The 66,925-nt window shown below is 49.4% G+C and overlaps 6 protein-coding genes across 15 annotated transcripts; 4 read left to right on the top strand and 2 right to left on the bottom strand.

The window, feature by feature from the left end:
- Nucleotides 1–7,359: 7,359 nt before the first annotated feature.
- Nucleotides 7,360–11,120, top strand: VAMP8 (vesicle associated membrane protein 8). Its single transcript, XM_036333962.1, has 3 exons — nucleotides 7,360–7,517; nucleotides 9,332–9,490; nucleotides 10,700–11,120. Exons 1-3 carry the CDS (start codon nucleotides 7,515–7,517, stop codon nucleotides 10,841–10,843), a joined length of 306 nt encoding a protein of 101 aa, XP_036189855.1. The 5' UTR covers nucleotides 7,360–7,514; the 3' UTR covers nucleotides 10,844–11,120.
- A 143-nt stretch (nucleotides 11,121–11,263) lies between these two features.
- VAMP5 (vesicle associated membrane protein 5) lies at nucleotides 11,264–19,720 on the top strand. Of its 4 annotated transcripts, none has more exons than XM_036333957.1 (3): nucleotides 11,264–12,656; nucleotides 18,678–18,815; nucleotides 19,259–19,720. In XM_036333957.1, exons 1-3 carry the CDS (start codon nucleotides 12,600–12,602, stop codon nucleotides 19,466–19,468), a joined length of 405 nt encoding a protein of 134 aa, XP_036189850.1. In that variant the 5' UTR covers nucleotides 11,264–12,599; the 3' UTR covers nucleotides 19,469–19,720. The 4 variants fall into 4 exon arrangements, with proteins under 4 accessions (XP_036189850.1, XP_036189851.1, XP_036189853.1 ...); XM_036333958.1 differs by lacking the exon at nucleotides 11,264–12,656 and adding an exon at nucleotides 12,800–12,826; XM_036333960.1 differs by lacking the exon at nucleotides 11,264–12,656 and adding an exon at nucleotides 13,068–13,185.
- Nucleotides 19,721–23,052: 3,332 nt separating this feature from the next.
- RNF181 (ring finger protein 181) lies at nucleotides 23,053–25,241 on the top strand. Its single transcript, XM_036333961.1, has 5 exons — nucleotides 23,053–23,210; nucleotides 23,996–24,126; nucleotides 24,321–24,430; nucleotides 24,807–24,881; nucleotides 25,102–25,241. The coding sequence occupies exons 1-5, from the start codon at nucleotides 23,125–23,127 to the stop codon at nucleotides 25,159–25,161; spliced, it is 462 nt and encodes a 153-aa protein (XP_036189854.1). The 5' UTR covers nucleotides 23,053–23,124; the 3' UTR covers nucleotides 25,162–25,241.
- A 547-nt stretch (nucleotides 25,242–25,788) lies between these two features.
- TMEM150A (transmembrane protein 150A) lies at nucleotides 25,789–30,572 on the bottom strand. Of its 3 annotated transcripts, none has more exons than XM_036333953.1 (8): nucleotides 30,177–30,543; nucleotides 29,441–29,621; nucleotides 28,827–29,009; nucleotides 28,564–28,650; nucleotides 27,657–27,724; nucleotides 27,206–27,333; nucleotides 26,803–26,980; nucleotides 25,789–26,572 (listed from the first exon to the last, which is right to left on the bottom strand). In XM_036333953.1, exons 2-8 carry the CDS (start codon nucleotides 29,503–29,505, stop codon nucleotides 26,334–26,336), a joined length of 948 nt encoding a protein of 315 aa, XP_036189846.1. In that variant the 5' UTR covers nucleotides 29,506–29,621; nucleotides 30,177–30,543; the 3' UTR covers nucleotides 25,789–26,333. The 3 variants fall into 3 exon arrangements, with proteins under 3 accessions (XP_036189846.1, XP_036189847.1, XP_036189848.1); XM_036333954.1 differs by having other exon boundaries at nucleotides 28,962–29,009; nucleotides 30,177–30,322; XM_036333955.1 differs by having other exon boundaries at nucleotides 26,448–26,583; nucleotides 26,743–26,980; nucleotides 30,177–30,572.
- Nucleotides 30,573–33,070: 2,498 nt separating this feature from the next.
- CUNH2orf68 (chromosome unknown C2orf68 homolog) lies at nucleotides 33,071–37,638 on the bottom strand. 2 transcript variants are annotated; one of them, XM_036333946.1, is made up of 4 exons: nucleotides 37,445–37,638; nucleotides 37,250–37,368; nucleotides 36,194–36,345; nucleotides 33,071–35,834 (listed from the first exon to the last, which is right to left on the bottom strand). In XM_036333946.1, exons 1-4 carry the CDS (start codon nucleotides 37,549–37,551, stop codon nucleotides 35,712–35,714), a joined length of 501 nt encoding a protein of 166 aa, XP_036189839.1. In that variant the 5' UTR covers nucleotides 37,552–37,638; the 3' UTR covers nucleotides 33,071–35,711. The 2 variants fall into 2 exon arrangements, with proteins under 2 accessions (XP_036189839.1, XP_036189840.1); XM_036333947.1 differs by lacking the exons at nucleotides 37,250–37,368; nucleotides 37,445–37,638 and adding an exon at nucleotides 36,490–37,019 and having other exon boundaries at nucleotides 33,074–35,834; nucleotides 36,194–36,443.
- On the top strand, nucleotides 37,106–65,605 carry USP39 (ubiquitin specific peptidase 39). 4 transcript variants are annotated; one of them, XM_036333944.1, is made up of 13 exons: nucleotides 37,106–37,265; nucleotides 43,674–43,743; nucleotides 44,197–44,291; nucleotides 45,665–45,801; nucleotides 46,947–47,099; nucleotides 48,050–48,275; nucleotides 49,765–49,842; nucleotides 51,518–51,585; nucleotides 52,535–52,723; nucleotides 59,278–59,420; nucleotides 62,374–62,509; nucleotides 64,259–64,345; nucleotides 65,159–65,605. In XM_036333944.1, the coding sequence occupies exons 1-13, from the start codon at nucleotides 37,139–37,141 to the stop codon at nucleotides 65,201–65,203; spliced, it is 1,554 nt and encodes a 517-aa protein (XP_036189837.1). In that variant the 5' UTR covers nucleotides 37,106–37,138; the 3' UTR covers nucleotides 65,204–65,605. The 4 variants fall into 4 exon arrangements, with proteins under 4 accessions (XP_036189837.1, XP_036189838.1, XP_036189836.1 ...); XM_036333942.1 differs by lacking the exon at nucleotides 37,106–37,265 and adding an exon at nucleotides 40,212–40,556; XM_036333945.1 differs by lacking the exons at nucleotides 37,106–37,265; nucleotides 46,947–47,099 and adding an exon at nucleotides 40,209–40,556.
- Nucleotides 65,606–66,925: the final 1,320 nt, after the last annotated feature.

Here is a 66,925-nt window from a genome sequence, read left to right as displayed (position 1 = left end):
AAAGCGCCGGCACTGTCGTGAAGGGCCGTAGCGGCGAATCCTGGCTCCCTGCTTGGCGGCAGAAGGCAAAGCGAGGGACCTTTGGGGCGGAGCGAGGCGGGGCGGGGCGGAGCGAGGCGGGGCGGGGCGGAGCGAGGCGGGGCGGGCCCGAAAGGGTGTGGGCGGGCCTCGTCTCCCCTGGTGACGGAGGATGCTCCCGGACACCCCTGAGACATCCCGGGGCCCCTCTGTACTTGCAGTCCGAGGAAGACTCCGTGTTCCCTCAACTTCCCTGGGTCCTCCCCCGCTCTCCTTGGGCCTCTCCAGGCAGCAGTGTCCCCGCAGTGCTCCCTGATGTGAACATGTCGGACTCTTCCCTAGAAAGGTTGGCCGCTGCGTTGAGGACGCACCTGGAAGGGGCTGCCCAGCCCTGAGAGAGTATGCGAGTTCCTTTATTCTACCAGAGGCTTGAATGCTGCAGGGGAAACCGGGACAACATAGCTGAACAACATAGCTGACGAGGGGATGCAGAATAGGGGTAGTGAGTAGACCGTGGTCCATCAGGGAAGTTTTTTTTTTTTCCTTTTATAATCCTCATCCGAGGATGTTCCCCCCCCTCATTGATTTTTAGAGAGAGGGAAAGACAGAGAAATACCGATGTGAGAGACATCAATTGGCTGCCTCCTGCAGGTGCCCCGACCAGGGCTCGGGCCAGGGAGGAGTCCTTGACGGGAATCAAACCGGGAACCCTCTGGTCCGCAGGCCGATGCTCTATGCACTGAGCCAAACCGGCGAGGGCGGCAGGGAAGGTTTTTAGAGAGACCAATCAACACTGTAGTATCTTAACTCTCTGCCCTGGGCTTGGGTAGCAGTTCTCACATTTTTTGGTCTCAGGACCCACCCCTTTGCACTGCTACCTATCATGAGAATCTTAAAGAACTGTTATTTTTAAAAAATATATTTTATTGATTTTTTACAGAGAGGAAGGGAGAGGGATAGAGAGTTAGAAACATCGACCAGCTGCCTCCTGCACACCCCCTACTGGGGATGTGCCCACAACCAAGGTACATGTCCCTGACCGAATCGAACCTGGGACCCTTCAGTCCGCAGGCTGACGCTCTATCCACTGAGCCAAACCAGTTAGGGCAAGAACTGTTATTTATGTGGGTTATATTTTTCCATATTGAGGAATGTTTGTATTGATTCATTAAAAATAGAATAAACTCACTAAGTATTTTATAACTAGCATTTTTGTTAATAACGGTACATTATCACAAAAATTGCATGAAGAGTACTTCAGAATTCAGACTGGTGCAGCCATTATGGAAAACAGTATGGAATTTCCTCCAAAAATTAAAAATGGAACTCCCATTTGACGTAATGATACCACTTCTAGGAACATATCCTAAGAAACCTGAAACACCAATCAGAAAGAATATATACACCCCTATGTTCATCGCAGCACAACTTACAATAGCTAAGATTTGGAAACAGCCTAAGTGCCCATCAGCAGATGAGTGGATTAGAAAACAGTGCTACATCTACACAATGGAATACTACACAGCTGTAAAAAAGAAAACTCACCCAGCTGATTTGGCTCAGTGGAGAGAGTGTCAGCCTGCAGACAGAAGGGTCCCAGGTTCAAATCCGGTGAATGGCACATGCCTGGGTTTCAGGTTTGATCCCCAGTAGGGGGCGTGCAGAAGGCAGCTGATCAATTATTCTCTCTCATCATTGACGTTTCTATCTCTTGCTCCCTCTCCCTTCCTCTCTGAAATTAATTTTTTTTAAAATTTTTTTTAAAGAACTCTTTTAAAAAAAGAGTTATTTTTTGCAACAGCATGTATGGACCCAGAGAGTATTATGCTAAGCGAAATAAGCCAATTAGAGAAAGATATGTATCACATGATCTCACTGATGTGTGGAACAAAATAAATCAATAAACAAAAATAGATCCAGAGACATAGAAGCATGGAACAGGCTATCGAACCTCAGAGGGAAGGCAGGGGAGGGTGGGTGGGAAGAGGTCAACCAAAGAACTTGTATGCATAACCAGCAGACACAGACAATAAGGTGGTGAAGGCCTGGGGTGGGGAGCAGGAGTGGGCTGGAAGAGGTCAATGGAGCTAAAGGGGGGACTTATGTTATACTTTCAACAATAAATATTTTTTTAAAAGAGTACTTCATATTGTCTTACTGTAAGGTCTTAATTGAAGACAGCTGGATTCTCATATCTGCTTCTGCAGTACATCTGTTGTGAAATGGTATTGGTAGATATAAGTATAGAAGGGAAATCTGGCTTCACAGATAGCTGGACTAGGGAGAAGCATATTTTTAATATTTTTTAATGGATTTCAGGGAGGAAAGGTGAGGGAGATAGAAACATCAATGATGAGAGTGAATCATTGATCGGCTGCCTCCATGCCTGCAAACCTGAGCATGTACCCTGACCAGGAATTGAACCGTGACCTCCTGGTTCATGGGTCGATGTTCAACCACTGAGCCATGCTGGCCAGTTAAAGAGAAAAGCATTTTAATGGCCTTTTAGATAAATGTGGATATACTTCTTTGACACATCTTGCATGTGGTAGTTTTTAAAGATTACTCAGATGTGAAAAATGAAACCATATCAATGAACATTATGCTCTTAACAGTGTTCGGCAAACCGCGGCTCACAAGCCACATGCAGCTCTTTGGCCCCTTGAGTGTGGCTCTTCCACAAAATACCACATGCTGGCGCGCACGTACAGTGCGATTGAAACTTCGTGGCCCATGTGCAGAAGTCGGTTTTCGACCTGGGCAAGTCTATTTTGAAGAAGTAGCGTTAGAAGAAGTGGGGGGTCTCGGTCGGTCAGTGGGGGGACGGGAGACGCAGCACAGGCTGGCCGTGGATACGCAGCGCGGGGGAGGCGCGCGTGATTCATGCACGAGTTGAGTGTGGATGGGAGAGCTGGGACCTCAGCGAACGTACCTCAATTAGATTGAGGACGTTTTGAGCAAAGGCCAGCTTTGGAGTACCCTAATTAAGTTAATAGCAATGTACATACCTATATAGTTTAAGTTTAAAAAATTTGGCTCTCAAAAGAAATTTCAATCGTTGTACTGTTGATATTTGGCTCTGTTGACTAATGAGTTTGCCGACCACTGCTCTATAACATTAAAATCATTGGTATATCTTGCACTTTAAATATATATATTGAGTAAGGGAGAGAGAGAAATAGAAGCATTAATGATGAGAATCATTGATCAGCTGCCTCCTGCATGCCCCACACTGGGGATCAAGCCTGCAACCTGGGCATGTGCCCCAACCAAAATTGAACCATGACCTCCTGGTTCATATGTCGATGCTGAACCACTGAGCCACATCAGCCGGGCCTAACTTGCACTTTAAATAGACATTTTACTCAAGGATGATATTGTAAAATCATGCCTGAGTAAAACATTGGAAAACAAAGTCATTTGGCAAGCACTGTTTCCTTGAGTTATGCAGCTTTTCCAAAAGCAGCGTCTCTTAAATGTTGGGAAACTGCCCAGCTCACAGTGGCAGATACGAGTTCTAATTTTCAAGATAAGAATTTTAATTTTCACTTGAAAGTTTTCATTTTATCAAAGGCAACAAATACTGTCTAGTGTTTTCCTTGAAAGAACAGGCTCACTCCTTTCATTTTGGGGAAAATATCAGCCAAATGTGCCAGTTTGAATAACCATAGTTTGTTTGATGTCCTTTCAAATAAAATGGGATTCAACATATTGTTAACAATGGGGTAAGTGCTAGGATGGTTGACATCCAAAACACTGACAACAAGAAATGCTGCGCGAGGATGTGAAGCAACAGGAACTCTCCTTCACTTCTGGCGGGAATGCGAAATGATACAGCCACTTTGGAAGACAATTTGGCAGTTTCTGACAAAGCTAAGCACACTCTTCGCATATGATCCAGCAATTGTGCTTCTTGATATTTACCCAAATGAGTTGAAAATGTCTGCTACACAAAACTTGCACACACATGTATAGCAGCATTATTCATAATTGCCTAAACTTAGAAGCAACCAAGACATCCTTCAATAGATGAGCAGATACACAAACTGTGACACGTTCCTACAATGGAATATGGAGCGATAAAATGAAATGAATTTGTTAGGAACATAGGTAACCCCGTCTTAAAACTAATCCGCCATCTTGACCACTGGGTGAACCCGAACCCATGACTCTCTCCCCTTCCCCTGAGTGAGTTCTGAAATACAGAACTCTGGACTGATCACAGTACTCCCATTAATTCTCTCTCAGGGTGAGGTGCCCCGGATGTTTCTGTTACCTCACCCTGGCACCCAAGCCTCCTAGCTCCTGATCCTTTTGATCATCACACATTCTCACAGCTTTTAAAATCTGGGGGTGGAAGGTTCGGGGATCCATTCCTCTTATTGATGCCCAAGACTGTTTTCTGTATATAAGTTCCCTAACAAACTCTAAACCAGTGGTTCTCAACCTTCTGGCCCTTTAAATACAGTTCCTCATGTTGTGACCCAACCATAAAATTATTTTTGTTGCTACTTCATAACTGTAATGTTGCTACGGTTATGAATCATAATGTAAATATCTGATATGCAGGATGGTCTTAGGCGACCCCTGTGAAAGGGTCGTTCGACTGCCAAAGGGGTCGCGACCCACAGGTTGAGAACTGCTGCAAACCAACAAGCTGGACTTGTCTGCCTTTTTTTTTTTTTTTTGGCTTATCGGCTCCTTCGTTTTTTGGGGCTGCTTTGCATACACAGCCCTTTCACAAAACAGAGCTGTCAAGCTATGAAAAGACATGGAGGAAACTTAATTGCATATTGCTAAGTGAAGGAAATCAATATGAAAAGACTACATACTGTATGATCCAAAGTCTGTGCAATCCTGGCATAAGTATGGAAATAGTAAAAAGATCAGTGGTTGCCAAGGATTGAGGAGAGGGAGGGAGGCTGAATAGGTAGAGCACAGGGGATTTTTAGAAAAGTGAAACTATTCTGTATGATAATGTAATGTGTCATGGTACTTATATGCATTATACATTTGTCAAAACTCGTAGAATGGCCCTAGCTGGTTTGGCTCAATGGATAAAGCATCAGCCTGTGGACTGAAGGGCCCCAGGTTTGATTCCGGCCAAGGGCACATGCCTGGGTTTTGGGCTCAATCCCCAGTAGGGAGCGTGCAGGAGGCAGCCGGTCAATGGTTCTCTCTCATCATTGATGTTTCTATCTCTCTCTCCTCCCTTCCTCTCTGAAACCAATAAAGAAATATATTTTTAAAAAACCTCATAGAATGTACAACACAAAGAGTGAACCTGAATATAAACTATGGACTTTGTTAATATATCAGTATTAGCTCATCAATTGTAAAAAAAGTAAGATGTTAATAGAAACTGGGAGAGTGTGGCTCTAGCTAGTTTGACTCAGTGGATACAGCATGGGCCTGCAAACTGAAGGGTCCTGGGTTTGATTCTGGCCAAGGGCACATGCCTGGATTGTGGGCTCGATCCCCAGCGGGGGGCATGCAGGAGGCAGCGGATCAATGATTCTCTCTCATCTTTAATGTTTCTATCTCTCTCTCTCTCTCCCTCTCCCTGCCTCTCTGAAACCAAAAAATATATATTTAGAAAAAAAAAGAAGAAAGAATAAATCCTTGAGATATTACAGGGCCCATTGGAATGACTCCATAAATTGAAATTTTTTATTAGCCAAATTAAAAGGGAATGGAAACAGGTGAAATAAATTTTATCAATATTTTTTATTTAACTTAATATATCCAAAATATTAATCGACATGTCATCAATATACAAAATTACTAATGGGATACTTATGTTCTTTTTTCATAATAAGTCTTTGAAAACCAGCATGCGTTTTACTTTTACATCACAACTACATTCATACTAGCCACACTTCAAGTGCTCCACAGCCGCATGTGGCCAGTGGCTACTGGATTAGACAGTGCAAGTGAAGATCAAGATTTCTGACCCACCTCCACCTGGCCACCTTGTAGCCTTTCTTTGAATGGGGCAAGGAGTCGGGCAGCCAAATTCTCTGTGAAAGCAGGCTGGCATTGCTCATCAAAATTCAGATCTACAAAATATAACAATCATTTTTTTAAAAATATATTTTATTGATTTTTTTACAGAGAGGAAGGGAGAGGGCTAGAGAGTTAGAAACATCGATGAGCGAGAAACATCAATCAGCTGCCTCCTGCACACCCCCTACTGAGGATGTGCCCGCAACCAAGGTACATGCCCTTGACCAGAATCGAACCTGGGACCCTTCAGTCCGCAGGCTGACGCTCTATCCACTGAGCCAAACTGGTTAGGGCAAAATATAATAATCTTATCTATTTGGGGATAAGATTTCAGTATAAATTAGAATAAAGAGTTTCAAGATGCTACAGGGGCCCAAAATTTATTTGACCCTTTAAAAATTATTTGTTAGGGCAGCTGACATTTCCCCCTTGAAACTGTTACTTCTTCTGGGATGCGACAGGAATGCTTCTCTCCTGCATGTCCCTGTTATTCTTCTCCCTTCTTGATAAACACCACCCAGGAAGAGTGGATTTTCTTTGGCCTGGAGCCAGGTTGATGGAGAAATTCTTTGCCCCGGGCCCCCTCTATGGCCCATACGGCAGTTCTCTCCCCTTCACTGATTGGGCTCACCAACCCCAGTTCTCTCCCCTTCACTGATTGGGCTCACCAACCCCGTGGCGGTGCCCCTGAAGGGAAAGGCAAGATTATGGAACTCTGAAAGGAAAGGAGGGTTGGTGTGCCATCATTTCCTGATTCATACGGACAGTTTTTGCTCCAGGCACTGTGCTGGGCACATTGAAGGTGCTCTCCTACTCCTCACCAGGTCGGCTTTGAAGCGGTTCACTCAGGGTCACCGAGTAACCCAGAGCTTCCTGATACCTGAGCCAGGATCTCGCATTCCAGACTTTGGGGGATTAGTGCTCTCTGCCCATCTACAGACAGGAGCGCAAGGGTTGTCCAGCAAGAAATGTTCATCTCTAAAGATAAAAAAATAAATAAAAAACATTTTTAAAAGCAAAAGAAAAAAGAAAAAAATGTTCATATCTGCTTTCTGCTTTCATGTGAACCAGGCCTGGCAGGGGGCTTACTGTCCCATCCCAGTTTTATTTCAATCTCTACAAACTGGAGTCAGATATTTGGACATAGATAGAAGCCGGCTGCCCTCTCTGTATCAGCCGTACAGCTTTAGGAAACCTGGGCAGGCTGCTTCCTCTTTCTTTTCTGATTCCTGACAAGTTAGAAGACTCTGGGTGCCGGGGAGTCTTGTTGCTTTAAGCCTGAGCCTGGGTTTGGGAGGAGACTGGGAGGGCAGAGGAGGGTGCCCGCCTACCTGGAGGAACCTGCGTGAGGTGTGGCTGGAGCTGCTCGGGCTGTCAGGTGGGGAGGGGGGAGGCGGGCTGAAACTTGGAGCAGGAAGTGAACTCAGGGCCGCCCTCGGAGGAGACAGACTAGGCGAGTTCTGCTGCTGACTGGCCTGAGCTGCTGAGACATGGTGAGTGAGCTGGGAACTAGGAAGGGGGTGATTTAAAGACAAGCCAGAGGGGCCTGGGCATCAGGAAAGCTGAGAAGGTGGCAAGTTAGAGGGCTGGGCCAGCGCTGACAACTAACTGCAAATAGCTCTGAGCTGCCGAAGTCGGTGTTCCTGCCCCTTTACTCCCCTCCTCCCCGAGACCTCAGTGCCGGCTGGGCCTAGAGCAGGGCCTCGGTGGGAGTGAGGAATGCGAATTCCAGGCAAGGAGTTGCCTGAAGGGCCCTTCATCTCCTCCCCCAGTTCCCGCCACCCTCCCACCCCGCCCCAGCAGGTGATGTGACATTCCTGGGCAGCGCTGCTGTTTCCCAGTGTACATTCCAGCTCAGCTCCCCCCTCTGCCTTTCACTTTATCCTATTGAGAAACCCAAAGAATTTGTCTCTCTGAGTCCAAGGAGTTGGCCCCCTCTTTATAAACATAAGGAAGAACTAAGAGTTCGTAAAAGAACCAGAAGTTGGTTCTCTGAGATAATCTACTGTGGATCCACACCCTGCCCTGTTTTTGGAGATCCAGTGGGTCTGGGGAGGGAGGAGCTTAATAACGTTTTCTCTTCCTTGTTCAAAAACCTTATCGTGAAGCCTGGGGGTGAGGCATTAAGCAGGGAGGACTTGCCCTCCATTTCCCCCAGTGCCCAGGCTGCTGTTTTTACTTAATATCAACTTAACTGGTGATCGTTTGGTTCCTGTACAAGCATGCCAAACTCAAAGGCTAACAGGGGCCAAATAAACGAGGCATGTGGCCCGCCGGCCGCGAGTTTGACATGCTTGCACATGGCGCTAAATGGGGGATCGGGGAGAAGCAGAAGTTGTGGCCCAACGGCTTGCTGTCATGGGCCTTGTGAGGAACTTGGAGCCTGGCTGCTGGCGTTCTGGGTCACAGCAGTTGGGCTGCCCAGGAGGCGGGTGCCAGAACAGCTCTCCAGCTGCCCCCATGGAGAGAGGGAGGGTTGTGCCAGGTGAGGGTGTTCTACTGGCCAGCGCAGACATTTTTTATTGTTGTTGTTAATCCTCACCAGACGATATGTTTTTTTCCATTGATTTTTAGAGAGAATGGAAGGGAGGGGCAGAGACACAGAGAGAAACATCAATGTGAGAGATACGTCGATTGGTTGCCTCCCACACGCTCCCTGATGGGGCCAGGGGATTGAGCCTGCAACTAAGGTGCATGCCCTTTACTAGAATTGAACCTGGGACCCTTCAGTCCTTGGGCCGATGCTCTAACCCAGCCATGGGCTAACTACGGCCCGCGGGCCGGATCCGGCCCGTTTGAAATGAATAAAACTAAAAAAAAAAAAAAGACCGTACCCTTTTATGTAATGATGTTTACTTTGAATTTATATTAGTTCACACAAACACTCCATCCATGCTTTTGTTCCGGCCCTCCGGTCCAGTTTAAGAACCCATTGTGGCCCTCGAGTCAAAAAGTTTGCCCACCCCTGCTCTAACCACTGAACACTAGTTAGGGCCAGCACAGACGTTTCTAATGAGGACACTGTAGGATCTGGGAATTGGTAAATGGTGGGGTTTTGCATTTGCAATGCCAGCTCAGCTGTCTTCTCTGACCTTCTTTGAGGAGCAAGGGAGTAGTAGAGAGGGATTCAGTGGTGTGCTTCTTTTCATTGGCAGAGGCCCTGAGAACCTGAAAACATTCTGTTTGTAAACAATTCAAGCATGGCCAAAAGCTAAAGTCCACCTTAGACATTCCCCTCCTCTGGCCTCCATGCTACGTCTCAGTTCCTCTGCCACTTGGCTTAATTAACCCCTGCGTTGCTGCCTAGGAGGAGGCCAGTGGAGGTGAAGGAAATGACCGAGTGCGGAACCTGCAGAGTGAGGTGGAGGGAGTCAAGAATATTATGACCCAGAATGTGGAGCGGATCCTGGCCCGAGGAGAAAACCTGGACCATCTTCGCAACAAGACAGAGGATCTGGAAGCCACAGTGAGATGGGGAGCCCACTGGGGACAAGAGGAAGAGAGGGAGGGAGGATCTTTGGGAATTTGGGGGTTGGTGGTGTTGGGGGCAAAATGAACAGGAGGGAAGTCTGCCTCTTCACCTGTTTTGGGAATTGATGTTAGCCGAGTCCTCGCTTCTGATCCCGTTCTACTCCACCGATTGGCACGGGCCCAGGGAATAGGTCCAATGACCGGGGTTGGTGGGTGGGGGCTGACCCATGGAGGCGTTTTCTAAGAATCTAGGCACTCTTCGGCTTCTCTTCTGTGAAGTTGATTTTCCTTTTGAAAGCTGCCCTTGGCAGTCATTTGAACCTGACCTCCCCAGGGCAAAATATTGGCTTTGGAAATCCTCTTAAGGCCCTTTGGCCTTCTCCGGGAGTTATTAGGCAGGGGGTGAAAACTGCTAGAGTCTTGCTGAGTCAGCTTTAAAAAGAAGCTGGGAAGAGCGGTGACATTCTTTGATGGGTTCCTGTGTGAGCTGAAGGCTAGAATAACATCTCCCACACATCTGCTTGACCTCATTCTTCTCTGTCTCCAGCCAGGTGCTCAGGAAGGGAGTTCCTCTAAAGTTCAGCAAAGGCTGGAGCCTAAGTTCCTTGTCCAAGGGGACACACTGGCTGGGGCTTTCTGAGTCCTCTGTGTAATCTTGGGCACAGCTCTGTTGTCTCCTTGGGACTTAGTGCTTCTTTCCACAGCCTAACCTGGGGAGCATGAAACTTAGTTACTGCAACCCCAGTTTGGAGAGAAAGCACGTTCCCTCACTTCCAACCACCATATCCCCCTGGCCCCTCTCCTCCAACTTCAGCAGTCCCCAGGAGGCAAGGAATCATGGAACCTGACTGTTCTTCTTGGCCCCAGTATCTACCCTCCTAAGGGGTAGATTGCCCTGCCAGTGTCACACCCCTGGGTGTGAGCATGTGTGAAAGTCCCCACAATGTGCATGACAGTGCAGGGGTAAGAAGAGAAGGGGGTAGCAGGTGGCCAGGGCGAGTCCAAGATTTCTAAATTCAAACTTGGCCCACCAGAGGGTTATGAAGGTATGTTTGTCAAGGTAGGAGGACAGGACATTTTCTATTTAGCAGTCTGTTACTTCAGCTTATCACTTAAATATGTAGGTGTATGGCGTGGGGGCCTGTATTTGTACTATTGTTCCAGTGGGAGGAGGAACTGACTCACTCTACCTTACCCCCTACAGTCTGAGCACTTCAAGACGACATCGCAGAAGGTGGCTCGGAAGTTCTGGTGGAAGAACGTGAAGATGATTGTCCTCATCTGTGTGATTGTTTTTATCATCATCCTATTCATTGTGCTCTTTGCCTCTGGTGTCATTCCCTCTTAGGATGACACCGCCCTGCCCTCCTCTTCGAGACATCCCTCCATGGTGGGCGTCAAGAAGGGCCCTCTCTCCCGTCCTTCTCCACAGGGAATGCTGCTCAGCCCTCTGCCCCTCACTCTGAGGCCCTCTGCTACACTGTCTGCCCCAGGAAGTACCTTGATCCCCTGCAAGGAGAGAGCTGGACTGTGGCCACATTCCCCAGGTCCTCAGGGGAGAGCCCAGCATGAGGCTGGGACACTGATGGTGGCTGGTAGGCAATAAAGACCCTTCAGGATCCCTATGTTTGTGAGGTGCTTTCTCCTCTTGCATTCGGCCTTTGGCCCTTTTCTCCCTGAGCACGCCCTGGATTCTCCCGTTTGTGGCCTGAGTTGTTGGAGGGGTGGAGAGTGCATGTTTGGAGAAGAGAGTTGAAGCCTCCCTGTTTTTCTTTATTCCCCCTTCTTCCATTCATTGTCACAGGTCTCAAGAACAAAACTTTCCTGGGAGCCTTGGCACATGGAAATTTCAAAACCTTCACAGCGGTGTAGGGTGGTGGGCCAGACTGCTAAGTGTCCCTCTTGGGCCTTGCCATGTCGCTGGATTACTGTTCTGCTGGAAGCATTAACCGCGACATGAGGCCTCCCTGGGCCGAGCACCCAGGAACCTGGTTAGGGGCCATCTGCCTCTCCCATCATTGCCATTTCTGTTCTGTGGCCCTGTTGTAGTCTAGAGCAGGGTTGAGAGGAACTGGACTGCTTTTCCTTCTCTTGTGGTTTTGCAAATTCTATTTGTCTTTTGTCTGCTCTTGTCCTTCTGGGACTGATCAGGGACTCCGGGTCTCAGCTGACCTAAGGGGGTGAGCATCTCTCCCCCAGGTCCCGTGGCTGAGCACAGTCAGTATCACAGGACAGGGCCTATGGCCCTCCTTCCCCTCCATGTACAATGGGACTCTGTCTTTGAGCCTCCCTCCTCCCCACCAGGTTCCATCGTCATTGTCACTCTTTCCTCTTTCCAGTGCCCAGTCTGCCTTGGTTTGGGGGAAGAGTTCTTGCTCTCTGTCCCTATTGCCCTCATAGGCTTTCCAAAATGGAAGCTAACCTGTTTTGGGGAGGGAGGAGGAAAGCACAGAAGAGACTCATTGGTAATCTTTGCCACAACCATGTCCATCCTCTGTCTCCTCAGGCCCCTCCTAGTCTCCAGGGACAAGGAACTTGGCTGAAACCTCTTCCTTGGGACCCAGACTGTCCAGGATGAGGGTCAGGTCTGTGCTCACAGGGGCTCAACCCCAGGGAGGAAGCCCTCAACCCCTTCCTCAAGAGGGGCCACATTTAATATGTTGAGGGTGGCATGGGCTGGGTGAAAAGGTGGCTGTTGACTTCTTTGCAGCCATGAGGAGAGCGCACAGATGGGGAGATTCACCTTCAGGAGGGCGCTGGAGGGGCGGTAAGCCACCAGCCTCGCACAGCCTCTGGGGAGCAGGATCACATCAGGGCAGGGCTGCACTTGCCCTCCCAGGGAAATACAGAAAAGCTAGAGCTGCACCTTCTCCACGATGGTCTGTTTTCTTTTTCAATTGAGGCGAAATTCTCATAACGTACAACTGAGCATTTTAAAATGTGCAGTTCAGTGGCAGGTAGTGCATGCACAATGCTTCCTGTGAATAAACTTTCTTTAGTTTTGAAACTTTGGGCGCTGGCCAGGTAGCTCAGTTGTCCTCATATGCCAGGGTTGCCGGGGTTCGATCCCAGTCAGAGCAAATGAATGCAGAACCAACTAATGAATGCATAAACAAGTGGAACAACAAATCGATGTCTCTGTCTTTCAAATCAACCAATCAGTAAACATATTTTAAAAACTACAAAACTTTTTTTTGGGGGGGGGGTCTGTTTATGGTTATGGGTGAGACGCACGCACCACGGTGGTGAAGACCCTGAAGACACCTAGCACAGTGCCTGACAATGGTGCTCCTACAGTCCCCCCTAGAATGACTGCATCATGCCACCCCAGGTAAGCCCCGTCTACCTGATCTTGGAGGCAGTCCCAGAGATGCCTCCCAGAGCCGGCTCCAGGGCCGAGATGTGGCCAGCGTGCAGACCTGGTGCCCGGCTGCTCAAACTTAGCCCCAGTGCAGGAGGCTGGGGAGTCCTCCGAAGCTGGGTCCGCTGGCCCAGGAGGAGGCGCCCTATGGACCGGGTCGCCGCAGCCTTCTGCTTTCGGTTTAATTTGAACTTGGTCTCGGTTGTGGGGGAAGGCGCTCCCCCCCTCCGCCCCGCCCTGCCCCGCCCCTCTGCTTCCTCCCGAGCTCTGGCACAGGGGCCACTGTGGGCAGAGGAGCAAGAGCGAGCCCAGCAGCGGCAGCAGCGATGGTGAGGGGCCACGCGGGTAGGGTGGGCCGGGCGACGGGCAGAGGATGAGCAAAGCGGGTGTGACAGTTGTCCGAGGGTGGGGGCGTCCTCCGTGACTGCAGTCCCCGGGCGAGGCTACCGCTGCTGGGGCCGGGCTGGGTCAGCCCCTGCGCTGACCTTGAGCCAGGGAGTTTCGGAAAGTGTGGCCCGAGCCCCATCCCGGCTGCCCCGCGCGGAGTGAGCGGGACTTGCCTCCACTTTCTGAGCCAAGTGATTACACCAGCATCGGCTTCAGGGTCAGGCTGAGAGCCTGGTGGTGGCCACTTCCCGGCTCTGTGACCCGGGGCAAGTCACTTAACCTCCCCTCCCTGAGCCTCCTTTTCCGCCCCGGAGAAGTGGGTCAGCGATACCTGCCCTGCTGGATCGGTCCATGGGTCGGTCCGTGGGAGGTTAAAGGAGCTAGAATGGCAGAGACCTACCTGCCTGGCACTCCTCCTGAGAAGTGGTAGGTAATGTGATGACCGCCTCAGCCCTCCCTGGGGCCGTGAGGAGTCAAGCCCCGCAGGGGAAGTAGGCACCTGAGCAGATGGGGTGGCAGGTTTTTGGGGGTGAAAGAGGAAGGAAGTTGTTTAAAAGTTCCACTGAAGTTATCAGAGTGTGGCAGAGGCCTAACTCCCTTCTCACCCCTATCTGGGGACACATTCCTGAGTTGAGTCATCGCCACTCAGCCACCCTGGCTCCAGATTCTGGGCTCTGCCCTCACTTGCCATCTCCAAGGCAAAGGTGTCAGGAACAGGTGGTGGCAGTTGCTGTCCTCCCCTCCCCGTGGGAAGATGGGCCCAGCGGGAAGCAGGCTTGGTGCTTTAAGGTGCTGCTGTAGAGAAGCTGGCGGAGGTGGGATGGAAGGGCCGCTAGCGGTTGCCATGCCAGCATGGCCTCATCTCCGGGGAACTGGAGGCAGGAAGAGGAAGCTGGGCAGGAAGGTAGTGCTGAGCTGTAAGGCTGTGCCAGGAAACTGAGGGAGGCTCTGAGAATGGGACAGAGTCCAGAGCCCACTTCCCAGTGTGCAGGGCAAGGGATCACGCGGGGAGAGGGGTTAGCCTTTGGGGAGAAGAAAGAACTCCTGAAATGAAAGCTGAGGGCAGGGTAATTTATTTCGGGAAACTGGGAAACTCTGGGACTCTCACAGGTTCATTTGAGGCAAATGGTAGATCAGAGCTTGGGAAGAATAAACTGATCTTCCCCCTCCCCCCTTTCTCCTATCCCCATTCCTCTATTCTTTCGCTCTTGCCCCTTTCTCTGCCCACAGCTCGATCCCTTCCTTTTTCCCAGCCCCCTTCTCTACCTGGTCCTTCTTCCTTTCCCTTCCCTTCTCTAATCCATTCAATCAAATATTTCTTGTGTTTCCTTTGTGCTGGAAGGACATGATGATGGATATCAGGGGTGGAGCAGGAACAGTGATAGGAAAGATGGAAATTGAATGGATGATGACTTGAATTCATTCATCTTTTAGATGGTCTTCTCTCATGTACTGTCCAAAGCATGTGGGTTTGGCCTTCTTTATATGCATACAAGTTGAGTTGGCAGCATCCAAAGGCCTGGTGAGGCGTTAGCCAGTCAGCTGAAGCCTTTGGCCTCCCCTTGCCTGCATTCGGGTTAGCACAAGCATTCAGAATGTGGTCCTTGGAGTCTATGTTGGTTCAACTCTCAGGTCGTTTCCTCACTGGCTCTGTGACCTTGCCCAGGTGCTTTAACCCCTTGGAGCCTCAGTTTCTTATAAAACTGGGATAATAGTACTGTCCTCAATGGATTATTGTGAGGATTAAATGAGATCAAGTGAACTGACAGCTAGCGAGGTGCTTGGCTTAGAGTGGTGTCCATTGAATGGTGGCTGTTATTACTGTCAAGAGGTAAAACCTCAATAGCCTGTAGTGCCTGATGGGAATAAACTAGATGCAGGTTCTCAAAGGCCCATGTAAAGTTCTGTATTTAGGTTAGAAACAATTAAGGGCACATGTTTACCATAAAGAAGAGCTGGCTTGGATGGCAAAGATTTTATTGAGCCCCAGTATTGTGTAGTGCTTGGGATCTGACTATTAAAAAAAAAAAAAAAAAAGCTAGGGAGCCCTAACAGGTTTGGCTCAGTGGATAGAGCATCGGTCTGTGGACTGAGGGGTCCCAGGTTCGATTCCAGTCAAGGGCATGTACCTTGGTTGTGGGCACATCCCCAGGAGGGGGTGTGCAGGAGGCAGCTGATTGATGTTTCTCTCTCATCGATATTTGAAACTCTCTATCCCTCTCCCTTCCTCTCTGTAAAAAAAATCAATATATTAAAAAATAAAAAGCTAGGGAAAGTTGAGCTAAATCAGTAAGAATAGCTATTATTTATCGAGCATCTAGGGTGTGTCAGGTATTGTGCTAAGGACGCTATTTATAATATGTCACATGTCTTAGCTTACATCATGGTAGATATTATTATTGTCATCACTTTATAGATGAGGAAGTGGAAGGTCAGAAAGGTCATGTCCTTGGTCATGAGGAGAGATACGAGGGTGAGAGAGATTTTGAGAGCTTTGTTTTCAGAGGAACCAAAGGCAGTTGGCCCGGAAATATCTGATGGGACACTTGAGTGTCAAAAGAGGGATATTCTATACAGAGGATAACTGTCTGTCAATCACGTTTCCTGGAGAACTCCCACCCTCTGTCTGCCAACTATACTGCTGCTCCCTCTCCCCCTGCTCACAACCTCAAGTCCTTCAGGCCCCTGAAAGGACTTGGAAGTGCCTTCCCCCCTGCCCCCGCTCCCTACCCCCATCCTCTACATTCTCTGCCTCCCTCCCCCCACCACCCCCCTCGCCCCCAGTGGACATCTCACACACTTACTGATGGCACTTCTCTTCTCACCCTGTCTGGCTGGCCTCTCTGCTTTAAGTTCTCTCACTTCCAAACATGCCAGCCTACCACCAACAGATAGATTATCCTGAAGCACCTCTGCAGTGTCGCCCTTGGCTCAGAGACCTGTACCATCCCTCCCGCCAAGTGAGCGTCCTCTTCTTTTCTAAAATTTATTTTATTATTATTATTTTTATTGACTTGAGAGAGAGAGCGATTGATTTGCTGTCCCACTTACTTATGCGTTCATTTGGTTGATTCCTGTATGTGCCCAAACCTGCAACTTGGGCCTATCGGGACAACGCTCTAACCAACAGAGCTGCCCAGCCAGGGCCTGCGCATCCTCTTCTTGACTTTTCTCTGGCCCACCCTGCCCCTCCACCCTTACCCTTTGCCTAGCCCTCAAGAATGCCCCAGCTCCACCCCAGCCTTCCAGGGCTCACCCCACCCACTCTATGAAGGTTCTCAGGAATCACTGCTCTGTGGGCAGCTCTAATGCTCCCTATTTCCATCTCCCAGTGTAACTCTGCTCTTTTCTAATTGTGTCCTATATGGCTCTTTCCTCAGCCTTTAGGGATCTTGTTAAGAACAGGCACAATTCATTCAGAAAATATTTCCCAAATGGCTTCTGCGTGCCAGGCACTAGGCTGCATTCAATGTGGCAGCAGGCAGCTTGGCCTTGATCTCTGGTCGCTACCTCCTTCCACATCCTGTAGTTCTTTAGTTGAGTGGGGCCAAGGAGGGCCCGAGACTTGAGTCTGAGGCCTCTGTGTTCCTTGGAGCAAATGTGTTCCTTTAGGCCTGGAACCATCTGGGGTCCAGACAGGCCTGGTGCCTAGTGGGGGAAGGAGGCTGCAGATTGCAGTGGGAGGTACAGCCGGCTCTCCTAGAGAATGTGACCCAATGTCACCCCATGGAGGAGAAAAACAACAGCTGTAGTCTTCAGAGTAGAAAAAATAAATATCCAACGTCCCACCAACCTCTAGCAGTGATTCTCATTTTCAAATCTTTGTCCATTCCCAAGTTTTTGCCTCAGATGATTTGAATGTGAGGATGCCTTGTACTGTTTGAACGCGAGAGACTCCACATAATGGAACCTTGTTGAATAATCTAGTCATCATAATAGTGGTCATGATGTGGTAGAGATGAGTATGGTTTCCCTGTTCTCTTTGTTATTCCTCCTTGCTCCTCAGTACTGCTCCCCTGGCCGGTGAGCATACCCGTCTACCATGGTTTGCCTCTTGAAGCAAATATTTCTTTTCTAGCTCATGAGCAAATATTGACCTACTTTGGTTTACCCCTTGAAACTCCTGCTGGGCTAGATAAACACACGGGGGTAACAGCTCTTGAAAATAAGAGTTGCTTTTGGACAGGCTATAATGCAAATGACTCACTCACCGAGTCCTCGCAATGGCCAGCACTGTGCTGGTCTCCCGGGCCCTGATTCCAGGCAGACAAAAGAAGGGCACTGGGCCCTGCCCTCCCTCTGGGAGCTTGTGGCCCAGTTGGGGAGGTAGACTCATGAGCTGGGGCTGCCTGGAGGTTGTGTGCAAGGATCCTGAATGAAGATTCTTGCCTGAGTAGGAGGTGGCCCTCTGTAACCACCAGATACCTTCCCTTTCTGTGGTTTTAAGTGGAATTCAGTCAAGTGCCAAAGTGTCTACTGTAGACAATGGACAATATGGTATGGCAGGAAAGGGAGCTTGGCCCATGTTCTGTGGAGAGGAGATGAGAAGAGGGATGGGCTGTGGGGAACTAGAATGGGAGGAGGGAATTGCTGTGGTTTGTTAATCCTCTCATATTCATCTCCCTGATCTGTGTCTCAACCTGCTCCTGGACCTCCAGCTGTCCAACCGGGACCTCCTGTCCTGGGTCTCTCTCAGTTGCATGTGTCCAAAGCCTAGTTCTTTTCTTGTGTGTGACCCATGCTTTTTTCCCTCTCCCCTGTCCTCCCAACCTCCCCCAAATTGGACCCTGCACCTCCCTTCCCAGTCCTCTAAAATGAGCTGAGTACTTTCGTTGGGTAAGATCCAAGCCTGGTCAGAACTGGCCTGACCACTCAGAGGCCCAAGGAGGGAGAGCGGATCACAGTGTGTGTCTTTGTGTGTGCCTGTGGCTTAGGCAGAGGCTATGACATGTGATGGTCCAGAAGTACTTTTTTAGTGGATCTTTCTAGCTGGGCTCTAGCCAAGTAGCTTGGTTTCTTCTTCTTTGCTGGGGGAAGCCAGAGGGCCAGTGTGCCATCCTAGAACCATCGGCTAGAGGCCACCCTAGAGCAGGTGAGAAAAGTATCTGCTTTGTGGAAGGGTGGGGTTCTGGGAAGGTCCCATCCTGGGGCACCTTAGGGGAAGCTGGCTATCCTAGGACCTGCTTTGATGGGCAAGAGGAGGGGCCTGTGAGACCAAGGTGAGCCATACACACCCAGGAGGTTGGCCCTTTACTCCACACATATATCCTTACATGAAAGATGCTGTTTCCCCTGCCATACATCACACACACACACACACACACACACACACACACACACCCCACACACTGAGCAAGGAGACCTCTAGATTTCAGTACCAGGTGAGGGCCGGGTGGGGGCTTCATTCAGCCCTGACCTTGGGCTTTGTGTCCAGGCAGGGAAAGATTTGGAGCAGTGCCAGCGCCAGGCGGATGAGGTGACGGAAATCATGCTCAACAACTTTGACAAGGTCCTGGAGCGCGATGGGAAACTCTCGGAGCTGGAGCAGCGTTCCGACCAACTCCTGAACATGGTGTGAGGCCTGGGGAAACAGGGAGGCGGGAGGGAGAGGCTGGCAGGAGCCCTGATAGGGAGCTCATAGGCTGTGCTCAGTGCCTCCAGGCCCTTGGTGGGACCTGAGGGCCAGTGTGGGGCCTGTGGGTTTCTTGACGCCCCCTAGCCTAGATATGCAATGGGTAGTAGGCCTTGGTTTGAAGCTGTGGAGCTTCCTAAAGGTTGAAAATTGGCATGGTTAACTGGAGGTTAGCCCAAAGAGCTGCAAGTTAAGGCGACACCAGTGTCTGAGTCTAGGAGTCAGGCTGGGAGGGTTCCAGGGCAGGCTGTGGGGGAGAGGGAACATGCAGATGGGAAGGATGCAGGAGGAGACGACACCTTGCTGGGGCGGGATTGGGAGGAGCTGGCTTCAGGTCTCTAGGGAACCACTAACTCCTATCCTGTGTCTGGGGACATCTACAGAGCTCAGCTTTCAGCAAGACAACCAAGACCCTGGCCCAGAAGAAGCGCTGGGAGAACATCCGTTGGCGTATCTACTTGGGGCTGGTGGTGGGCGGTGGCCTGCTCATCATCCTGATTGTGTTGCTGGTCATCTTTCTCCCACAGAGAAGTGAGGGCAGCAGTGGCCCACAGGCCCAGGACTCAGGTGCTGCCTCGGGGCCTGGGGACTGACCCAGTTGGGCCTGGAGGAGAGGCCGAATGGCCACACTGGCTGATTCTGGTCTCCAAAGAACTTTGGCATTTGCTCCTATCTGAGCCACCCCAGTGAGCGCCTGAGGGCAGCCCCAAAGTGTGCACCTCTGCATCTCCTGTCACGCCACTGGCTGGCCCTTGAGGGCAGCCTGCTGCACTGGCCATGCTAGGCAAGCCCCCGTTGGAGCTCAGTAAACACTGCTGCTTGGTTAAAAAGTGCTGTTTGGTTAACAGCTGGTGTGTGTGTATGTGTGTTTGTCTTTGAAGGTCTCCAGGTTGTTCATTCTGCTCTGCTTCCACCCCTTGGGCTGCTTAGAAAGGCTACCACCCCAATGACTCCCTCCTTGGGAAGTGGCCCCTTCCTCTCACTTCCCTACTTGGTCCAACCCTACACAGACATATCCTCCTGGAGTGCAGGTGTAAAGGCACAACAGCCCCCAAACCAGACCCTTCAACTGGTGTCCTCTGAGCCTGTTTCCCTGAGAACGAAATCTGTTATGATTCTGATGTCTTGGGGATGCTCAGAGGACCAATGGGACTCCAGATGGGATGCCAAAGAGGGAAACACTTCAGAGATTTTTATATCACAAAGTGAGAGGCTAGACTTGTTGCCCTCTGAACACTTCCCCCTTCCTAATTTCTCCGCCCATGGTTTCCCTCAAGCTTTGCATCAGGTCACAGATGAGGCAGGTGGCAGTGAAAACGGGAAGGGTGTCTGTGGTGTTGTGATGCAGTCACAAAGGATGACCTGGAGTTTGCCCTGTAGGAGAGAATTTGGGCTTTTTAAAGCTCCAGGGCTACACGGGGCCAAGTAGGCAGTGCCTTCAGGGCCACAGGAAAGATCATTGGGTAAAGGCCATGGAAGAAGGAAGGAAGGCCCTGCCAAGACCAGAGTAACCCAAGCTGGGGCGGCCTTAACTGCATTTCAAACTCAAGTGTGGGAAGGAAGGGGAGTTCAGGGTCAAGTGCGTAACAGAAGCAGTTCCTAGTTAAGTAGAGAGAGGGCTACTGGAAGAGAAATAAGAACAAACCTGAGAGTTGTGTGGACCCCTCACCAGAACTCATTACTTCTGAGGTAGGACAGTAAGCTGGGAAAGTTCCTTGGCAAGTGCAATGGGGAAATTGAGACAGAGCTGAACAAGCTGGCCAAGCATTTCCCGGCAAGTTACAGAAGGTCACTAGAGCAGAAAGTCCCGGGTGCCTAGCAATGAGCAAAATTGCTGCCAGACCTCAAAACCAGGGTGGCTTTTCCTCCTCTGGCATATCAATGGCCGATATCTGTGCAGTTTAGACCTCCCTGACTTTTCCTCCTAGAGCAGTGGTTCTCAACCTTGGCTGCACATTAGAATCACCTGGGAATCTTTTTAAAATCCTGATTTCTGGGCCTCATCCTCCGGAAATTCTGTTTCTTTGTTACTAATGTTGTGGCCCCACCCCATAACAAAGAAACAGAATTTCCGGAGGATGAGGCCCAGAAATCAGGATTTTAAAAAGATTCCCAGGTGATTCTAATGTGCAGCCAAGGTTGAGAACCACTGTCCTAGAGGTAACACCTAGGCCTCAGCTGTATTTCAGTTCCAGGCTTAGGAAAAACAGCAAAACCAGATGGGTGACACCAGGACCAGCTTCCATTACTAATGATCCTCTGCCCTGGCGCCGATCAATCAGTGGACACCACAACCCTGAAAGGATACACCTGGAAAAGCTGAGGAATATTCTATTGAGATCCTTCCCTAAGACTTCCCCCACACTTCCAGCCTTTAAAACCCTCAAAACTTAAGACCCCAGTGCACACTCTCCCTTCCAGGAATATGTCTGGGCCTCTCCTTCCCCCTCTTCTTTCCCCCGAGGCATGCATCTCCTACACTCTAAGGAATCCCGTGAGAATTGTAACCAGGGGAGCATCGGGCAGGGGCAGCTCGTCCAAGGCTAACGCCCTGCCCTGAACCTCTCCCCAAGGCCCCCTTTTCTCTGACTCCAGTGAGCTGACAGCAGCCTCACGTTGGCTCACTTCTTTCTAGAGAGCAGAAGCAGCCGGCTGAGGCTCTCTCCTATGGCTTCTTCCATCCTAAGCCCTTCCTTGTTTCACTTCCCCCAGCTTTAATAAACATCTCCTCAAAAGCACCTGGACTTGTGTTGTGAAATCTTGCCTACACGGAGTCAAGAACCTACACGCTACAGCCCGTCCACCAGACCAGCTCGGGCCAGGTACCTGTCTGGTAACACTCCCCGTGAGCTCATTACCATCTTGCTTGCCCTGGGGAAGATGGAGGAGAGCACTTGGCCTTCACTTAGAGGCCACGTGAACTTGGGCAAGTCACTTCCTTGGCTTGGGTTTTATGTGTGTAAAAAGGGATAATGATATTTATCTCCCATATCCATCAATGTAAGGGTTCCAGGTGGCAAATAAATGGTAACTTGTCAATCAAATCATTTAGTGCTGTGGTCCTCAACCCTGCCTCACGTTAGAATCACTTGTGGAACTTATAAAAATACCACACCCAGGCCTAGATCAGTTAAATCAGAATCTTTGAGGGTTAAGTCTAAAAAAAAAAAATTTTTCCCCCCCCTGAAGCTGCAACTCCTCTCCAGGAGACTAATGGGTATTCAGGGATACAATCTATTAAATCTGATCAAATAATCAAATCCTTATCACCTCCCTTGGGAAACTGACCTTTAGATCATTTCCCAACCGACATTCCCTTTTGCTTAGACCACGTCCCGTTTGCTGAGATCAGCAACTTTCTCCTCTGGACTTGCCCAGGATTCGCAATTCCCTGCTGAAAAAGCCCGCCTAGAGTCTGACTTCTCCTCTCTGGGTGCTGGCACCATTTGGGCGCTCAGTCCATCTGGTTTTCTAATGACCCAATACATTTATAATTCTTCACCACTTTCGGCCTCCTGAGTACCTCCTTCGGGGACCTTAATACAAACTACTTATTTTATTCAAGCCACTAATTCGACAGGAGCAAGGGGAGAAGTTGAGCAATGGGCTGAAGGTCACGCTGATAACCAGGAGCAGGTAAGGCCACAGGTTCCCCATCAGGGATACTCCCTTTCTTGGTTGGAAATGAGCACAAAGGTGTGTTTTTTGTTGTTGTTGTTGTTTGTTTTGTTTGAGGGGGGTAGATAGGGGAGGATTCAAGAGCCAACTCCTGAACCAACTAGAGCTCAGGGGGTGCATTAGTGCCCGGTGGGCCCGGGGCAGGGCAGCGGGAAGCGCCGACTCCTTCTCCCCCTGGACTGTGAAGACTGCGCCCCGGGACCTTCAGCATCTGCATCGCCGAGACCCTCTGAGCCGCGGAGCCGACCGAGGACACCCTGCCTCCCAGGCACCCACCCGGCTTCTCACGGGCGCCCAAACGTCACTCTCCGTACCTGTCTAACCTGGGCTCGGATCCCAAAATGTTTTCTGATCCGCCCCGGCCCCTGCCATTGGCTTTAGCCTTTGGTCACCTGACTCACTCGAGCCAATGAGAGGCGAGAGAGCTAATACTTCCGCTTTCCGTGCGGGTGAGGACCGGCGGTGTCCGCCTTTCGCGTGCTGTGATTGGCCACCTTCTCTCGCCTCGCTAGCTTATTGGCCGGAGCCGCGAAGCCGCAGTCCGCGGGGTCGGAGGGCTGCTGTGTCAGAGATGGCGTCCTACTTCGACGAACACGACTGCGAGCCATCGGCCCCCGAGCGGGAGGCCCGAACCAACATCCTGCTGGAGATCGCGAGGTGGGTGCGCGGGGCGGGCGGCGGGGCCGGGCGCGGGTGTCCGGGCCGGGGCTGGCTGGAGAAGGCGGGGGACCTGAGCGGCAGAGTCGGGGGAGGGCGGAGGAGTGAGTCCGGAGGCTCGACTCGAGGGGAAGTCGGTGCTTGGGATGGGCCCTGGGCCTTCCGGTAGGGGGTTTCGGGAAGACGAGCTGGTGGACTCGGGGAAGTCTGGCGGGAGGGAGCGGGGCGGGAGGTGGAGAGGGCGCCGCGGGGGCGTGGCAGGGCGAGGACCTGGCTTAGCAGCGACCAGCTCGCCGCGCTGCCGCTGAAGTCTGGCTTCCCAGGTCATTCCTGCGGGGCCCGAGCAGCCTCTCGGCTCCCGTTGCCTCCTACGTGCCGTGGGAGTAAGCAGCCTGCGTGGTTGGGGCTGTGACAGCAGCTGTCAATCACTTCTCGCTCTGCCCTTAACGGGGTGGGCAAACTTTTTGACTGGAGGGCCACAATGGGTTCTTAACCTGGACCGGAGGGCCGGAACAAAAGCATGGATGGAGTGTTTGTGTGAACTAATATAAATTCAAAGTAAACATCATTACATAAAAGGGTACGGTCTTTTTTTTCAATAGTTTTATTCATTTCAAACCCCGCGGGCCGTAGTTTGCCCACGGCTGCACGGTAACCTGTTGGGCACTGCGGACGGGGGTGGCTGTTCCCGGCTGGAGAGGGTCTTGCTTGACCGGTGGACGCCCGGGCGAGGTGCGGAGGCGAAGAGAAAGGGTGGTTTTCTGACCTCGCGTCCTTCGGCTCAGGTCGCTTTTCATCAGTGTGGACTTTGAAGACTTGGGGTTGGGAGTAGATTGGGATCACCACCTGCCTCCACCTGCTGCCAAGACTGCGGTTGAGAGCCTCCCCAGGACAGTCATGAGGGGCTGTCGGTCTGGTGAGAACACTGATTCTTTCTGCTCTTTGAGGCAGGTCTGCCAGACCTCACCCCCCATTGCCCCCCCAACCCCCAAGCCAGACTGTGGATTGGCCCCTCGGTTTTCCAGGCCAGGTTGGGGCAGGTGACCTGTAGGAGTGGGAGCCGGGAGGTGGGGCTGGGGCAGCTCTCCTGATGAGCACTCCCTCCTAAAGAGCTCAAGTGCCCCGTGTGCCTTTTGGAATTCGAGGAGGAGGAGACTGCCATTGAGATGCCTTGCCATCACTTCTTCCATTCCGACTGCATTCTGCCCTGGCTAAGCAAGGTACTGCTCACCCTGCCCAGTTCTCCAGCCCCTTTATTTTTATGAACTGTTGGGGGAATCAGAGAAGGAAGAGGGGTCAGGGTGAGAATTGGGAGCAGGGGATGGAGATTAGCTTATAACAGCGGATCTCAACCTGTGGGTCGCAACCCCGTTGGCAGTCGAACGACCCTTTCACAGGGGCCGCCTAAGACCATCCTGCATATCAGATATTTACATTACGATTCATAACAGCAACATTACAGTCATGAAGTAGCAACGAAAATAATTTTATGGTTGGGTCACAACATGAGGAACTGTATTTAAAGGGCCAGAAGGTTGAGGACCACTGGCTTATAAAGACCAGACCTGGGCTAGAACACTGCTGTTTTTTCCCCAGACAAATTCCTGCCCCCTCTGCCGACATGAACTGCCCACCGATGATGATACTTATGAAGAACACAAACGGGATAAGGTAGGAGCTGGTGGTAAGTGGAGGGGGTGGCTCCCTCTGGCTGTCCTCCATGCTCTCATCTCCTAACTCGGCAAAGCTGGGTAGGCCGTGGCTGCGTTCCCAGTAACGTTGGTGCAGAGCCCCAGATGCCCGGGGCCTGCACAGTGTGAGCCAGTCCCAGGAGAGCTGGCCCATCTGTTTGCCCACCGGCCTTCAGATGCGGCCCCTGCCTCTCCTTCAGGCTCGCAAGGAGCAGGAGAAACACCGACTGGAGAACCTGCATGGAGCCATGTACACATGAGGCAGCTGGGGCCACGCACTGGCCCTGCACAAAGTCTTCCTCTTCGACCTCAAATCCTCATTAAAGATTTCTTTACCCACCGTGTGGCTGCATTGCTTAGGGCCCGACTGCTGCTGGGGAAGGGGGCCTGGGCTGCAGAAGGCACCAGGCTAAAAGCCTGCTGGCCTGAGGGCAGTGGAGCCCAGGCCAAGAACCTGGCCACTGGGTCTATGTGTTCGTGGCTGGAAAGCAGAATATGTCACCATCTGGCACCCAGTAGATATTTAAAGATGCGCTCCTTTCCCCCTGTAATTTTTAGTCGACCTTGAAATTCCAGGCGCTTTCTTTTGGTCCCTAACATTTTAAAGCCGTTCTTTACATGCTCCCCATCCCCATCCCCTAAGGAATTAAATTTCAAACCAGACTCTGAGTGGGGGAAGGAAGTAGGAAATGATCAGGTCGGTCAGTTCTTTAGCACAAAAAGGGCTTCAAGCCCTCAAGGGATGTTGGGCTAGTACCTGGCATCCTTTGTTGGAGTCAGCCCTGCTCTTAGAGCACTGGGCACTCAGGACTCTGCAGGGGCATTCTTTGCCGAGGGAAAGCTGTCCTGAACCAGGCCCTCTGACTCTCCAGAACAGACTACAAACATGCAAATTAGAATTCTTTTAATAGATATATAAAAAAAAGTACTAAAATACCCACATGGTTCTCCTGTGTACTTGCCCTAAAGAATATAAGGGGCAGAGTGAAGAATCCCAGTGCAGTCCAGTGGGCCCAAAAGTGGGCCTTCCCACAGACTAAGGTGTGCTCACCCTCCCCTGGCCCCCCCCCCCCCCCCATCACTATCCCTCTTGCTGTTCCCAGCCCCCAGTTCCTGCAGCAGGAAACCCCAGTGGTCTGGCCTCGGCACTGGGTATAAAGGCACCTGAAGGGGTGGCTGGGTGACTGAGGATGTGTGACCTTTAAACATAAAGACAATACTAGAGTGGGGAGCGGGTCATGCGCAGCTCAGGCAGCTGCCAGGGCCCGCTCCTGTATGGCACAGGTGGATGTGGGATGGCCACTCCTCCAGGAGTGAGGAAGCCTATATCCCAACAGAATACTTTCTCAAAATTGTTTTTGGTATAAAATGAATGCAGAGAAGACATGGGGTGGGGAGTAGTGGAGGCTGGGCCAGCCACCCTCCCCAGCCCTCAGATCATGGCGATGCTCTCAGGGGCACAGTTGAGGTGAGTGGAGGTGCTACTGCTCCCGGAGGACTTGCAGGCCCGGCCAGCAGGCTGCAGCGCAGCCACCAGTGTCTCTGAGGAGACTGCCCCAAACTCATAGCAGAAGGTGCCGTAGAAAATGAGGATGTCGATGACAAACACCCACTCGCACAGGGCTGCTCCGTGCTGCAGCTGAGAGCTCTCGTGGATGAAGAAGACGCCGCCTGGAATGGGGCTAAGGAAATGTTCAGTAGGACCCGTGGGGACTGGAGACATACCTGCCTTCCTGGATATATAACTAGGTGGGGGCAAAGGGCGGGGCCTGAACTCCCAGGAGAGGGAGCAGAGACCACCCTGGATGGTGGTATCTGGAAGGTGTGCTGGTCTCCCTCACCTTGGGTGAGAGAAGGGCTGGGCTAGAGGGTTTCCTGGCTGCCCTGTCCTGGAAGGATACTGAGGACCAGGACGACAAAGGCGATGGCGGCCAGCACGATCCGTAGGTAGGCCATAGCCAGGTCCTGGGGGGCGGTGGCTCCATGGTAGGAGAGGACACAGTGCAGGCAGACAAACAGCAGCCCGGCAGGGAAGGCCACACCAGCTCCGATGTAATGTAGAGACTTGGCATGATCCACCTGGGCCCAGAGTGAGGTGCTGGTCAGTGAAGCAGCCCTGCTCCTCCACCCCTTCACCTCTTCTCTGTCCCTCTTCTTCCCTCTTTCCCTCCCAGGCCCTCCTCCCCAACCCCCAACCTGGAGGGGCTGCCCCTGCAGCTTGGGTCAACCCTCAGGAGACGGGACCCCCCCCCAGACAGCCATGCCCTTTTAGGGGACGTTCAAGAGGTGTGTGGGGGGGTATACCTGAAAGTTTCCAACCACCACGAGGCCTGCAGCGTTGGTGCAGCCTGTGATGAGTGTTGTGGTGTTAATCCAGGAATGCCGACTCTGCTCCAGGAGCTGCCCGTAGAGCAGGAGGCAGAGCAGGGCCACTGGGGAAGAGCGTGGGTGGAGCCAGCATTAGCGCCCTTCTCTGGCCCAGCCCGTCCAGGAGCCCGCTAGCTCTCACCCCTCCAGACACTGAGGGCCAGAAGGGAATAGATGGGCAGGTGGTGAAATGGGTTTCCTCAGGCTCCAGCCAGCAGGGTGGCTGTGTGGGAGTCAGCCTGTAGTCTTTAAGGAGCAGGGAGAAAAGAGGTCCCTTTTGCTTTAGCCCTTGGTTGGGTGGGCTGCGTTGAGAGCAAGAGATTTCTGGGGGGAAGGGTGTATGGGGTGGGCTGGACTGGGCTGGCTGGGGGCTAAGGGCACAACTCACCCATGAAAGCACCCACGTTGCCAATGAGGCTGAAGAGGCAACTCTCTGGGGGATATGTGCCGCACTTGCTGAGGGGAGGGGGCAAGGACAAAGTGAGAGGGGCAGGAGCACCAGAGGGCCCCCATTCTGGCCCACTTGCCTTCTCTTGCTTCATCTGTGCCCAATTTAAGCCACCGAGAAGGACCAGTGTCTTTCACAAACAAATGGTCCTTATTGGTACCCCCTCCCCTACAAAAAAAAGCAGAGCTCATGTGTGTGACAAGTTAGGGAGTACCCAGAATTGCTTAGCAAACCCCAAGACTCCTTGGACTCCCTGAGACTGTCAAGGCCTGTAGCTGGTTTGGCTTTCTTTGAGCCAGAACGTGGGCCAGGCAATCAGAGGGCTTGAGCTTAAACCCAGGTATCTCGCCTGGCTGGTGTGGTTCAGTGGTTGAGTGTCGACCTATGAGCCAGGAGGTCGAGGTTCAATTCCAGTTGGAGCATATGCCCAGTTGTGGGCTCAATCCCCAGTGTGGGGTGTGCAGGAGGCAGCCAATGATTCTCATCATTGATGTTTCTATCCTTTCCTCTCTGAATTCAATAAAAATACATAAAAAATTTAAAATATCCAGGCAGCTCCACTAACTAGCTGTGTGACCTGAATGGACGACATACTCAGTTTCAGTTTTATTTCCCATAAAATAGAACAATAGCTGCCCCAATGCTGGGAGGATCAGACGTCATGCATGTAACATGTTCCGCACAGTGCCTGACACATAGTCATTGGAAAGCAGTACTGTTACTAAGGGCTCTTAATATAATTATTATTCCTGTGAACCCCTTTGGGACCGGCCTTTGCTTGAGGCGCTTGGCGGGGAGTTTATCAGGGCCTTGGGTCTCGCTGATCTGCCCAGTGTCCAGGCCTTACCTGATGAGGGGGACATCGTCCAGGGTGCAGCAGCTTTTGGGACCCCCTTGCTCAGTAGGGTCAGGAGAGCAGGACTCGTTGTAGGACCTGGAAGCAGGACAGAGTAGATTGGGGGAACCCTTTGGCCTGTACTTCAGGCCACTCGGAGACCACCCTCCCAGACCGCCCTTATCAGGGGCAGGAGAGCCCACTTCCCAGGGCCTGCCTGAGACAGAAGCCAAGGGGCAAAGGGATGGTGGAAAGCAGTGGGCACGAAGCCATGCCTGGGGGGCAGGCGCGCCAATGTCAGAGAAGAGCAGTGACCCAGGGTCTCCGTCTGGCTCGCAGCAGCCCCGGCCCAAGAGGGAAGAGAGATGAAGGGAGCTTTAGAGTGAAGCTGTCTGCAGAGTACGCCATACCAGTTCTCCACAGGGCACACGTGGCGGTTCATCACGGCCATGGCATACCTGTGGGAACAGAACTGTCACCCCATGACCCCAGCCCAGCCCAGCCTTCCCCCACCGACTATTCTCTTCTCCCTGGATTCTGGCCCCGTTCATAGCCATTGCCCCTGCTAGGGACTCAAGTTGGGATGCACACCAGAACCCACAGCAACGGCCACAAACTAGAGGACCTCTGGAAGTTGCCCTGGCTAAAAGTATGCCTGTCAGGGCCACCTTGCTGGACAGCAGTGGTGCCAGCCTGTCCCAAGGGACTTGTCCAGGCATCAGGCCAGGGTTTGGAGACAGCCACAGTGACCGAGGGTATTGCCCTGGGGCCTGCAACAGGACAAGGGGCTTTGTGTGTGCTATCAAGCTCCTGTTGGGTCCTGGCTGGGCCCTGTCCCTCTTCAGCCTGGGCCCATTTTATCCTCCCCCCCCCCCCCCCTTCTACTCACACAGTCCATAGGCCAGTGATGGAGAATGCTGATAAGCTGACGGGAAGGAGGATCCAGGCGGTCATGAGGGAGGGGAGCCAGGGTGGTAGTGGTGTGGGAGGGATGACAAGAGGTAGGTGGGGAAGAGGGGGCAGGCCCAGCTACCTTAAGATACTTCGCCAAAACCATCAACTGCCCCGGCCTGGTGGAGAGAGATGGGTCAAAGTCCAGGGTCCAGTGAGTGGTGAAAGCCGTGGGGGTAAGGGGGGGGGGGGTGTGGGTGGGAAAAGGAAGGTAGTCATCACCTGATTCGGAGCTCCCGCCAGGACTCGGAGTGCCCACCCTGAGCTCAGCCCACGCCAGAACGTGGCCACCCTCTGACAGCCACCGGGGGCCCCCGCGTCCCACCCCAAAGTCACCGGTACTCGGGGGCTGAGGTGGCGCCGTAACATCTGGACAGGGAGTCGCCCGCCCTCGCCTGAAGGAGCGGGGCTGGCAGCCAAGCAGCAGTGAGGACGGTCAAGGGGCCAAGCCCCAGGCAAGCCCGGTGTGGGTCCAGGCCCCGTAGAAGGGCGGCCACATGCCGGCAACCCGCGACCACTGCGCCCCGCAGAAGCGCGCGCTCGTGCGGGAAGCCCAGCCCGGCCCCCGCCCGCGTGGGCGCCCGGAGCCCGCGGCAGGCAAGTCCCCGGACCCGGGGCACGAGCCTTCTCTGGTGATCCCTGGAGGGTCCTGGGAAGTAGGGGCCAGTACGCACCTCCCCGGAGAGCCCTGCGGCCGCCGCGCACCGTCCAGCCCGCGTGGCGCCGTCCCCGGCTGCGGCCCTCGGAGCGTCCCCGTAGGTTTAAAGGGCCGGCGGCCACGCCCTCGCCCTCGGCCGCGCCCTCGCCCTTAGGCCACGCCGCGGCGCCCGCCGGGACCTGGAGTCCGCGTCGCTAGTGTCCTGGGGCCCGCGCTCCGCCCAGGACTACAACTCCCGAGGCCCCGCGCCCAGTCCCGGTGGAAAGGGGGTGGCGCCCCAGCTTCGGGGAACCTGGGCGTGAGGATCGTGGCGTGGGACTCAGCGGCCCCTCTGTCTCCGAGATGCGGGAAGGCTAGTCCTGTTGCCCGTGTTCCTGCGGTGGAAGCTTCGGGAGGCGGGACGCTGGGGGCTGCACCACCTTCCAGCTGCACTTGTGATCGTCCCGGTGCACGTGGCTGAGGAAGCCTGCTCCGCCGCAGGGCACATTCCGCTGCTGGTGAGAGTTCGGGTTATCTCTGCAGCTGGCGCCGGGCGCCTGCTCTGTCCAGGCGAGGCGGTCTGCAGAGAAGCCTTAGCTCTGCCTTACAGTCAAGCGCCCTGGGTTTGGCTTCTGCTTTTCTCAACTCCGAAAACTCTGGAGGATGCTATTCGCACCCGATGCGTTTTCAAGGGAACAAGCACACAGAATATTACTGTCCAGAAGTCAGTATCTAAAACATGTTACCTAACTGCTCAACACTTAACCAGTGGATTATCCAGTCTAAGTAGACGCACATGGCCAGGTGTTGGCAGGTAACAGGAAGGTGGGTGACCCAGAGCAATTTGGGAAAAGGAAGAAGAATTCTGTGGGAATAAATTACCCTTCAGCTTCATCAAAACGTCGAGGCCAAGAGTGCCCTCTTGGCTCCTTTCCTAATTAAACAGGCAGAATACTTCCTTGCACATACCAGAAGGGTGCCTGGCGCTCTAAAAGGAAGCCCAGCATCTGCTGAGGGCCCTTGTGAGACAACACCGGGGCCAACAGATCATTTACCGGAAGGGAGCATGGGCCCAGGCTGCCAGGAGGCCGTTTTAGGGAAAGGTTAAATGGCTGGTACTGTTAGGGAAATGGAGCAGATAAGCCAGACATGGCACTGACAAAGGAGGAACCCCTTTGGACTCAGTGACAGTTAAAAATGGAAAGAGGGAGGGGGAAAAAATTAGTGAAAAAGGAAACCTGCTGGAGAGCCCTTTGCCGAGTTCCATCAGGACAAGCAGTTAAAGCAGCCATGGGCAAACTAGGCCCGCCGCCGGATCCGGCCTGTTTGAAATGAATAAAACTATTGAAAAAAAAGACCATACCGTTTTATGTAATGATGTTTACTTTGTATTTATATTAGTTCACACAAACACTCCATCCATGCTTTTGTTCCAGCCCTCCGGTCCAGTTTAAGAACCCACTGTGGCCCTCGAGTCAAAAAGTTTGCCCACCCGAGTTAAAGGATGGCGGTACAGAGCCATTACTGTCCAAGAACACCAGGCTGAATGGACCAGTGGGGTGTAAAATTTAGGGCACCTTCTGCTGGCCATGCTCTGTGCCCCAGGAAAAAGGGGGGGCCTCTTTCTAATTCACAGAGACACCATCTTCTGACTCAGGTGTGTTTCCATTGGCGCAGGCCCCTTTTTCTCATCTGCCCAATGGTGTCGCGAGCCCTCAGCATTTCTTACCATTAGTAGCTTTGCCAATCATAACCAACACTGTATCTTATTGATCTGGGTTTGTGTTCCTGTCCAACCTTTATCCCAGAAGACCTGAGAGAGCTGGCTATTCAAGTTCTGAACTGGCTGTTTTAACATAAATCGGGTAGACAAGTGCTCCAGAGCTGTGAGGAGGAAGATTTGGCTTAACATGACAGTATGAGTAAGGAGTTACCCCGATAGAGCTCCCTGTGACAGAATGGGTAGTTGGTAGGGGAGAGTTAGATAAGAAGTAGGACCCGAAGTCTTTAAAAGTCCCTTCCAGCTTTAAAGCTACGGGAGTTACACTTCTACCAGGACAGTTCTTAAAATGGGCTAAGCAAGAGATGAGATTTCAAGTGCTGATTCTGTGGTGCTGAATGCTAGGAGCAGGCATTCATCTTCACCTCCCTACATACACAGGTGATTTCACAACTCTTGGCAAAAACAGTGCTTGTAAAAATAATGTTTATTGGTTAAAAAAATTACAGTCTTTGAAAAGTACCTTCCCTCCAGGATTTTTCAAATAATTTGCATACTTTTTATTCATCTACATAGCAGAAACACTGAAATGAGAAAACAGAAGACTATATGGCTTTTTATACATTTAACATCATAGCGAAATCAGTTCAACCAGTCTGTCATTCCGGTGGCTCTGAAAAGGCAAGAGGAGCCATTCACTCAGTTTTCACTTCTAGCTTCACTCCAATCACTGGGGAAATTCGGGCTGGGTGCCTGCGGCTCCTTGGCCATCAAATTCCTCAGGGACAGGACAGGAATACAAAGAGGGAGCTTAAAATGTTTTGAATAACTTTCAACATTCTATGGTGATTCTCCCAAAGGCTCAGAGGTAGGAAAATAATGTCTTTATTCCTCTTTCTATAGTAAAGGCTTCATTTATATTTGTGAATCAGCTGGGAATCCACTACCCCAAAGGATTTCTTCCAGCTCTCCCGGCTAACTTCTAGTTGGGCGTGCCCCGTAGGGTAGACCATGGAGACGGAATCTCTCTTTCAGAGGCTCTTCCATAGAGGGCATTTGTTATTGCCCATGCTGCTCGGTCCTCCTAATGTCTGGCCTGGCTCCAGACTCCCACTCTCTCACTCAATACAAAAAGCTTTACATTCTTTTCTTGCGTTATGTTCACCAAAGACTTCCATGTTTGCCAACTGGCTGGAACTCAAGCTTTAGTGTTGTTTTTTTTTTTTTTTTTGCACAGCCCAAGCCCCATGCAAACCCCAGCTTCCTTCTATTTGTAACATTACCCACTTTGGCCCAGGAAACACAAAACCTTAAAATCCAAGGCTTAACTCTCAGTAAGTGAAGGAACACTTAGTTTTGGAGGGACATGAGATATGCCTATCAGGCTACCAGACTTTTTTTCAGACAGCCAAGGAGGTATCTAGTCAAGTGAGTGTTGAATCTGAAGCGGCCTGCTGGGAAGCTCCAGCTCGTCCAACACTGTTGCCACTGCGTTAACAGCACGGGACAGTCCCCTTCGGGGCTTATCTAGAGCCTGTGGGAAATGCTCTGAACACTGTCCTTGAAGGCAAAGCACCGATTTTTGAAAACAGCTGCCAGAGGTCTGGAGGTAAGTCTGGTGAATAAACTGGTTAATACCATCTTAGATTCCAGATGACGGGTGGCAAAATAAGCAACGAGCCTGTGCTAGAAAGCTGCTGAGGGCCATCACCAGAGAAGCATTTCAGGCACACCTAGAGCAATGCAGCCTCAGCCCCAGCAGTTCTGTTCTGCAGGACAACCTCTCATTTAAGCACCAGGCTTAGTGCTTTATATAGTCAGACTGCATAAATTAAGAATTCGATCTTTCTTGAGTGGAAAATATTTTATATGCACTTGATATGCAAAGTGCAAGAAAAATTCTACACGCAAAGAGCTCTCATTAATTTCTTACCTGAGTGTGTGAGATTACATGACAAACATAGAAAGACAACAGGTACACACTTCCCTTCTCACAAAACAGGAAGGGAGGCTAAAATCTCCGCTTCTGGTCTTGTTTCTAAATTTTATAATAAACCCAGGAAGCAGGCCACCCAGCGGAGAGAAGATGGCCCCAAAGTATTTCCAGACTGGGCAGTCTAAGCGTTCCAGTGAAATCCCACGTCCAAATCGGATCAGTTGACGAGCTGGAAGACTACAATGACTGGTCCTGAGCGGCAGGGAAACTGGGATGATGGCACAGCCCCCTTGACCCAGGCCCTGGAGGGTAGTTAACATTATGTTAAAAGGCACTTTGACTCCAGCTGAATATATAGAGGGCAAACTTTCCCCTTCAAGAGTAGAACTGAGCCCAGGACCGCAAGTTTAAGGCCTTTAACCTTGGGCGAGCTCTGTGGGTCAGGAGCACTCTGGTCCCTTCACAGCCAGGCCCTTCTAACGAATCCACCTCATGGACATTCCTGGCACAGTCAGCTCTGGCCACCTGCATCTTCGTAAGTACTTTAAGAGTGCCCTCAGGTGTCCTTTAAGAGGAACGTTGCTGAGATGGACCAGCCAGACTGACCTGGAGACCCTGATGTGGAGAAACCCCTGGGGCAGGTGGACTTTGGTTTCAAGAAGTCCCAGTGCTCATGGGTTCACATCAACCCTAAATTTCAAATTACTAAAAAGGTTTCAATGTACTGGAAAACCGCAGTGGCTTGGAACTGCAGCGTGGGTTTCTCAGATCTTTCGCCTAACCCTGCATTAGGAAAAATGTTCACTTAAGTGAAAGCACTGATACTCCTGGGATTTTTATTATAAGGATCTGTTGGGAGATTATACTCTTAGGGAGGCAGGAAAGGAGAAAGAATGGGGCAGGGGAAGAGCAGATGAGAGGTTCATTTCCTCTGAGACATTGTTTGGGCCTCCCCCTGCCCCCCTACCCCCACCCCTTTTGCAACTAGGGTTCTAAATAGGCAATTATTGCTGTTGAATTGCTCTTTGTATCTATGTTCCAGACTGTTAAATCACATTTGGAGAGGCAGTTTTAAGCATGTTTTGATAATTCCCCTTTAAGGGATGAGGTTGAAAGCTAGAACTCTAGCTTAGTCCTAACCAAGGCAGGTTTTGCTGCAAGAAATCCTTGCAATTTAGTTTTGGCATCACCTTCTTAGGTCTCCTTATCTAGATAGTGTAAAGCAGTGGGGCATGACAGAAACTTGAAAAAGCCATGGCAGGGGAGGGAGACATGCTTGGGAGTTGGCCTCAAAAATGAACATCTCTCACTGTGCTGGTATCGGGATTACTGGGCGAGTGTGTCAGAAGGGTAGCGGCCCCCTCACCCCGCCACGACCCCAAACCTCCAAAGTCCTGAGCAGCTGGAGGTGCAGTCACATTGGGAGGTGGGGAGTGGGGCGGAACTGATGGACTTGGAGACAAAAAGATGAAGGAAAGGAAAGAACAAAGAAACAGCTAAAAAAAAAAAAAAGACCTAAGAAAACATGAACACGAGCAGAAGCACGGTGGGAAGGAACCCTAAAATAACGTGGCTCACGGAGCTGGGTGGAGCAGCAGTGGCCAGCTATCCCAGGGCATATGAACGCGGCGAGAAAGCAGCATGTTGGCATAAGGCTCATAAACCTTGGCTCTCCCCGGCGTCTCTGCTTCTAGAACACCAAGCTAGCCAAACAAAATTCTCAAAAATTCCCAATCAGGCCGGTCAATGGGCCAACATACAAGGAAGGTGGTCAGGCAATGTCCCTGCAGCACCCTTTTCTAGCAGCTCTGGGGTGTGTTTGTGTGTCAAGATCAGCCCAGACTGGTCCTGGCACCCCCAAACTAGGGAGCTCCCTGGGCAGCGACCCCAGCCTGGAGGGAATGCTTTCGGCCCCGTCAGTCTCGGCTCTGGCGCTTTGCAATCTCCTCCTTGATGCGCAACTTGAGGGCCTCTTGCATGGGTGGATCCAGAGGCGTGTGTGCCGACACCTCCTCGCTCACCCTTCCTGGATCATCGTCCTACGTGGAGGAAGAGTCAGGAAGCTCAGGGTCTGGCCTCTTCCGGAAAGGCCACCTGCCCTGTCCCTAGACTGTGCTCTCAAAGAACTCCATTTGACTCACACGTGCCAGTGCCTGCCATTTCCCAGGTATCCCCTGTGACAGTGACTCTCCACGGAGGGCCATGAGCCCGCCCTGTGGCCCGCTGAGGATCACTGTGTGGCAGGAGCTGTGCTCAGAAGCCTTGCCCGGCAGCTTGTGCCCCCATGTGGCGCAGACACTCCCTTCTGACCCTGATGGAAACAGTGGCTCGGGGGCTGGCAGTGATTTCTACCAGTTCCTGGGCACCGTCAGGCTGCAGCTGTCTCTGCCAGGCGTACCTGATACACGATAACAGATGTGACCTCGCCGCTGTCCGCCTCATATTCTAGGCAGAAGAGCTGACGGCCAGAAGGCTCTGGCTCGGAGCCGCCGCTACTGCTGCTTTCCCGGGACTCTTCGCAGTCTGGGTTGCTTGGGTGGGCAGAGCCATCTGGAAGGATGAACCAGAGTGAGAGGGAAGAGGGGAAGGCCGCTGGGGCCCTGACCACAGAGAGAAAAGCCCCCGTCTTTCCCCAAGCGTGCTCGTATGTGAAATGCATGCGTGCTCGTATGTGAAATGCATGCGTGCGCATATGTGAAATGCATGCGTGCATGTGAAATGCGTGCTTGCATGTGACACGCGTGCCCGGCCGTTTCACGGACCCCTGCATTCCTGGCCTGGGGCCAGCACCGTCCTGCACACCGTATGCGTTTGTGTCTGAATAGGGTTGGGAGGTATAGGGGACACGGACAGAGCTCGCCTGGGCTCAAGTCCAGGCTCTGCCATTTATGAGCTTTGAGCTTCTGGGCCTCTCTGGGCCTGCTTTTCTGACTGTGAAACAGAAATAAGAGCTCCTACCTTGTGGGGTCCTAGGATAACTATGTGACAATGTACAGAAGACCTCACAACGCTTTAATGCCCAACAAATCTGGCGCCGTATGTGGGCTATTGCGATGCCGCCTAGATCTCAGGGAATCTGGGGGAAGCGCCTTTGGCTGGGTTTGGGCTTCAGGCCACCATTCTGTCCCGGTCGCCCGCGGCGGGCTGAGCCTTTCCCCGGTGAGGCAGTGGGGATGCGGGCAGACAGTGCGGTGGGCACACTGGCCGACAGCTTCCTGCTGGCTCCCCGCTAGGCCCCGCAACACGGAGGCGTAACGGGGCCGTCCACCCTCCCTGTTCTCCAGGAAGCAGCACTGAGCGGAGCCTGGGGAGCGTCGAGGCGGAGGTTCCGGGAGGGGCCGCGATGAGCCGAGCCTTGGGAAAGGGGTGGTGTGTGTTTTTCCGGAGAGAAGGGGGCGCGTCGAGGCAGAGGGCCCGGAGCCGAGGAGCGCGCGGGCGCGGCGGGCGGCCTCACCTCGGCGTCGCGGCAGGTACACCTGCAGGTCGGGCTTGCGGGGCCGCGTGGGCGCGGGCGTGTGCCGCCTCCTCGCCTTCTCCTTGGCCGCCTGCTTCACCTTCTTGTCGTAGTCGTCCCTGAGGGGAGCCGAGCGGGGGTCAGGGGCGGCCGGGCCGGGCGGGGCTGGGGGAAGGGCGGCGGGGGGGACGGTACCGGGCGAGCTGATTCCGGCGGATGTGGTGCACGAAGCCGTGGCTCATGTCCAGCCGCCCGCCGGGCTTGCAGCAGAGACGCGGCCCGGGGTCCGGCGCCGCTTCCATCGGGAGCCCTGGGCGCGGGGCCGCCGCCGCCGCCGCCGCACCGGCCGCCTTCCGCCCCGAGAGCTCAGCACCGCCCCGCGCTCGCCTTCCGGCCTCGCACGCAGCGCTTCCGCCCCGAAAGGGCCGCCGGGCCCCGCGCCCCGCGCGCGGAGTTCCTAGCGCGGATGGGCGGCGGGTCGAGCGGAGCTTTTCTTTGTGACACCACGTGGAGGGACAGGGTTTGGGGCTGCCGGCGGCTACGTCGGACAATTCGGCTCCCGTGACGCCGTTCGGGTTCGGTGTGGAACTGTGCACCTCGCCACCTGCTGCGTGACCTCGGCGGACTACTGACCCCGCCGTGCCTCAGTTTCCCCATTTGTACTTGGGGACCGGAGAGCACCCACCTCCAGAAAGCCTGTGCGGGGGCGAGTGCTCTGGCAGGACTCGCAGCGGCGCCCCGGCCGCAGCCCCCGCCCGCCCCGGCCCCAGTCCCAGCTCTGCCGTCGGCCAGCCTGGCGCCCACCGGCTGGATGTCTTAGCTGCCCCGCGGGAGGACCCAGGGGTGTTCGGGGGTCTGCCATTTGCAAGTTCTTAAAACACACACACACCTAGGGATTCGTGATTAGGGAGGGGGCACACCGTGCTGCACCCACACAGCGGTAAGTCTCTGAGCAACCCAATGGGGCGCACGGTTGACACCGCAAGGATGAATTTAAAAATAAACCCAGCGGAGGGAAACGGGCAGCGGCCAAAATGACCTGCCCTGGGCGTCCCTGTCTCAGGAACAAGACGCCAACTAACCTGTAAAACAAAGAGGACACTTTTGGGGCTGGTGGGTAGGTGCATTATCTTGGTCGTGGGGATGGTTTTGATAGGAAACTCAAGACGTTAAAAGTTTTTAGTGTTAGGCCGATCGTTAATGGGCTCGGACATGAATGCACGTAGAAAGCTATGGTTGCAGGGACTGGAATGTGTGACCTGCGCGGCCTTCAGGAGACCCGCAGCCATTCGTTGTGCCCGGGAGGCCTGCGAGCGACCTAGACGGTATCGAAGCCCTGGTGCTCCAGGGAGAGGGCGCCTGCCGCCCGCATGCAGATGAAGGGGTGCCCGGCAGATGAAGAGATGATCGGCAGATGAAGGGATGATGGACAGATGAAGGGACATCAACCGGCAGATGAAGGGATGCCTGGAAAATCACAGGCTGCAGCTTTTATCTGATTAACCTTTTCCCCTGAATTCCAAACCCCTTACTTACTTTCTCCTGAATTCCAAACCCTTTACCTACACTTTCCTGCTCCTTGTAAAAAGCGTGGCTTGAAAGGAGATGTTAGATGGTCCCGATTGCTGGCCGCCAGAACAAAGGTCCATAGAGATGGAAGCCTTGTCTCTGCTTGTTGGTGCTGGTGGGGGCGGGCAGCTCACACGCCAACCTCCCGCTTTCAGGGTCCGAGTGGGTCCACCCACCCGGCAGTTTTGAGACAAGCGCACACTTTAAACGGGCGGTTTACTGTATGTCAAAGCCCCTCGGTAAATCTGCACAAAGAAAGTAGCCGCAGCTTTATTGGTGCCACGGTACGTCCCCTCTGTCCCACGCGTGCACTTCCGTGCGCTGCAAGAATAACCCTCTACATGGGGAATTAGGGACTCGGGGCTGCTGCCGGCAGGGGATGTTTTGGGGATGTCATCTGGTTCTCCAGTGCAGGGGCGCCGAGACTGTGGAGCTGACCCCCTAATTTTGGTTTTGGGGCACAGTGCATCTTTTTTTTTGTTTTTTAATCTTCACCCAAGGACCATTGAATTTTTTTATTTTATTTTTATTTTTATTTTTTAAGGGAGAGTGAAAGAGAGAGATAAAGACAGAGAAAAACATCGAAGTGAGAAAAAGACATCCATTGGCTTCCTCCTGCAAGGCCGACCAGGGCCCAGACCGGGGAGGAGCCTGCAACCGAGGTACATGTCCCTGATCGACTCGAACCTGGGACCCTGGGTCCGCGGCCGACGCTCTATCCACTGAGCAAAACTGGTAGGGCCAATGTATCTTGAAGAAATCTGGGACCCAGTGATGGCTTTTTAAAAAATATATATATTTTATTGATTTTTTACAGAGAGGAAGGGACAGGGATAGAGAGAAACATGGATGAGTGAGAAACATAGATCAGCTGCCTCCTGCACATTCCTACTGGGAATGTGCCCTTGATCAGAATCGAACCTGGGACCCTTCAGTCCGCAGGCCGACACTCTGGGGTGGGCAAACTTTTTGACTGGAGGGCCACAATGGGTTCTTAAACTGGACGGGAGGGCCGGAACAAAAGCATGGATGGAGTGTTTGTGTGAACTAATATAAATTCAAAGTAAACATCATTACATAAAAGGGTACGGTCTTTTTTTTTTTTTTTTTTTAGTTTTATTCATTTCAAACGGGCCATAGTTTGCCCACGGCTGCTTCGCTTAGCCAAACCGGTTAGGGCACGGCTTTTTTTTTTTTTTTTACCCAGAAATTCTACAGCCAGTAAAATGTTGCAGTCCCTTTAAGCTGGGAATTTCGGGCAAGGTGACAGGAGGCCTGCCGCGCGTTCTCAGCTGCGCGCGCAGCCGCAGAGAGGCCGCTGGAGGCGCGGTGCTTCCTGGTTTCTGTGGTATGATTTGTCCCCATCGGCGACTCGTAGAGCCCTGGACACAGCGCGGCTCCTGATTGGCTGCCTCCCGCGCGCTCCGGAGTCCGCGGCCCCCGCGCAGGGCGACTTTGCCGGTAGTGGCGATGTCCGGCCGGTCCAAGCGGGAGTCTCGTGGTTCCACCCGCGGGAAGCGGGAGTCCGAGTCTCGGGCCAGCTCGGGTCGCGTCAAGCGGGAGCGAGATCGGGAGCGGGAGCCCGAGGCGCCGATCGCCCGCGGCAGCCCGGTGCGCGTGAAGCGGGAGGTCGAGTCGGCGAGCGCGCGCGAGGCCCCGGCCCCCGTGGTGCCCGCCGTGCGGGTGAAGCGGGAGCGCGAAGCGGACGAAGACTCCGAGCCTGAGCGGGAGGTGCGAGGTGCGCGGGGCCGGGCCGGGCTCGGGCTCCACTCCCGCGTTCTCCTCTTCCCTTTCCAGCCGTTCCTCCCCGGGGCTGGGGTGGGGGGAGTCCCCCTTCACCGGTGTCCGCGGCACGGCTCTCGCCTGTCTTAAGAGGGATAGTCGCCTGAATGGTAACCACAGTCATACGATTTCTGAGCAACAGCAGTAACAGTGGCAGCTTTACTTTAGCGAGTGCCCAACACGGGCTAGGCGTTGTTACTTATTTTACAGGAGCCACCGTCAGTGTTTACAAACATCTGAGAATCCAGTCTTGCTGTAATTGCTGGAATCAGACTATTCAGAGTTGAAAGCCTGGACGCTGGGCACCTGCGCCTGTCATCCCGGCCGGGAGACCTGGATTCTCGTCCTGACTCTGAGTCACTGTGGTTTGGGAAAGTGGGGTTCGCGTTTTTGAGAGAGAGAGAGAAAGAAACAGAAACAGAAACAGTGATGTGAGGGAGAAACAGTGATCCATCAGTCAAACCTGCACCCTAGGTTATGTGCCCTGATGGGAATCGAGCCCACAACCTTTAGGTGTCCCAGAGGACACCCCAACCAGCCCAGCCACCTGTCAGGGCTGATGTATGCCCTTTTTTTTAAAAAAAAAAAATTTTTTTATTTTACTGATTTTTTACAGAGAGGAAGGGACAGGGATAGAGAGTTAGAAACATCGATGAGAGAGAAACATCGATCAGCTGCCTCCTGCACACCTCCTACTGGGGATGTGCCCGCAACCAAGATACATGCTCTTGACTGGAATCAAACCCAGGACCCGTCAGTCCGCAGGCCAAGGCTCTATCCACTGAGCCACCTGCTAGGGCTGATGTACAGCCTTAAATCTGCCTCGTATCAAGGATTGTGGTCTGACCGGTGGGGCTCAGTGGTTGAGCATCAACCCATGAATCAGGAGGTCACGGTTGGATACTGGGTCAGGGCACATGCCGGGGTTTTGAGCTCCATTCCCAGTGTGGGGTGTGCAGGAGGCAGTCGATTCATGATTCTGTCTCATTATTTATTTTTTTAAAATATATTTTATTGATTTTTTACAGAGAGGAAGGGAGAGGGATAGAGAGTTAGAAACATCGATGAGAGAGAAACATTGATCAGCCGCCTCCTGCACACCCCCCACTGGGGATGTGCCCGCAACCCAGGTACATGCCCTTGACCGGAATCGAACCCGGGACTCTTCAGTCCGCAGGCCGACGCTCTATCCGCCGAGCCAAACCGGTTACGGCTCTGTCTCATTATTGATGTTTCTGTCTCCCCCTCTCTCTGGAGTCAGTAAACAGAATATTTAAAAAATTGTGAAGAGTGTGAGATCTTACCCTGTTTGCAAGCTACCAAGTTCGCCTGTGGCCGTTTCATGGCTGCTGAAGGAAGACGCGGGACAGTTGGGCCTCAGACGATGTATTATTCCGTTGGTCACAGTAGGCAGAGTGTAGCCTTGGTGTCATTTCCCCGTCGCTTCTCACAGCGAGACACGAAGGGAACCCCGTGGGCCCCGCAGCAGAGGAGCTCCGAGCCCAGGGAGCCTGCGTCTTCATGAGGGGCTGTGAGACTGCCTCCCCCTCCTCTGGCCTCCAAGGCTATTCCCTATGCAAACATCTTTGACCAGATAGTCTGGAGCTGTTGGTGCCTCTGGTCACAGTATGTGCAGAAATGCGAGGCGACCCTAACACTGTTCAGCTTAAGAAGGAGCTGAAGAATCAGCATCGTAGGTGCTCCCCCAGGCCCCTGCCCAGTTGTCTGCCTTCTTTGCTTCAGTATTCACTTGTGAATATTTTCTGGTCCTTTCTGCTTTACTAGTTATACTTTTACCTCATATATGTACTCCTAAGTAATACTGTGTTTTATTTGTATTTGATATAAATGGAATCACACTGTATGTAGTCTTCTGATTTGCCCTTTTTTTTTTTTTTTTTTTTTACTAGCTATCTAGATAGATATTCATGGCTACAGAGTGTTCCATTAATGACGTACCAAAATATATTTCTCCATTTTATTTGTGGTGGATATTTCGGTTGTTTCCAGTTTGGGCACTTTCAAATATTGCTGCTATAAATATCTTTTAGTAAAGTACTCCTGGTACATGTGTGCAGACATTCTCTATGGCACATAAATAGGAGGGAGATTGCCGGGTCAAAGGGTCTGCATATTTTCAGCTTTGATCTTGCTGAACTATTTTCTAATAGGTTGTAACAGGTCTCACTCCCAGCAACACGTGAGCATGCTCATTGCTTCACATAGTCGCCAACATTTGGAATTTTCTGGTTTTATTTTTTCCTCTGGTAGGTGTGAAGTGGGGTATCATGTACAAGGATATTTGCATTTTCTTGATTATTGATGAGGTGGTATATCTTTTCATATGTTTGTGGGCTGTATTTCTTATTTTCTATTGGGTCATCTGTTTTTTTTGTTTTTTTTTTTTAAATATATTTTATTGATTTTTTTTACAGAGAGGAAGGGAGAGGGATAGAGAGTTAGAAATATCGATGAGAGAGAAACATCAATCAGCTGCCTCCTGCACATCCCCAGTAGGGGATGTGCCCACAACCAAGGTACATGCCCTTGACCGGAATCGAACCTGGGACCCTTGAGTCCACAGGCCGAGGCTCTATCCACTGAGCCAAACCAGTTAGGGCAGTCATCTGTTTTTTTATTGCTTCACAAGATTTAAAAAAATATGTTTTGTTTTTATTTCAGAGAGAGGGAGAAGGAGAGAGAGAGAGAGAAAGAATCATTGATTGGCTGCCTCCTGCACACCCCCTACTGGGGATGGAGCCTGCAACCGGGCATGTGCCCTGGCTGGGAATCGAACCCTGACCCCTTGGTTCATCGGTCAACACTCAATCGCTGAGCCACACTGGCCGGTCCAGATTTCTTTATGTAATCTGCAAACAAATCATTTGTTGGTTATGTCTGTTTCAAATATATTCTCTCAGTTTGTGGCTTATTCCATTAGTGGGCTTTTTTGTGTGTTGCCAGGCCACATGTATAGGAACTCACCCCGATCAGCTTTTCCCATTTGTTTCTTTGTTTTCCTGGCATTTGACAGGTTTCCAATTCTTACACCCTATGATGATTTTCCTTTCAGCAAAGAATGGCCGAGTGGATTCTGAGGACCGGAGGAGCCGCCACTGCCCATACCTGGATACCATTAACAGGTTAGCAGGACAGCAATGCCACGAGCAGCAAGAGAAAAACGCAGTCTATGCAGGAAGTTCTTTGGAATGCACATTGACCAACACATTCAAACATTTTATCCCTTTTAAAGCTTTCTGCCCAGAAAATTGTGCTGCTTGCCATGTTTACTAATGTTTGCTCTTCAATTTAAAGTGTCAGAGGGCATTTTGTTTTAGGGCGGGCAGCTCATTTTGAATTTGTGTGATGAAATAATGGGATCCGCAGTGTCAGTGACAGTAGCAAACTTAAATATTTTTGAGCGCCACTGTGTGCTGGGCACTACTCTAGGTGCCCGTGGCTTACATGTGGCTGTTGGACCGTCCCCTGCAGGGTGCTGGGTGACGTTGTGGGACACGGAGCCAGTGCTGCTTCACTTGGGTGCTGTCCTAGACCTCCACCCTGTTCATTGCTTGTGTTTGTTTTGGTTCTCTTAGGAGCGTGCTGGACTTCGACTTTGAGAAACTGTGTTCCATCTCCCTCTCGCATATCAATGCCTATGCCTGTCTGGTGTGTGGCAAGTACTTTCAGGGTAAGTAAATGTTTGTATTATAAACTTGCTCAGTTTGCAGCTCTCGCTGCAGGTCTGCTCCAGAGAGATGGTTTTTAGAAGACACTAAGCTGCGGTTAGGTTTCATAATCCTTCTCTTTGCTCCCAGGAAATTGGAATTCTCAGATAATCAATAGAAGGTTCTCTGATTGGTTAGAACCCAAATCCATATGAAAGAGGGAAAGAGCTAGTCATGTGAAAGCCTATGTAGGAGATTTCAGAGTCTCTGGATTTTTGAATCTCTGTTGTTTGCTATACTTACGTCTTTTTCTGAGAATCCTTTGGCTCTAAGGACTTTTTCATTCTGTTCTTTTCTGGAAATTTGTTATCTCAGTTCATTCAGACCAAACAAATGCTATGTACATAGTATAGTGGATGATGCAAAAGAAATATAAATAACATTCTTTGCTCTTATAAGGATCTTACAGTCAAGGTTAACACACAAAACTATTAGCAAACTCTATAAGACTGTAAAGATTACTGCTAAACTATGGCACTGAGTGTAAATAAGGACAACAGGCGTTGAAGTATACAGAGATCATTATTAGCTGGAGTATTTGTGTTGAGTTCATGAAGGAGGTGGAGGTGGGACTTGACCTAAAGGTTTGAATGAGGTGAGAGAGAGATGTTCTAGAAAGGAGTGCCAACAACGAAGAAAGGTACTTTAGGTGCAGGATTGTCCTGACTATGGGCAAAGGGAAAGTCAGCACTGAGTGATGATGGACTGTCACAGGATATGTATATGTGCATATCTATGTATGTATGTGCATATATTATATGTCAATATATACATAGATATTCCCAATTTAAAAAAACTTTATTTCCTAATTTTTAAAAATACGAAATTAACTCATATGTATGTATATACACATGCACACACGTATATTTCTTTTTTTTTTAAAAATATTGATTTCAGAGAGGAAGGGAGAGAGACAGAAACATAAATGATGAGAATCATTGATTGGCTTCCTACTGCATGCCCCCTACTGGGGATTGAGCCTTCAACCTGGGCATGTGCCCTTGACTGGAATTGAACTGGGACCCTTCAGTCCGCAGTCCAACGCTCTATCCACTGAGCCAAACCGGCTAGGGCCACACATGCATATTTCATATTCATACATATGAAATTAATTTCCCCAACCAATGTCTTATGCCGTCTAGGAAATAAAGTAACTGTTGTGCTATTCTTGCTAACTTTTGTGATGAGAGAAGTTCATGTGGGAGTTTCGTTTCATAGATGGCATAGTACTTTGCTTTGCTAATATTAACATGTTCCAGTACAAACCAATGAAAGGAAAATCAAACTTGATCTGTGCTATGCCCTTTTCTCTACAGCCTTTTGTCTTTCCTTACAGGCCGGGGTTTGAAGTCTCATGCCTACATCCACAGTGTCCAGTTTAGCCACCATGTCTTCCTCAACCTCCATACCCTCAAGTTTTACTGCCTTCCAGACAACTATGAGATCATCGATTCCTCCCTGGAGGATATCACGGTGTGTGTCCCAGAGGGCTGGTTTGGAACCAATTCTCCTGAGAGCCATCCCAGGGATCCTGGGATCTGTCCCCCCCCCCCCGCCCCCCGGAAGAGTCTCAGCCCCTTGGCCTTGAAGAGGTTTCTTTCCCCCCAGAGGTTTCTTTCCCTTTGGGGGGAACCAGGGAAACCAAGTAAGGAGGTCAGGATCCATAATTATGGCCTATGGGCTGCAACCTCACCATCATTCTGCTTTCACTGTTGAGGGTTGGGACTGAAAAAATATGGCTACTTACTAATTGGGGTGAAAGCGTTTTTATGTAATAAGTTATCTTTTCACACTTTGAGTAAGGCTGTGAATTGGGTCTGGCATAGGACAGTGCATACCAAGCTGCATTCCCGTCCTAGCTGCTTTGACGTGATGTGGCCAGAGTGGCCAACCTGCCCCATCTCTGGGCTCCTGTTTGTGGCCTGTGCCAAGAGTCACTGTAGTTAAGCAGAAAGTGTGGGAGGTCCTCTTGGGCTTTGTTTAATGTTGAACTGTTGATTATTATTTTTTTAAGGAAAGCTGGGTGTTCTGAGTGTTTGAAATGCTGCTGATGCTACCTTTATGCCCATATTTGAAGTTACAGTGGTATGGGCAGTATTTACAGAGGGAGAAACAAGTAGATTCAAGGTTTCAGAGGGAGTTAGTGGTGACCGCTGTCCATCCTGGGACATGGCACATGCAGCTCTGGGACTGGGGAGGATCTGCTCCTGCCCCTCCAGCCCCAGGGGTTAGAGGTCTCGGTCTTGCAGGCTGGGGTGGAGGTGCTCCTGCTCTGCTCAGGGCCCATGTGCTGGCCCTGCTGCCTGCAGAGACTCGAGTGTCCTGCAGCTTCTGGTAGTGATTGGTCATGGGGTTGGCTGGACCTGTGTTGGAGGAAAAACCTGAGATTCAGTAGTTTTGGGTTAAACATAGAGATCCCCTTCTAGATTAGCAATGGGGAGAGGCCTACTCCATGTTACCGCAGTCTTTATGCCTATTGTTGGGAGCTCTTTGGGTGTGTGATGAGACGTTCATGACCAAAGGGCTTCTTGTTTTTGGCAGCGATTGCTGTTCAAATTATATCTTGTGAACTCTGTAGGCAGCTCTAAAACAACTTACAAGTTTCTTTTGCTTTGCAGTATGTGTTGAAGCCCACTTTCACAAAGCAGCAGATTGCAAACTTGGACAAGCAAGCCAAATTGTCCCGGGCTTATGATGGTACCACTTACCTGCCAGGTATTGTGGGCCTGAATAATATAAAGGCTAACGACTATGCCAACGCTGTCCTTCAGGTAGGATCAAGAAGGGTATAGTGAGGGAGAGGCGTGGCAAGGGAACACTGTGGAGGTCAGCCAAGAAATGACTGCCTCTGACAAAATGCAGTCACCTGGTCCCCAGACCCCAAGTCTTACTGAGGACTCTACTTGAATATTTGCTCTCAGATGATGAGGCCTTTTCTGGCCTCTGCAGCGGCCAGGGAATCAGAGAGAGAATTTGTGTGTGGCCTGGCAATACAGGTCAGGGGCAATGCCCAGTAGGAAACACACATGCTAGGTGATGCATTTTTTAAAATACATTTTTATTAATTTTTAGAAAGAGAGGAAGGCGGGGAGAGAGAGACAGACAGACAAACATCTATATGAGAGCGAAACATCGATTGGCTGCCTCCTTGCCTCCTGCATGCCTTCTGTCTGGGATTGAACCCATAACCTGGGGATACGCTCTGTCAGGGAATTAAACTGCACCCTTTTGTCGCATGGGATAATGCCCAACCAATGGAGCTACACTGCGCCTGGCTGTGATACTTTTTTCTAAGAGGAAGTTGGGAAGGTGGGGAGTGGGGGAGAGAGGTCGGCTGCTTCCTGTACATGCCCTGACCAGGGATCGAACTCCCAACCCATATACGTGCCCTTGACCAGGAATCAAACCTGATCAAACCTGTGACCCTTCAGTGCATGGGCCGATGCTCTAGCCACAGAGCCACACTGGCCGGGGCTTGAATACCTTTTTTAAAAAACTCATGTATCATATTCATGTCAGCAGAGTGTCTGCAGAATTGGGCTTTACGTGAAACTCAGTATGAAAGCTGTTGCTGTAACATGAACTCTCAATGTGAGCATTTACTTCTGACTCTTTAAGGCTGTCGCAGGCACAGCTCTATTAGAAGAACTTGAGTTGGAAGAGCTTGGCTCCCAGGGGCCTTGCAAGGGGCTTTGGATTAATCAGGATGTTTGACTTCCAGGCTCTGTCTAATGTTCCTCCTCTTCGGAACTACTTCCTGGAAGAAGACAATTATAAGAACATCAAGCGTCCTCCAGGGGATATCATGTTCTTGCTGGTCCAGCGTTTTGGAGAGCTGATGAGAAAGCTCTGGAACCCTCGAAATTTCAAGGCACACGTCTCCCCCCACGAGATGCTTCAGGCTGTTGTCCTTTGCAGCAAGAAGACGTTCCAGATCACCAAGCAAGGTAAGGAGCAACGCATTTCTATTTTTTGATTTTAGGACAACAAATCTTGTTTGATGAACAAACTTCCACTTTGCATTGAACCATATAGTAGCTAGAGTGAGTGTCCAGTGGATAGCGTGGTTAGGTTCTGCACTCCTTTTTCATCAGCCTGCTCTGATCAGATGCCCAAGAGATCTCAGGTGGCGAGAAAACCCGTCTAACTTGATAAATTAACATGTGTGGCTCAGGTGAAGCCAGGAAGCTGGGAAAAGACACCAACCCTTATTAAGCACCTGCCACCTTGGCTACTCATTTTGTCATGTTGTGGAATAGAATGTTCTGATGAGCTATTTTACTGTTTTCATCCCTCCAGTTAGTATTGCCACGTGAGTAAAGTGGACACTTTGTAGCTCCTCATATCTGGTCTCATGTAGTGTCCTCTAGCATCCATGTCAGCTTATACACTTTTCATTCATGGTGCTAATAGGTTTTAGAGCTGCAGGGATAAGAAATAATTTTTCTCTTCCAGGAACTCCCATCATAGGGGGAAGATAGTTATGTAAAAAGGTGATTATAGCCCAGTGATGGCGAACCTTTTGAGCTCGGCGTGTCAGCATTTTGAAAAACCCTAACTTAACTCTGGTGCCGTGCCACATATAGAAATTTTTTGATATTTGCAACCATAGTAAAACAAAGACTTATATTTTTGATATTTATTTTATATATTTAAATGCCATTTAACAAAGAAAAATCAACCAAAAACATGAGTTCGCGTGTCATAGGTTCTCCACCACTGTTATAGGGTGTTAAGTGCTCCGATAGAGGAAGTAAAGTATGCTCTGTGGGAGAGAGTGTGGGACAAGGATCCCATTGGAACATGTGGGAGGTGGGTTGGGCATCACAGTGAGGAAGAGACACCTGAGTTTTAGGTAGAGGAGGAGACAGGTCAGGGACATTCCAGGAAGAGAGGACACTGAACAGATGCATGGAGGTGCCTGGTCCAGACAGAAGACTGCAATTAGCTGGACTCTTGTATTTCAAGCAGGAGTGATGAGAGCTGAGTGGAGGTTGGGAGGGAGGGACCAGATTGTGATTGTTCAGTTTATATGCCTCTATAAGAAGCTTGGATTATATCCTGACAGTAACGGGGAGTCAGTGACGGCTTTTAAGCAAAGATATGACATCAGATACACGTTTAAAAAGATTATTCTGGCCAAGGAGTGACTGAGAGGGGACGTTCAATAATAACTTTAATTGAGATACAGGTTTGGAGTAGAGATGATAATTGAAGGTCCTGGTTGGATCAGAGAGCCACGGGAGAGAGTCAAGATCAGAAGACTAAGAATTTGACCTTGAGCATTTAATGGCCAGATAGAGGAGGGGGCCCAGGGCATGGGATGGCGTAGCCCAAGAGGAAGGAGGAAACCAGGAATGGGATCAGGCCAACCAGTGGGTGGTTTAGGTTATCACACTGCCTCCCAGCTTCAACGTGTCCCTCCCTCTTTTCCAGGGGATGGAGTAGACTTTTTGTCCTGGTTTCTGAATGCTCTGCACTCAGCTCTGGGGGGCACAAAGAAGAAAAAGAAAAGTAAGTCATGTCACTTGTGAAAGGGAGCTCTGTTTTGTTTGCTTCCTTTTAAGAACTTTGCAACTTCCCATCCATTTCTAAAGAACCCTTTAATCTTTCTGTGCTGGGGGTATCTGTGAACACATGAATTTTGTTCTTGAATAGGCTCCTCTCTATATTTTTCTTTATTAGACTATGGTTATAGCCACTAGAATTTTTAATATGTGGAAATGGATGTAATTGTGCTCTAGAAATCCCAGCCCTGAGGGGCTGGGCAGTGTTGTAGGCTACTAAAGTTAATGTGAGGAGGACTGCCTGGCTTGTAAGTTGACTGGTAATGCAGACTGGAAGCTATTCCTTGCCCTGAGCCTGTACTTGGAGAAAGGAGGCCGGCCTCCATACAGACTCTCAGACCTGTGCTCCTTCGCATCCATGTTGGCTTTGCAATGTTAGACATTTTTTATGAATGCCAATTAGCTCAGAGAGTGCTGAGTTAATTAGCTCAGTGTGCTGAGTAATTTTGGAGTCTTCATGCAGTTTCTTCCTGTCTTCTTCCTGTGCTCTGGTGGTGCTGGTGTTTCTTGTGGGATTGTGGCCTGGTGTTCCTTCTACTAGATGGCCCTGCACTGCCACCAAGTGTCCTTAGCCTGTGTACACCATCTGAGTTTTCTGACTTGTGTCCTTCAGGATTGTAGAACCATGTTGTGTTTTTTCGGGGGTTCTGTTTTCAATTTTTTTATTAATCCTCACTTGTTCTCCATCGACTTTTTTAGAGAGGGGGAGAAACAAAGAGAGATACACATCAGTTGGTTGCCTCCTGCACATGCCCCAATTTGGGGCCAGGGACGAACCTGCAACTGAGGTACGTGCCGTTGACTGGACTCAAACCTGAGACCCTTCAGTCCACAGGCTGACACTCTAACCACAGAGCAAAACAGTCTGCTCCATTCTTTAGTTTGTCATTTTCCTTTGATGTCTGATGCATGGTAATCATTGTCTCCCTTTGCAGGCAGCATGTGGTCATGGGAAGTTCCTTGGATGTGCAGTTGACTCTTGAGCAACACGGGGGTTAGGGGTACCAACCCCCGGTGCAGTAGAAAATCTGTATATAACATTGACTCCCAAAACACTTAACTAGTAATTGCCTGCTGTTGACTGGAAACATTACCAATGACATAAAAAGTCAGAACATGTTTTGTATGTTATAAGTATTATATTCTGTTTTCTTACAATAAAGTAAGCTAGAGAAAAGAAAGTGTTATTTAGAAAATCAAAAGGAAGAGAAAACACATTTGTAGTGTTGTACGTATTTAATGAAAAACATTTGCCCATTTATTGTAAAACAAGGGTCAGCTGTATCTTGTTTTGCTTGTGAAATTTTTTGTGACTTGTAAATCTCCACGCTCTGTAAATTACTCATTCATTTCAAATGCACTTAATTTTTCTCTTATGGGCCAGGCCCTGTGCTAGAGGGTCAAAGGCATTTTTGTGGAGAAGACAGATATAAAATTATTTACACAAATAATTATAAAGGTACCATTGTTGGCATACATTGCAAAGATACTTCTATGTTTAGTGACAGCTTTGGATCTTATGCTTGGAAGGTGTTCTAAATCAGAAATTTACAAGTTAGGACTATATTTTGGAAATGTTTGCCAACCTGACAGAGTTTGCATTTTGATTTCTGTTTGTGCAGCTATTGTGACTGATGTGTTCCAGGGGTCCATGAGGATCTTCACTAAAAAACTTCCTCATCCTGATCTGGTGAGTGGATTGAACCTGAGTCTCAGACTGATTATGTTGCCTGAGGGGATATAGGGTTGACAAAGATGTTCAGAGAACCAGTGTAGCCTCTTGCCCCAGGAAGAGGTTCTACAATACACCTGCCAAGTGGTGGTTTGCCCATTAGTGAGCTTAAGTTTGGGAGTTAGTGGCTGGATAGGGCCTGTTGGTTTAAGTGGTCTGGCCATTGGGTGGTGCTGGCGTGTTTTTTTCAGAAGTTCAGGTAAGCTTTTTAGATCATTTAAAAGCTTTAAAAATAGTCTAGTATTAAAGTGAACTCTCTGAAGATGGAAGCCTGTCTATTCTTGCATTCATCCATTCAGGTGGTGAAACTGCCCAGTCTGATGACTTCATCCTATATAGTAAAAGGGTAATGTGCAAATCGACCCGACAGCAGAACGACCAGTCGCTATGATGCGCACTGACCACCACGGGGCAGACGCTCAATGCAGGAGCTGCCCCCTGGTGCCCCCGGGCTTATGGCTGGCGAATGCAGCGGTCCACCACCAGGGTAGTACTAAGGATGTCCAACTGATGGCTTAGGCCCGCTCCCCAAGGGCTCCTGGACTGTGAAAGGGCACAGGCGGGGCTGAGGGCACCACCCCCCCTCAGTGCCCCCAGTGCATGAATGTCATGCACTGGGCCTCTAGTTTCAATATACAGTGGGGCCTTGACTTACGAGTTTAATTCATTCCTAGACCGAGCTTGTTAAGGAGCTTGTTAACTCAAATTACTCTATCAACTCAATGCAAAAAATCGGCCGAGAGACAGCTGGTATCTCAAAAAACTCGTTAGTCGGGACACTCGTAAGTCAAGGCCCCACAGAAAAGAAGCACAATGTAAATGTAACAAAACCTTGTTTCTTCTATCTGTAGTGGTCTCAAGCTGCTCACACTCCTTCCCTCTCCCCCTCCCCCCCATTCATTTTCAGCCAGCAGAAGAAAAAGAACAGCTGCTTCATAATGATGAGTACCAGGAGACGATGGTGGAGTCCACCTTTATGTACCTCACTCTGGACCTTCCCACCGCACCCCTCTACAAGGACGAGAAGGAGCAGCTTATCATCCCCCAGGTGCCGCTCTTCAACATCCTGGCCAAGTTCAACGGCATCACTGAGAAGGTAGCCCATTTGCACACCACCCCTGCTAGTACCCCTTCCTCTCTCTTGACTTTCTAAAAAAATGTTTTTTGATTTTTAGATGGAGAGAGGGAGAGAAAGGAGAAACATTGATTAGTTGCTTCCTGCACACCCCCCACTGGGGACCGAGCCCGAAACTGGGGCACGTGCCCTGGCCAGGAATCAAACTGGGGACCTCTTGGTCCATAGGATGATGCTCAACCACTGAACCACACCGACTGGGCTCTCTTGACTTTTTAATTTTCTTTTTATACTTGGAAATTACCACACATATGTAATGTAATTATTATAAAGTGTGTTGTCCTAGGTGAGCCTCCCAGACCCCAGATCCTGTGCTGCTTCTAGCTAATCACCCCCTAACTCTTAACTTGAGTTTAGTACCCCCTCTTGTATTTCTCAAATGTCCCTTAAACCTTCTCTGCCTCTGGTTAGTATGGAGGAAGGAGGGGTATGTAGGACAGTAGAATCTCATAAAGGTAGGAAAAATTTCCATCTATTAAAAAATATAACAGTATTAAAGTGGGAAAAAACAACTAAAATATAAATAAACAATTTTTACTGTATCAAGTTAAAAGTTTCTTTTTATCTGCTGAGTTGTTGCTTGGTATGATTTCAGTCTTCTTGAATTTATTAAGCTTGTTTTGTGGCCTAATGTGATCTGTCCTGGAAAATGTTCCATGTGCACTTGGAAAAAAAGTCTTTGGGTGAAATAGTCTATAAAACGTCTATTAAGTTGAACGGGTCTAATGTTACTTACATTTAAGGCCATTATTCCCATATTAATTTTCTATCTGGATGATCTATTCATTGATGTGAGTTGGCTATTAAAATCCCCTATTATTGCATTACTGTGGATTTCTCCCTTTATGTTCATTAATAATTGCTTTATATATAAATTACATATATATATATATATATATATATATATATACACATACACACACACACACACTATATATATATATATATATATATATATATATATATATATATTTATATGCTGCTATGTTGGGTGTGTAGATATTTACAATTGTTATATCCTCTTCTTGGATTGACCCCTTTATAATTACGTAATGTCCTTTTTTTGTCTTTTTTACATTTTTTGTTTTAAAGTTCATTTTGTCTGATACGAGTATTGCTATCCCAGCTTTCTTTTCATTTCTATTTGCATGGAATATCTTTTTCTACCCCTTTACTTTCAATCTCTATGTTTCTTTCTGTTTGAAGTGACTTTCTTGTAAGCAGCATATAGATGGTCATGTTTTTTTTTTTGTTTGTTTTTTTTAAATATATATATATATATATATATATATTTTTAAAAATACATTTTATTGATTTTTTACAGAGAGGAAGGGCGAGAGATAGAGAGTTAGAAACATCGATGAGAGAGAAACATCGATCAGCTGCCTCCTGCACATCTCCCACTGGGGATGTGCCCGCAACCCAGGTACATGCCCTTGACCGGAATTGAACCTGGGACCTTTCAGTCTGCAGGCTGACGCTCTATCCACTGAGCCAAACTGGTTTCGGCAAAATGTATTTTATTTATTTTTTGACAGAGAGGAAGGGAGAGGGATAGAGAGCTAGAAACATCAATGAGAAAGAAATACCGATCAGCTGCCCTCTGCACGTCCCCCACTGGGGATGTGCCCGCAACCAAGGCACATGCCCTTGACCAGGATCGAACCTGGGACCCTTCAGTCCACAGGCTGACACTCTATCCACTGGGCCAAACAGGTCAGGGCGATGGTCGTGTTTTTTAATCTGTTTGGCCACCACCTATCTTTTCATTGGAACATTTAGTTCATTTACATTTAAAGTAATTATTGATAATTATATACTTACTGTCATTTTGTTTATTGTTTTGGTTGTTTTTATAGTTCCCCTCTTCTATGAATCTCTCCTATTAATCTCTTCTCTTATGGCTTGCTGGTTTTCTTTAGTGTTTTGTTTGGGTTCCTTTCTCTTTATTCTTTGTATATCTTTTGTACGTTTTAGATTTGTGGTTACCATGAGGTTTGTGTATATAATTTTATATCTTAGCAGTCTATTTTAAGCTGATAGGCATTTAAGTTTGAATATATTCTTTAGGTACTACATTTTTATACACACACACCCACACTTTGTTATTAATGCCATGTTTTAGATCTTTTTGTATTGTATCTTCTAACGACTTCTTATAGTTTGAATTTGGTATTTTTTTCTTTTGACCTTTGTAGTAGCTTTCACTGTATTTATTAAATGTTTGGCTTTACCTGTGAGTTTTTTTCCTTTCTCATGCTATTTCTTGTTATGGTCTTTCTTTAGCTTTTCTTGTAAAACTGGTTTAATGGTGATAAATTCTTTTAGTTTTTGCTTGTCTGGGAAACTCTCTCTCTCCTTAATTTTAAATGATAACGTTGTTGGGTAAATTATCTAGGTTGTAGGTTCCTTTCCTTTTAGGACTTCAAGGAAGTCTGCCACTTATTTCTTTCCTATCAAGTTGCTGCTGAGAAATTAGCTGATGGCCTTATGGGGTTTCCTTGCATGTAATTCTTTGTTTTTCCCTTGCTTTCTTCAAGATTGTCTTTCATCTTTAACTTTTGCCATTTTAAATACAATGTCTTGGTGTGAGTCTCTTTGGATTCATCTTATTTGGAGCTTTCTGTGCTTCCTGGACCTGGATGTCTGTTTCCATTTCCAGGTTAGGAAAGTTTTCAGCCATTATTTCTAAAGTTTCATTTCTTTCATTCTTCTCTTTCTGGGATCCCTATAATGCTAATGTTTGAGTACTTGATGTTAGCCCAGAGGTCTTAAATGAGCCTCATTTTTAAAAATTCTTTTTTTATTTTTTGCTGTTCTGTTTGGTTGATTTCCATTAGTCTGACTTCCAGGTTGCTGCTCTTCATATTAGCTAATTTGCTGTTGATTCCTTCTGATACGCTTTTTATTTTCATTGCAGTTGTATTCTTTAGGTCTGCTTGGTTCTTTTTTGTTGTTGTTAATCCTCACCTGAGGATATTTTTCCATTGATTTTTAGGGAGAGCGGAAGTGAGAGGGAAAGACAGAAACATCAATGCGAGAGAAACACCGATGTGAGAGAAATACATTGATTGGTTGCCTCCTACATGAACCCTGACCAGGGCCTGGGCCAGGGAGGAGCCTGCAACCAAAGTACGTGCCCTTGACTGGAATTGAACCTGGAACCCTTTGGTTCGCAGGCTTTATCCACTGAGCAACACTGGCTAGGGCTGGTTGGTTCTTTATTATACTTTATAACTCTTTGTTGAAATTCTCCCTAAATTCGTCCATTCCACTCTCAACTTTGGTGAGCATCCTTATGACCATTTCTTCGAATTCTTTTTCAGGCAAATTACTTATTTCTGTTTTCTTAGGGTTTTTTTTCTGGAGATTTTTATTCCTTCATTTAAGAGATATTCTTATTTTCATTTTGTTTGACTTTGTATGTTTGTTTATTTGAATTAGACGAAATAGCTATCTTTTCCAGTCTTGAAAAGGTGGCCTTGTGTAGCAGTGGCCTCTGTGTAGGCCAAGCGTGCGGTGTGTTTGGCAGGCTGTTTAGGAGCCAGGCAGGTGCCTACGGTGTCTGGGGCACTGGCCTGCTGACTGGAAAGCTCTGGTGAGAAGGCCAGGTGTGCGTGGTGATGCCTGTCGATCCTCTTTGCTCCCTTTGTTCAGGGTCGAAATGAGCTTGGGATGCGTCCAGGAACGCGCTGTGGTGACCCAGCAGGGAGGCCAGAGTGCCTGGGTAGAGCTCTGCCCGCCCCGTCGAGGTGGAGGCGGACGTAAACTGTTCACCAGGTCCTCCCGCCCTGGAGAATTCACAGTCCCCAGAGCTCCCAGCCTTCTGTACACAGTCTCTTACTGGTTGTACAGAAAACAGTCCTGTGGAGAAGCGGGAGCAGGGCAGGTGCTTACAGCGCCGGGGGCACAGCCTGCTGGGCTGGAGCAGCTCCTGGAAGGGTGACCAGGGGGAGTGGTGACACCCTGATGTTCCTGCTTGCTCCCTATGGAGGCAGAAGGCTGGGCGATGTCGTTGGGAACACTCTGCAGGTCCTTGCAGGTTGGCCGAAGCACCTGAACAGAGCTCTCTCCCAACCGATGGAAGTGTGCTCACCAGCTCCTCCAGCGGGAGCCTTTCCGCTGCCCTGAGGGCTCCTGTGGTTGCCCGGCCTCCTCTATTAGGGTCTCTTCTTTCTCTTTTTTGTTGCTCAGAAGCTGTTCATTCAGCTCTCAGTTGTCTCACAGGAGTAGTTGCTCTCAGTACACATTTGAGTTTGTTCATGGGAAGGGGTTTATTCAGCGTATTCCTGCTCAGCTGCCATCTTGGACCTCCCACCGCTGCATGTGTTTTGGGCACACATTGGAACTTCCTTCAGCAGCAGTAGCTGGAGGCAGAATGAGAAATGCTGACTTCCTGTCTCTCCTGGGAAGATAATCCTCTGGGAGCCTAGGGGAGGGAGCCCTGTGTTGTCGGCTGTACCAGTCTGGAGGGGATTTTCCATCTCACTGAGTTTGGAGGGAGAGGAAGGGACAGGTCTTGGCTCAAATACCACAAACTCTCATTTTTCTTACTGAACTAGATTATATTTTAGTAAGATTTAAAAAATTTTTTTTTGATCGTAACTGAAGGATATTTTTTCCACCGATTTTAGAGAGAGTGGAAGAGAGGCGGGAGGAGGAGAGAGAGACAGAAACATCGATGTGAGAGAACCACATCAATTGGTTGCCTCCCACATATGTCCCAACCTGCAATCCAGGTACATGCCCTTGACCGGAATTGAACCTGAGATCCTTGTTGTTGTTAGTCCTCACCCCAGGATATTTTTTCCATTAATTTTTAGAGAGTGGAATGGACAGAGGGTAGGGTAAAAGAGAGAGAAACATCAATGTAAGAGACACACATTGATTGGTTGCCTCCCACAAAAGCCCCGACTGGCACCAGGGATTGAACTTGCAACTCAGGTATGTGCCCTTAACTGGGAATTGAACCCATGACCCTTTAGTGTGTGGGCTGATGCTCTAACCATTGAGAACACTGACCAGGGCCAGACTTTGGATTTAACCGACAAAATTTCCGGTCCATATGTCATATGTGAAAATTAATACTCTTTTAATTTTAAAATGCTTTTAACCAAGATTTGTTTATAGTTAAATTAACAGCTTATTTTTTGTTATTTATTCACTGTTATTTTTAACAAATTTTAGCAAATAGGCCATATGTTGGAAAATGCACTAGAATTCCATCAACATAAATATATATGACATATCTATCTACAGCTACAGTCTACATATTTAAATCCAGTCCACTTCATTAACTATGCTCGGCATGTGATCACATCAGATCATGAGTGGCAGTTGGTTCTGTTGTCGCCTGGGTGACTTTCTGCAGCAGTTTTAACACATGTTGGCTGATGTTCCCATGTGCACTAAGCCACGCCCCAGCCGAATGCATTTGTTTACTTGCGGTGACTGGTGAATGCATGCATTTACTAGACCTATTCAGAATAAATTTAAAATTACAATAATAAAAAATAAATAAAATTACAGTAATATATAGAAAACTTCTGTGAAATTAAACTTTTCATATATACTTAATTTTAATTACACAAATATGTCTACATAAGTAAAAACAGGTAAATTAACTAATTTTTCAATTTTTTAACATATGCATTGGAAAAACCTACTTTATTACATAACGTACTTTCAGCTTTAACAGACACCTTTTTGGAATTAGTCTGTTATATTGAGCTTTTACTGCATGTGTATCTTAAAATCTTTTAAAAGCCAAACTGGCCCGGGCAATCCTAATTTTAAATTAAAATATTTTTCTGGGAAACTTGGGGCCCCTGAAGGGATCTGTTGTTACTTCCAGAAATCACCGACTCCAGAGAGCGATTTCTCATTGGTGTTTCCTCTTTGGTTACGATTAGTTCTTCACTCCTATCTCTTAGTTTTTACTGTGCTAAGTTGTGTTGTGTTGAGGAGAAATACATTTATGTGCACTAGCTTTTAAGCGTCTTGGGCTGAGTAGGTTGTCCTGGGTCCTCCACCATTCAGTCTCCTGAACATGCTGAGTGAGTCCTCAGTAAATGTTACCTGACAGATTGCACTCGACCCACGAGTCTTTGAGGAGGAAGGAACATGGCAGTGTGTTGGCACCTCTGCTGGAACACCCTCAGTGATGAGGGTTTCTCACTGCTTCATAGTGCCTGTTCCATGGGCGCATGCATCCGAAGGCCAGGAAGTTCTTCCTTATTTTGAACTAAGTAGACTTTTATTCTGCAGCTTTTAACATAGCTTCTTTTTCACTTGGCATTTTTGTTTTCCTTGTAGAAACGGATGCCCACAGTTGAGGGAATTTAGTCTGCTTTAGCCAAAGTCTTCTTCCTAAGCCTTATACATGATTTCTGGGATCAGGTGTCTTGTGAATTCTAAGTGTAAGGCAATTATATGAAAAACTCAAACCAAAGCAAACCTCGTGCCCCTGCTCCGGTACTCGAGCACTAATTCGATAGTTTTCTTTCTATCTCTAGGAATATAAGACTTACAAGGAGAACTTTCTGAAGCGCTTCCAGCTCACCAAGCTGCCTCCGTATCTAATCTTTTGTATTAAGAGATTCACTAAGAACAATTTCTTTGTGGAGAAGAACCCAACTATTGTCAACTTCCCTATTACGTGAGTATTACCCTGCTTCAGTTCCTCTTAGGGGGAGTGAGCCTGAATTTCTTTTCATATTTTTGTACCACTATTAATTTTGAAATGTTTAGTTGGAAATTGCAAGGAACAGAGCCTACCTATACTACGCAAGTTAAGAGTTTTTATTTGAAGACTATACTGGTAAATACTTCAAGGGCCTCAAGGATAGATGTTTATCTGGAAGCAATCCCCCTTTTACCTTCTTGTTGTTTGCTGGGAATTTCATTGTAGTGAAAAATGGTTGATAAAAGTAGAGTAGGACAGACAGCCCTAGCCAGTTTGGCTCAGTGGATAGAATGTTGGCCTTTGGACTGAAGGGTCCTGGGTTCGATTCTGGTCAAGGCACATGCCCGGGTTGTAGGCTCGATCCCCAGTGGGGGACGTGCGGAGGCAGCTGGTCAGTGATTCTCTCTCGTCATTGATGTTTCAATCTCTGTCTCCTTTCCCTTCCTCTCTCTGAAATCAATAAAAATATATTTAAAAAAAAGTAGAGTAGGACAGGTAGGATCCTGCCTGGCTTTGCAGATGCTCCGGAGCAGTTAGATGCATCTGTTTGCTGGTCATCACTTCTTGCCATTGCAGTTGGGCGTGGACAGTGGGATGACTCCAGGTTGGTACTCACAGTCTAAAGTTCAAAGGGAGATATCTGTCTAGAAGTGACCACTAGATGTAACACTGTTAGCAGGTCTTGCAAATCCTTTCGGGTTCACATTATTGCGTTTCGTGCTGTGAATGCTAGCACATCAGACAGTTCTGCAAAGATTGGAAATATGATATAACTAGAGGCCTGGTGCACGAAATTCGTGCACTGGCGAGGGTGTCCCTCAGCCCAGCCTGCACCCTCTCCAGTCTGGGACCCCTTGGGGGATGTCCAACTGCTGATTTAGGCCCGATCCCTGTGGGGACTGCTGGCTCCCAACAGCTCACCTGCCTGCCTGCCTGATTGCCCCTAACCACGTCTGCCTGCCAGCCTGATCTCCCCCTAACCACTCCCCTGCCAGACTGATCAACACCTAACTGGCCCCTGCCAGCTTGGTCACCCCCAACTGCCCTCCCCTGCCAGCCTGGTCACCCCCAACTGCTCTCTCCTCCTTGCCCAGTCCCCCACAACTGCCCTCCCCTCCCAGCCCAGTCACCCCTAACTACCTTCCCCTGCCAGCCTGGTTGCCCCTAACTGCCCTCCCCTGCTGGCCATCTTGTGGCTGTGGGCACCTACATCTTTGAGGGCAGGGCAGTCAATTAGCATAATCCTTCCTTATTGGCTGTGGGCACCAGCCATCTTTGAGGGTGGGGCAGTCAATTAGCATACTCCCTCTTACTGGCTGCAAGCACCACCATCTTTGAGGGTGGGCAGTCAGTTAGCATATTCCCTCTTTATTGGCTGTGGGTGCCACCATCTTTGTGACGGAGTGAGGGTCAATTAGCATATTCTCTCTTTATTAGATAGGATTTCTGTTATTCTACCTTGTATTATTTAAATTTATATAAATATTTGTAGGCTAAAAAGGATATATTTTTTCTAAAATTATATAGTTAACATATTCTCTTAAAATTCACATTAACTGTCAATCTATTTTCCTAGTTAACTATTTGAAAGTTCTTAATAACTGTGTCAATACAATTTCACTGCAAAAGGAGGGATAAGAATAAAGCTGACTTCAAAAGCAGGAAAGAGGGCAAGTAGCTCTCTCAGGTCCTGCTGCTTCTCTTGTGTCTGGTTCCAGGAGACAGCAGGGCGGCAAGCCCTCCGAGGGCTCCTACCAGATCTGGCTCAGGTCTGATTGGCTCCAGGCCTAGTTTGAAAACCTTGAATAAATTTTCTCTTACACTTAAGCTACCTCAGGTTGCTTTCTGTTATTTGTAACTATTCCTCTTGCTTGGTCCATGGTTGGCAAGCTCTGGCTCGCGAGCCACATGCGGCTCTTTGGCCCCTTGAGTGTGGCTCTTCCACAAAATACCACATGCAGGCGCGCACGTACAGTGCAATTGAAGCTTCGTGGTCCATGCGCAGAAGTCGGTATTTTGTGGAAGAACCACACTCAAGGGGCCAAAGAGCCGCATGTGGCTCGCGAGCCGCAGTTTGCCAACCACTACTCTTGGCTAAAAGAAAGAAAATCAAATAAAGAAGCAAGGTCCGGCCTGGCACATGTGGCTCAGTGGTTGAGCATTGCGCTGTGAACCAGGAGGTCATGGTTTGATTCGTGGTCAGGCCACATGCCTGGGTTGCAGGCTCTATCCCCAAAAGAGGGTGTACAGGACGCGGCCAATCAATGATTCTCTCTCATCATTGATGTTTCTATCTGTTTCTCCCTCTCCCTGCCTCTCTAAAATCAATAAAAAAAAGAAAAACATTTAAAAAAAGCAAGGTTCCAGAAAATAAATAAGTCAGTGCTTGGTTTGCCTTATTGAAGTTGTTAACCATGATTGTGTGCAGCCGCCATGCACACAGTCCTGTGGTTGGGTCTTCCACAGCCTGAGCTGAGACGGGTGCTGTGTGAACACGCAGCTGCAGGCAGAGGCTGAGGCAGTCAGGCCTATCGTCTCAGTCCTCACCGTCTCAGAGATGGTGATGCATTCTCATCGTAGAAGAGCCTTACGTTATGTAACCTGCTGAAGCTCACACATAGTTCAAAAGTGGCAGAGCTCCGATTCTAGTTAAGTCTGATTGACTCCAGGCCCACACTGTACTGTTGACTGCTAGAGAGGCTTTTAAAATCTGCTTTTCCCATAGAGCCAGTCTTTCTAGTTTGACTCATTTTAATGGCAGATTATGTGAATTTCCACAAACCTGGACTTCTTTGGGTCTGCAAGCCTACCTAGAACCAAGGTCCTAAGATAGGCTACAGTAGCTTTGTGGGTCATTTGTGTAGGACAGTTTCTCTAACCTGGTAGCCTTTGTCTGATGTTCTGGCTTTATTTTCACCGTTACCAGGAATGTGGATCTGAGAGAGTACCTGTCTGAGGAGGTGCAGGCCGTGCACAAGAACACCACCTATGACCTGATCGCCAACATCGTGCACGACGGCAAGCCCTCCGAGGGCTCCTACCGGATCCACGTGCTTCATCACGTGAGTGGCGCTGACTTCTCGTGCACAGAGGGGCGCACAGCTGGTGTTCCTTTGGCGTCTCAGAGGGCAGCTCCCTTCCGTTTTCCCTTTCTTCACCCTGACCTTGGGATTCTGCAAGTAACAAAGATGTCCGTGATGAGTTTGAGGCAGTGGTTCTCAATTTTGGCTGCACATTGGACTCATCTGGGGAGATTTTAAAATCCTGATATGTGGGTACCACCTCAGGCCAATTACATGAGAACCATGTAACGTATGCCTGTTGGTTTTCAACTGTGGTAGAAGCCAGGGATGCTGCTGAGTATCCTACAGGCAACCCCCACAGCAAAGACTTATCTGCCTAAAATGCCAGTCAGGGTTAAGAGGCTGCATTGGAGTATTGGGAGGTGGGAAGCAGGCATCATGATGTTTTAAAATTCCCCAGGTGATCCCACGGGCAGCCAGCTCTGAGAATCCCTGTCCGAGGCTGCTGCCTCACCACTGAACGTGGAGTCCTTGGACCAGCAACATTCACGTCGTGAGAATGTCGTTAGAAATGCAGAACCTCAGGCCCTACCCGAACCCTCTGAATCAGAAGCTGCATTTCAACAAGGACATCTGATTGATACAGAGTTAAATTTTATGAGCTACTTGTCTAGAAGTTTCCCTTTCAGCCAAAAAATTTTGTGAATTTGGCTCAAGCTGAAAATGGATGACATGTACTTAAGATGTGTTGGCCTCGCACAGATTATTAGCTCAGGTTGTTCTCATTTGGCTAGTTTTCTGGGACTGTTCTGTTTACCAGGAGCCTGGGAAGTTCACCAAGTGCTCAGTGCATGTTCCTCTGGTTTATGTCTTTAAAGCGCATCTCCAAGACAGGTGTTAACACCACCGCTTTACAGCGAGGAGACTTGCCGTCAGAGTTGCAGTAATTCATGTACTGAAGTCAGTAGAATTAGGATTTAAACCCAGATATTCTCAACCAGGCCTCAAACCGGGAACAGGGACTTGATTATGGGATCCTCAGCTTTTGTTTAGGTTTCCTGTATTCTGAACTATTGGACTATCTGGAATATCTATACTCTATAGTGTCTGTTTGGCATTTCTTAGAAGTTTGGATGGATGAGGCAGGTGACCTTCCAGAAGGGCCTCCTTCCCCTTGCTTATGGAAGCATGAAGTGAGGTAGGTTTTGCTGTATTTGCAGCACTAGTTTTATTGAGCAAAAGGAGTGACTTAGGATGAATAGTGTCCACCAAGGACACTTTTTCTTGACTGTCACTGTGTTCTATGGGGTCGGACGGGACTGTCCATTGTTAGGTTTTTCCCAATAGTTAACACTGTATGTACCTCCTAAGTGACTGTATCCAGTCTGTCATTTTTGGGCAGCAAAGAGATGTCTTAGGTGAGGAGTAGAAGACTTTTCCCCCTTCTCTTTATTATTCACCTAAATTCTTCTTAAAAGGTATAAGGTGTTTGGACTGTATTATACTTAAAAGAATCTTCCTGAATTTGGCAGGAATTGCATTTGCCAAAATCAGTACCCAAAAAGCTCTTTAAATCGAATGATGCCTAGTAGAGGTCATGCACCCTTTTACTTAGGATAACTCCTGCTGGGTGATGGTCTCCTGGCTATTCTGATTCCTCTGACTGTGGTCCCTTTCTTACCTAGCATGTCAAACTCACGGCCAGCGGGCTGCGTGTTTGACATGCTTGGCTGTACACCCTTTTGGTTTCAATGAGCAGACTAACCCAGCCCTTCATACTCTTTGCAGGGGACGGGCAAATGGTATGAATTACAAGACCTCCAGGTAACTGACATTCTCCCCCAGATGATCACACTGTCGGAGGCATACATTCAGGTGAGTTGGCCGCAGACTTGACCAGTGCCAGATAGATGGGGTGTGGGGTCAGTGAGGAACGATGGGCATGAAGGCAGGAAGTAGGATTGGGTTGGAGCCTCGGTTAGGCTGGGCGCCTGTTGGGATGCACTGAGGAGTGAGATTATATGGCCGTGACCGTCTAGGAGTCTAGGAGATCTCCAGGGAAGAACAGCAGGCAGGGAAGTACGGAACACTTAGGAGTGAGCAAGGAGGTTACGTTTATGGCCAGGTTAGTCTTGCACAGGTGTGGGATCTGATTTCAAGGAGGAAGAGCCTGGAATCATCAGGGCACCAGTTAGGAGTCGGCTCTGAAGCGTCCCCAGTTCTCTAGGCAAAGTTAACCCTCTTCTCGACCCCACAGCACTCTCCCTTCTTTATTGGAGCACCAGCCGTGTTAGTCCACCTGCTCTGTTGGGTTGAGAGCTGGCGGAGCAGACTGTCTCTGCCTTCTCCTTGTAACTGCCCTAGTACCTGATGAAGAAGGAAGACTGAGACGAAGGGAAAGCTACAGCTTTATCAAAAAGGGCAGACCCTTCTCATTCTAGAATGAACTCCTAGAAACTTTGTCTAAGGTTATAGGCTTGACTATGAGTTCTTTTTCAGAAGGGGGTTTGGAATGGGAAGTAAGAAGGAGAGGGGGATGAAGGGAATTTTCTGGAAATTAGTTTCAGGGGACTTAAATGTGTAAGTTGAGCCCCAGGCTATCTATTGCGTAGGTTAGAGTAGGTATTTTGTGACTATTTGTAGATTGAATACCAGCTCCTAAATATCTATTGAATTCATTTCTTACAGATTTGGAAGAGGCGCGATGATGAGACCAACCAGCAGGGGGCTTAAAAGAGAAGCCAGCCAGGGCTTTGCTTCCAGGGGCTTTGTTGAATATGTAAATACGTAAACGACTACAGTGTGACTGAACATCCCTGGGCCAGCCTAGTTTTTATGGGTGTTGGTTCACACCAGAGCATCAGAGGGCCCACCTGCCTGGGATGACTTTGATCAGTTTATTGTAGATGATGTTCTTTCTCCTTCCTGTCTAGCTCCCCTCTAGCTTCAGCAGACCAGGACTCCTTCACAGATTATGTAATTTATTTCTGAGTAGCTACGAGTATCTGGAGGACAAGATCATTTTTTCTAAGCCTCAAAGCTTCAGGATTCTAGGAATAAGAGCATGAAGCCAGTAACATCCTTTTTTCTTCTTGAATTTTTTTAGAATGAATTAAATATTTTCCTGTTTGTAAACCAGCCTCTTGTTTTATATCCTTCCCTTAGGCCGTTGTGTTGTTGTTTTTTTTAACCCTCACAAACTGTCTATCCTATAGTCTATCATCTGGTGGACACCACGCTTGTGTCTTCCTGTCACCTTGTGGGTGGTGTGTCAGTGAGGATTGCGTTTGTCTCTAAGTAACAAAATATCTGACCAAAAGCGATCGATTATCATTGTACTTAACGAGAAGTCCGGAGGTGAGCGGTTTCAGCCTGTGGTGCAGGGCTGTGAGGGAAGAGGGACGGGAGGATGGTCGGAAGAGCAGCTGGCTGCAGTGCAATTCTGAGTCTCAGCCAGGCTAGTGGGAGCCAGAGAAAGCTCGCCTGTCAAAAGAATCACGCAGAAACGGCTTTCGTCCAGCCCAGACACTGATGAGGAGCAGTCTGGAGAAGTGCGAGCTTGGCTGAGCACTGCAGGTCTGAGGGGGTGGGAGCTGAAGCTACAGTGCTGATGGCAGTCAGTCCACTACAGCAAGGTCTCTGCCCCCTTTACTTCTGGGACACAGTACTGTCCTTGCTTCCCTCTGCCTCTGACAGCTTCAACATTTCCTTTGCAGGCCCATCATCCTCCATCCAGCTATTAAAAGTTGGGATTCCAAGCCCTGCCCCACATGGCTCAGCTGGTTGGGCGTCATCTGTTCACTGAAAGGTGGCCAGTTCAGTTCCTGGTCAGGGCACCTGCCCGGGTTGCGGGCTCGATCCCCGGTAGGCATGTAGGAGGCAGCCAATTGAACCTTTCTTCCTCTCTCAAAAAAAAAATTTTTAATGGATTCCTCAAGTTAGGTAGGCCCTCCTTCTCACTGTTTACTTTTTCTGTGGGCCACTTCAACTGTGCCTATGGCTTCATTTGTCACGTTAAGGGCTGTGGCTCCCGTCTTAATCCCAGACTTGTCGAAATTCTTGAATTTAGAGCCTATTGCCTACTTGACATATTTTGGGTGTCTTAAAGTCAACTCAAACTCAGTGTTCAGATCTGAGCTTGTGAGTTTTCTCCTCATACTTGGCCCTTTTCCAGTGGTTTCCATGTAGGTGAAGGGTTCCATTCATCCAGTTATGTAAGCTAAAATGATTCACCCTCAGTTCCCTTGTCTAATCCATTACCAAGTCCTATCGATTTTACTTTGTGTTTCTTGAGTTCCATTTCCATTCTCTGCCAATGTCTAGTCTAAGCTAGTGCTGGCATAGTCCAGGGCTAATCAGGAGAGAAAAACTATATAATAATTTGATCAGGGGGAATAGAAATTCAAGGATTGTCAGCTATAATGGGATTGTAGTACATGCACATGCTGCTTTCAG

The sequence above is a fragment of the Myotis myotis genome, unplaced genomic scaffold (genome assembly GCF_014108235.1).
Source record: "Myotis myotis isolate mMyoMyo1 unplaced genomic scaffold, mMyoMyo1.p scaffold_m19_p_14, whole genome shotgun sequence".
Taxonomy (NCBI): domain Eukaryota; kingdom Metazoa; phylum Chordata; class Mammalia; order Chiroptera; family Vespertilionidae; genus Myotis; species Myotis myotis.
This window is presented reverse-complemented; position numbering and strand designations above follow the sequence as displayed.

Bases quoted from the DNA above. Each gene is read 5' to 3' on its own strand.
- VAMP8 (XM_036333962.1), top strand. The intron at 9,491-10,699 runs GTGAGATGGGGA...TACCCCCTACAG, and splicing joins CAGAGGATCTGGAAGCCACA to TCTGAGCACTTCAAGACGAC.
- VAMP5 (XM_036333956.1), top strand. From the start codon at position 13,751: ATGGGGTGGCAGGTTTTTGGGGGTGAAAGAGGAAGGAAGTTGTTTAAA. The intron at 14,033-18,677 runs GTGCTGCTGTAG...CTTTGTGTCCAG, and splicing joins AGCAGGCTTGGTGCTTTAAG to GCAGGGAAAGATTTGGAGCA. The intron at 18,816-19,258 runs GTGTGAGGCCTG...GGACATCTACAG, and splicing joins CCGACCAACTCCTGAACATG to AGCTCAGCTTTCAGCAAGAC.
- RNF181 (XM_036333961.1), top strand. From the start codon at position 23,125: ATGGCGTCCTACTTCGACGAACACGACTGCGAGCCATCGGCCCCCGAG. The intron at 24,431-24,806 runs GTACTGCTCACC...TTTTTTCCCCAG, and splicing joins TTCTGCCCTGGCTAAGCAAG to ACAAATTCCTGCCCCCTCTG. The intron at 24,882-25,101 runs GTAGGAGCTGGT...CCTCTCCTTCAG, and splicing joins AAGAACACAAACGGGATAAG to GCTCGCAAGGAGCAGGAGAA.
- TMEM150A (XM_036333953.1), bottom strand. From the start codon at position 29,505: ATGACCGCCTGGATCCTCCTTCCCGTCAGCTTATCAGCATTCTCCATC. The intron at 27,725-28,563 runs GTAAGGCCTGGA...CCCTCCCCTCAG, and splicing joins GACGATGTCCCCCTCATCAG to CAAGTGCGGCACATATCCCC. The intron at 26,981-27,205 runs GTATACCCCCCC...CTCTGGGCCCAG, and splicing joins TGGTGGTTGGAAACTTTCAG to GTGGATCATGCCAAGTCTCT.
- CUNH2orf68 (XM_036333946.1), bottom strand. From the start codon at position 37,551: ATGGAAGCGGCGCCGGACCCCGGGCCGCGTCTCTGCTGCAAGCCCGGC. The intron at 36,346-37,249 runs GTGAGGCCGCCC...TCATCCTTCCAG, and splicing joins GTACCTGCCGCGACGCCGAG to ATGGCTCTGCCCACCCAAGC. The intron at 35,835-36,193 runs GTACGCCTGGCA...TCCTCCACGTAG, and splicing joins CATCTGTTATCGTGTATCAG to GACGATGATCCAGGAAGGGT.
- USP39 (XM_036333942.1), top strand. From the start codon at position 40,289: ATGTCCGGCCGGTCCAAGCGGGAGTCTCGTGGTTCCACCCGCGGGAAG. The intron at 47,100-48,049 runs GTAGGATCAAGA...TTTGACTTCCAG, and splicing joins ATGCCAACGCTGTCCTTCAG to GCTCTGTCTAATGTTCCTCC. The intron at 64,346-65,158 runs GTGAGTTGGCCG...CATTTCTTACAG, and splicing joins TGTCGGAGGCATACATTCAG to ATTTGGAAGAGGCGCGATGA.